This window comes from Medicago truncatula, chromosome 3, assembly GCF_003473485.1.
Source record: "Medicago truncatula cultivar Jemalong A17 chromosome 3, MtrunA17r5.0-ANR, whole genome shotgun sequence".
NCBI classification, from domain to species: Eukaryota; Viridiplantae; Streptophyta; class Magnoliopsida; order Fabales; family Fabaceae; genus Medicago; species Medicago truncatula.
In genome coordinates, this window is record NC_053044.1 from 39453548 (window position 1) to 39511715 (window position 58168).

At 33.2% G+C, this 58168-nt stretch overlaps 6 protein-coding genes and 1 pseudogene across 7 annotated transcripts; 1 reads left to right on the top strand and 6 right to left on the bottom strand.

Moving 5' to 3' along the window:
- The first annotated feature begins 470 nt into the window (after positions 1-470).
- Positions 471-5663, top strand: LOC11435958 (beta-glucosidase BoGH3B). 2 transcript variants are annotated; one of them, XM_003601302.4, is made up of 10 exons: positions 471-624; positions 859-1112; positions 1481-1685; positions 1886-1976; positions 2070-2215; positions 3140-3383; positions 3495-3599; positions 3717-3899; positions 3992-4196; positions 4776-5260. In XM_003601302.4, the coding sequence occupies exons 2-10, from the start codon at positions 893-895 to the stop codon at positions 5258-5260; spliced, it is 1884 nt and encodes a 627-aa protein (XP_003601350.1). In that variant the 5' UTR covers positions 471-624; positions 859-892. The 2 variants fall into 2 exon arrangements, with proteins under 2 accessions (XP_003601350.1, XP_024635103.1); XM_024779335.2 differs by lacking the exon at positions 471-624 and having other exon boundaries at positions 893-1112; positions 4776-5663.
- A 5343-nt stretch (positions 5664-11006) lies between these two features.
- LOC11427552 (disease resistance protein RPV1) lies at positions 11007-15869 on the bottom strand. The gene is made up of 5 exons (XM_003601304.4): positions 15234-15869; positions 13503-14607; positions 13067-13390; positions 11439-12904; positions 11007-11272 (listed from the first exon to the last, which is right to left on the bottom strand). Exons 1-4 carry the CDS (start codon positions 15740-15742, stop codon positions 11507-11509), a joined length of 3336 nt encoding a protein of 1111 aa, XP_003601352.2. The 5' UTR covers positions 15743-15869; the 3' UTR covers positions 11007-11272; positions 11439-11506.
- A 3423-nt stretch (positions 15870-19292) lies between these two features.
- LOC25489597 (uncharacterized) lies at positions 19293-19902 on the bottom strand (annotated as a pseudogene).
- Positions 19903-20190: 288 nt separating this feature from the next.
- Positions 20191-20778, bottom strand: LOC112420231 (disease resistance protein RPV1). The gene has a single exon (XM_024778969.1). It carries the CDS (start codon positions 20776-20778, stop codon positions 20191-20193), a length of 588 nt encoding a protein of 195 aa, XP_024634737.1.
- Positions 20779-32210: 11432 nt separating this feature from the next.
- Positions 32211-36692, bottom strand: LOC11429037 (disease resistance protein RPV1). The gene is made up of 5 exons (XM_024778558.2): positions 35993-36692; positions 34604-35702; positions 34170-34481; positions 32592-33965; positions 32211-32421 (listed from the first exon to the last, which is right to left on the bottom strand). The coding sequence occupies exons 1-4, from the start codon at positions 36499-36501 to the stop codon at positions 32664-32666; spliced, it is 3222 nt and encodes a 1073-aa protein (XP_024634326.1). The 5' UTR covers positions 36502-36692; the 3' UTR covers positions 32211-32421; positions 32592-32663.
- Positions 36693-49059: 12367 nt separating this feature from the next.
- LOC11442196 (uncharacterized) lies at positions 49060-50113 on the bottom strand. Its single transcript, XM_003601308.4, has 2 exons — positions 49609-50113; positions 49060-49285 (listed from the first exon to the last, which is right to left on the bottom strand). The coding sequence occupies exons 1-2, from the start codon at positions 49884-49886 to the stop codon at positions 49177-49179; spliced, it is 387 nt and encodes a 128-aa protein (XP_003601356.1). The 5' UTR covers positions 49887-50113; the 3' UTR covers positions 49060-49176.
- Positions 50114-51988: 1875 nt separating this feature from the next.
- On the bottom strand, positions 51989-56525 carry LOC112420400 (zinc finger CCHC domain-containing protein 7). The gene is made up of 7 exons (XM_024779484.2): positions 56169-56525; positions 55471-55593; positions 55207-55365; positions 54966-55133; positions 54711-54827; positions 53041-53271; positions 51989-52912 (listed from the first exon to the last, which is right to left on the bottom strand). The coding sequence occupies exons 1-7, from the start codon at positions 56436-56438 to the stop codon at positions 52130-52132; spliced, it is 1851 nt and encodes a 616-aa protein (XP_024635252.1). The 5' UTR covers positions 56439-56525; the 3' UTR covers positions 51989-52129.
- Positions 56526-58168: the final 1643 nt, after the last annotated feature.

Consider the following 58168-nt stretch of genomic DNA (forward strand, 5'->3'; position numbering starts at 1 on the left):
ATATAGCAATCAACATTAATTTATTATTTCTTAAAAAACTACATTTCTCCATTTTCTCTAATATTTTTCACCCCTCAAAGTATTCCATTCCCCTCCCTTTCAAATTCATAAACAAAGCCTAAAAATCTAAAACAAGTAAACTATATGTATTTTTGTAAGATTAAACAAGCTTGCACTAAAATTAGTTTGCAAACTGTGTGCTGAAAGCTTAACATGGTAGTAGAGACATTTTATAATATACTCGGTGATCGTAGTTCAAACTTCAGACCTTCCCTCTATTCATTTTAAAATAAGTATTTCTAAATATCAAACATAAATCGTTTCTATTTTTAAACATAATCAAATTTACAAAATTAACTCATTCAAAATCAATTTTTACTGATACTCCATTAACATATGCAAAAAAGCGACTAAACTTTGTCCTTGAAACATGAAAATAGTAAAAACATCATAGTTGTAATGGACCCACCAGACCAGATTGTGGGACCAGTGAGTGGATTCTCTCTCTCTCGTCTCTGCTCTATAATAACTCCCACAACCTCCAAATCAATTACACTCCACCAAGTTCTAGATTCTTGTATCTTGTTTTTTCTCTTCTCCTTCACTTACCTTTTTCTCTCTCAGGTACACAACTTCACTTCTTTTTTTCAGCTCACTGTTACATTTCTGTTTTTTTTTCTTTTTCTTATATAGTTGCTGTAATTTTTTTTACATTTTTATCTTTCAATGTGCATGTAATATTAATTCTGTTTTGCTGGGATTTACAGTTCTTGAGTCTTTGTTACTGTGTTTGATCCATGTGTTGAAATGGGTTTTGGTTGTTTTTGATTTATCTGATTCAGTATGCTTTATCTGCAGATTGTTTACACATTTGGGTTATTGAGCTTTTGAAATGGGGAAATCTTCAATCACTGTAGTGGGGGTTCTGCTGCTGTGTTTTCTGGTTTCATTTTCAGAAGCAGAATATAGAAAGTATAAAGATCCTAAAGTGCCATTGAATAGAAGAATCAAAGATTTAATGAGTAGAATGACTTTGGAGGAAAAGATTGGTCAAATGACTCAGCTTGAAAGGAGTGTTGCTACTCCTGAAGCTATGACCAAGTACTTCATTGGTAAAATCATTCATCACTTTGCTAATCAAATCTAGTAGTTTTTTGTACTGTTTGATGTTGTCATGTTTCTCTGATTTCTGAATCTGAGCATGTGATGATAGATTTGTGTAAAGTGTACTATGTAGCACTAACACTTCAGATCAAATGTGTGTGGTAGACTGGTAGTGTCGGTGTCCAACACTTACTCGACACTGACACATGTGGTTACATTCAGTTATTTTATTTTCTCAAATTATTATCAGTGTCGACGGGGTAGTGTGGTGTCTGGTGTTAGTGTTTCGTAGAAATGGTATTTTAATTTTTTTTTTTTTTATTGTTTGCTGTAATGAGTTGATTTTATGGATGTGTAACTTATCATTGATGAGCAGGGAGTGTGCTAAGTGGGGGAGGGAGTGTTCCAGCTGAGAAGGCATCTGCTGAGACTTGGGTGAAAATGGTGAATCAGATCCAAAATGCAGCTTTATCTACTCCTCTTGGGATTCCAATGATTTATGGGATAGATGCTGTTCATGGTCACAATAATGTCTACAATGCTACTATTTTTCCTCACAATGTTGGTCTTGGAGTTACCAGGCAAGTTTATGTATATGCAGGAATTTTAATAGCCATGAAATGATTGAAAAGAAGAAAGAATTAGCAGTGACATTAAATTCATATTTGATAATTTGTAACTGGAAGCTATACTTGAAGAAGTGAACCTTTGCGATAAAAACAAACCTTGCAATTTAGTGCATTTTCTTGCTTTTATTGTAATGGAATCTACTGTTTATTAGGGATCCAGTGCTAATAAAAAAGATTGGAGAAGCAACTGCCCTTGAAGTTAGAGCTACTGGAATTCCATATGTGTTTGCTCCATGTATCGCGGTAAAGAAACAGTGTTTCAATATTCTGTTATTTAAATCATATGTAACATTGATCAAGTTTGCTGATATGTTGATGGACCATTCATTAACACAGGTCTGCAGAGATCCAAGGTGGGGACGTTGCTATGAAAGCTACAGTGAGGATCCTAAGATTGTTAAAACTATGACTGAAATTATACCTGGTCTTCAAGGAGATATTCCTGGCAATTCCAGAAAGGGAACTCCCTTTGTTGCTGGAAAGTAAGTTTTGTTTCAAGCTTTGTTTTGAAAAGAAAATTTTATGGTCATAAGTCTTGTAGTTGTATGGTTGGTGATTTTCTATGAAGGGCTTGTTTAATTGCTGGAAAATGTTTCAGAACATGAAATACATTTATAAATTCTTTTGAACATCCATAACTAAAGTTTCCTGGTAATAGCATTATATTGATCTATATGGTTTCTTATTCACATTTGTTTTGTTTTGCCTGTTTCTGGGCATAAGTTTTATACCAGTGTGGCACTTGTTCAGCTTTCATCGGGGCAAATATGTTGTTTAATGCAGTAGACCATACTGCAGACATGAGTTCCCCCCATCAATCAGAGCATCAATTATTTACAGTAGATAAAGTTTATGTTCCCCTGGCTTTTTCATTCACAAAAAATAAAAGGGAGAAGAAAAAGAAATAGAAAAGTCGGTGGACCCATAAGCTTTTTTTTATGGTCCTATGCCATTATGATGGTCCCACACGTATGGTTTTTTCTAATCATTTGAATGGTTGGGCTCACCACTTTTTGCATTCAAATGGCTGGACCATCTATAATGTAAATACGACCGCCGTGCGCACATACACACAAATATATGAGCTGCTAAAGTTGAATTCTATTTTAGGAGCCCAATACACAAAAAGTCTTGGTCATACAGCATGCATGCAATGTCCTTATCACACATAATACATAAAATTACATAGCACATTAAGGTAACGTATGTGTGTTTGATTGGCTGTAATCAATAATTTTATCTTATAATTTTATATATGATATGTTTAGATTTAATATTTCTGTGTCTGATTTCGAATGACAAAGTTTCCAATTTTCATATTAAATTAAATAATGAATAGCAGCTCATTTATTGTATGTATATAACTGAAATAAAAACGGCCCTTAATTTTTATTACTTTGACCCAGGAACAAGGTTGCAGCTTGTGCCAAGCACTTCGTGGGAGATGGTGGCACAACCAAGGGTATCAATGAGAACAATACTGTGATAAGCTACAAAGGATTGCTCGGAATTCACATGCCGGCATACTATGACTCAGTTATCAAGGGTGTTTCAACAGTTATGATCTCCTACACTAGCTGGAATGGGAAAAAGATGCATGCTAACCGTGATCTTGTCACTGGTTACCTCAAGAACAAACTGCGGTTCAGGGTAAAACAATTTATCTAAATAGATTTCCAATTAAAAAAAAAAATTGAACTTAAGTCAAAAAAAGAAGATGTAGATAGCTACATATCATGTAACTTTTCTTCCATCTTGCAGGGTTTTGTCATATCAGATTGGCAGGGTATTGACCGAATTACCTCTCCTCCTCATGCTAACTATTCATACTCTGTTGAAGCTGGTGTCAGTGCTGGAATTGATATGGTAAATATTATTTTCACTTCATGGAGTAAATGAGAGAAACATAAACTGTTTATTTTTTTAGTCTGAAAGTTTAATATTTTGAAACTTTTTTCTGATCAACATTCACATTGTTTGCAGATTATGGTTCCCTATAACTTTACTGAGTTCATTGATGACCTAACCTTTCAAGTAAAGAACAATATCATCCCAATTAGCAGGATTGATGATGCTGTGGCAAGAATCTTAAGGGTAAAATTTACCATGGGCCTTTTTGAAAATCCACTCGCTGATCTAAGCCTCATAAACCAATTGGGTAGCAAGGTACATTTTCTTATGAATGCCATTTTAACATGTGCTGAATACTTCATGCATTTTGAGTTTGTTTTGTTGATCGCATATCATGTCTTAAACAGGAACATAGAGAGTTAGCAAGAGAAGCTGTTCGGAAATCCCTAGTGTTGCTAAAGAATGGTAAATATGCAAACAAGCCACTGCTTCCCCTTCCCAAGAAAGCCTCGAAAGTCTTGGTTGCAGGAAGTCATGCCGACAATTTGGGTAATCAATGTGGTGGATGGACAATTACTTGGCAGGGACTTAGTGGTAGTGATCTTACAACAGGTAAGTCAACAAATTTAATGTGCGCAAAAATTACTTTGAAAAACTACAATTCTAGACTCCTCACCCACAATGTCTGAGATTGTAATAGTTTTTATATATTACGTGGTTAGAAGTCTATATCAAATGGTATTCAATAACCTCTGTAGCACCGACACATTTGATCGAAGGCATGTTCGGTGTCCGACATGTGTCAGGGTCCGACACCAACACGACACCGGTACATGTGATTGATTACATTCAATTAATCCATTTCCTAACAATTATTATCGGTGTCGACTACGTGTTAGTGTCATATCCGTTGTCTGTGTCGGTGCTTCATAGTCAATAGCTGATTATTCAGTCTCTGTTAGTCCAAAGATGATTCTATGATTTCTTCCTTCCCTTCTTGAAAACCAATCATTTCATTGGTTACAATAATTAGAATGTGGTTATTTACATGTTAAAATCTCAATTTTGAACTGTCTAAAACGCAACTGGTGACATGAAAAAATTGATACAGTGAGATATGTTTTTTTATTTTCATAGCATCCTATTCTCGGAAATTGTAAACTATCTGATAGAATTTATTTGTCCTGACAGGTACAACCATCCTTGATGGTATAAAACAAACAGTTGATCCTGCAACTGAAGTTGTCTACAATGAAAATCCTGATGCTAATTTTATCAAGTCAAACAAATTTTCCTATGCCATAGTTATTGTGGGAGAAAAACCTTATGCTGAAACATTTGGTGACAGTTTGAATCTAACAATAGCCGAGCCAGGTCCAAGCACCATCACCAATGTATGTGGCTCAATTCAATGTGTAGTTGTTCTTGTCACTGGGCGCCCGGTTGTGATTCAGCCATATCTATCAAAAATTGATGCACTTGTGGCTGCATGGCTTCCTGGCACTGAAGGCCAAGGTGTTGCCGACGTTCTCTATGGTGACTTTGAATTCACTGGCAAACTGGCAAGGACATGGTTCAAGACAGTAGACCAGCTTCCAATGAATGTTGGCGATAAACATTATGATCCTCTATTTCCATTTGGATTTGGTTTGACTACAAACCTTACCAAATATTGAAACCTCATATAACATGTTCAAGAATACAACACTTTTTCACTAGGAGCCTTGAAACTGTTCATTGGTGAGTTATTAGTTCTTGTTTACCTTTATAATGCAATTGTGAGATTCAACGCTAGAATAGACATGTGTTGTAAACTGGTACCTTGACAATTTCAGTAGTATAAACATGTAATTTTCTTTGGTTTTTGGATCTTCGAATAAAAACGAGTCTTGCCCTATAAAGCACGGACACTCTTCGGATTACGTGTCCGACACGACACTTGTAATTACACTGAATTATGTGATTTTTCAAATTATTAGCTGTGTCGGCTTGTCATTGTCCATGTCGTGTCCGGTGTCCATGTCCGTATCCGTGCTTCATAGGTCTTGCCCTTTGAATGAACTTCTTTTTGAGAATTGATGTTAATTCAGTTTCAAGTCAAACTCGTTGCTCAAATGGAAAGGATGATATGGTTCATTGCAGAAATGTGCAGTATAAATTAATAGTTTTTAATTTTTTAATTTAAACTGAAAAAAAAACTAATAGTGTATTTATTTACATTCATCTTCACCTTGAAGTTATTCATGCATATCTTACACATTATGATCATATCGTTCCTTAATGGTACACGGAAATAAAATCCTACAAAATTTGTGCTCTTTTATTGGAATTCTACTCATTACCCAAATGGTTCTGCTCCTTCGCAAAGTAAAAGTTTAAAATGCCCCTTCGCATGTTAACATGCGTCACGTGAGTTAAGTTATGTAGCGCATGTTAACTCATGTTGTGTACTATTTTCGTTCAAAACCCAGCAGGCAATCATAAAGCTCCATTTTTTCTTTCCCTCCACCTCCAAAAACCCCAAAAGTGTGAATTTTTGGGTAAAATTTTTTATTCCAAATCATTGCAAATCGTCAGGAAACAAGTTTCTACGCTCATCAAGCATCAAAGAACAGGTAATGTACCGTCAAAACTTTTTCATTTTTGCCGGTAGTTTCGTTTTTCATTTCAGTAGGCGTAGGGTTCAGCGTGAGTTAACTCACGCTAGTTGTAAGGGTTGCGTGAGTTAACTAACGTAGAAGGTTAACACTAGCGTGAGTTAACTCACGCTACTGTGATGGCCATAATTTGAAATTTTTTGCAACTTTTTTTTACTTGCTTTGCTTGCCGCACAAGTCACTTATTTATTTTTTCTTTGTTTTTTTTTAGGGTAAATACCTCTTTTCGTTCCTGTAATATTAGCGAATTCCGGTTTTAGTCCCTGTAGAATTTTTTTTTTAGATTTTGTCCCTGTAATTTCAGATTCTTCCACTTTTGGTCCCTCATTCCACCACGTAAGCAGAATCTGCATACATGACACGTAAAATGAGGGACCAAAAGTGGAGGAACATGAAATTACAGGGACAAAAAGTGGGAGGAATCTAAATATACAAGGACGTAATTTATGCAGATTCTGCGGACGTGATGAAAGAAGGGACCAAAAGTGGAAGAATCTGAAATTACTGAGACAAATTCTAATTTTTTTTTACAGGGACTAAAATCGGAATTCGCTAATATTACAGGGACGAAAAGATGTATTTACCCTTTTTTTTATTGAGTGGCATGGTTGAAAATGTGGCGAAGGCTTGCGTTGAGCCGAAACCGGGCAAAAACAAAGCTTCCAGCGTAGGCGTAGGTTCCGGCGAAGGCAAACCAACCAATGATGTGAAGTTTAAAGTGAAAATTCCTTTTCAAGTTGAAGCTCACATAGTTCACAACCAAGCGAAACCGGTACCTACCGGTAACTTTGAAGAGAAGCCTAAACCGGTACCTACCGGTGTTCGTGTTATTCAAGTAAGCAGTGGGTCATTTTTTACAACAAATGAAAGATGGAAAGATCGAGAAAAATTACTTGGTTGGGTTCGTCGAAAAGCGGCTAGGGCAGGATTTACTATTTCTATAGATAAATCTAATACAATAGTGCCATACATGACGATGCAATGTGAAAGGAGTGGTGAATACAAGCCACCTAAGACGAGGAAGAAACCGAAGCTTGAAGGCACGAGCTCAAGGAAGTGTAATTGTCCGTTTAGGTTGATATGTTTCTTTGAAGAAAAAAAAAACAAAAGAATGATGGACTGCAAGGCTTTGTGGAGTTCACAACCATGACTTGGCGCCAAATTTATCCGGCTACCTTCTTGCGGGTCGACTAAAAGGGGAGGAGAAGCAAAGAGTTATCAACATGACAAAGAGCTTGGCAAAGCCTAGGAATATTCTCACGGATTTGAAGGAAAAAAAACAAAGAAAGTGTGACACTCATCAAGCAAGTGTATAATGCACGAACTAGATGGCGCAAGGGGCAAAGAAAGGACAAGACCGAGTTGCAATACTTGATTACAAAGTTGGAGAAGCATCAATATGTCTACTTCACAAGAGCTAATAGCGAGGAAACCACACTTGAAGATTTAGTCTTTGCTCACCTGAAATCAACTGATATGCTCAACACTTTTCCCACCGTTTTGGTCATGGACTCCACCTACAAAACCAATACCTACCGAATGCCTTTAGTTGAGATTGTTGGTGTCACCTCTACCAAATTGACCTATTCGGTTGCGTTTGCCTTTCTTTCCTTTGAAAGAGAGAATAACTTCATATGGACACTTGAGATGTTGATTGGTCTTTTGACCTCAAAAAACATGCCTAAGGTGATTGTCACCGATAGGGACCCCACTTTGATGAAAGCCGTTGCCGAAGTTCTCCCTAAAACGGACCATGTGCTTTGCTATTTTCATATTGGGAAGAATGTCAAATCTAGGTGCATCACGGATTGTAGAGTCAATGCCAAGCCAAAGAAAGGAAAAGGAATTTTATTTGACAAAGATGCGAAGGAAGCGGATGATGACAAGCATTGCGAGCTTGTTAAGAAAATAGCGAGGGTTTGGAGAGATGTGGTTAACTCTCATACGGAGGATTCATTTGCAATTGCATGGTTGACATTCAAAGATGAGGTATGCGGACCGTTTCCATTGTTTGTTAAATATGTTAAGGAAACCGTTTTGCGCCTTAAGAAGCATTTTGTGAGGGCATAGACGAATAAAAACTTGCATCTAGGGTGTAGAAGCACCAACATTGTTGAATCGGCTCATACACAATTGAAAAGGTACTTGAAGAGTAGCGTGGGAGACTTGACATCATGTTGGGATGAAATTGACAAAATGTTGAAAAACCAATTTGATGAGGTACAAGGGAGTTTTGGGAGGAGCATAACCGTCATAGTACACAAATACAATGTCCAGATAAATGCAATCTAAATGGACACAAGACAAAAATTAAGTGTCGGCCATCATAAAATAAGAAAATTGTATTTTTATGAATGAAAATGGAGACAAGACAAAATTAGGTATCACCCATCATAAAGTAAAAAAATTATTCAAAACTCAGAATTTGACACCAATGGGAGAGAAAAGAAACTTTGACCCGCGTGAGATTAGTATGAATCCATGACAATAATAAGACTATGAATAATTAAGTAGAAAAAAGGTACTGATATATTTCAAAGTTGTTATTACAATACTATAATTAATTAACCTGTTTAAATAATGATAAATTTAAGATGATTTCTTTTTAGATCATCTTACACATTGTGATCCCTCGCACAAGAAAATAAAATACCATAAAAGTTGAGCTATTTTATTGTGAGCACACTAATTTCATTGTTGTAACTTCTCACACTAATTTGGTTGATAGTTAATTAAAAAGCAATAAATAGAAAAATGTCACGACTTGCAACATCGTAAAGCCTAAGAATACCATGAATAAAAAAAATACCGTCATTATTGATTAATACCAACAAAAGCAGAACACATATATAAGAACCGAGTAAAATTAGGAAGATTTCTACAAAAGTCTGTAACAATATTATCCATGTGCATTCACATTGAAAGGATGAATTTATTATTATAAACATACAACTTTATGTTACTAATCCACTGCATCAAGGGTTACTGGTGAATGAGAACTACAATGTTGTCTTATCGGTTTGCTTGAGAAACAAGATAAATAGACGTTTTCGCTCTTCGAGCGTTTCAACAGAAGACCTGTCCAATGTTCTTTCTTTTTTGGCTTTCGCACCGGTTTCTGACCCACTAAAGGTGGACGATTAATCCAACTCGTGCGTAGAGGCATGTGCACTGATCAAGCGTTGTTTCCCTCGAAATCAAACCCGGTATTCTCCGGGTACGTCTTTGGAACTTGCCACTGGAGCCCAAACAACTTGGTTAACCTGTCCAATGTTCTGTTTCAACACAATGTTATTGCACTTGAATAAGTCACAAGTATGTTCCAAAGAATCAATTTATTTATTCGAAGGATAAATTTTTTTATGTTTACAAAATAAAGGTTTAATTGCGCTTTTAAACTCACTTTTTTTTTTTTAACAATTTTGGCCCCTAAAATTTTTTCTTTTTTGTAATTTGGTAGTCTCTAGTTTATGCCGTTATTTATTGACATAACACCAAACTCTCCTAGCTAGTGTAACTGTTTTAAAATGAAAAAGTCCAAAAATCAGTCTGTACATGCCAAAATGAATGAAATTCCTAGTTACTATTTCAAACTTTTTGGCATCTCTATCTCTATTATAAACAAATGTCTTCCAATATTTCAATAGTATATGTGTCACCTTCAAATTCTAAAGAGTATTGATTGTTTCTCCATGCCATAAAAATGTATACACATATGAAGCATGTGACAAGTGAATGTGCATGTAATCATGTACATGTTGCAAGACAATCCTTATTATTTTGCTACCTTAATTGTTGTTTTTAATAGAGATATTATAGGTATTTGAAAAAATCATATAGCTAACATTTGAGTCTGAAATTAAGAGGAAAACAATATCATGCGATGATCTTTCAAAAAATAAAATATATATCATGTGTCTAATTTAAAATCATATGGTTAAAAGACATCGACAGGAGAAAAATATTTGCTTCATTTTTTTTTAATTATTGTTCGATTTACTGAAAAACAAAATCATACGTGATTGCACATTTAAATTTTCAATTTAACGTAACTATTTTTTCTTTCAGATATAATTTTACATATTACATTAACCAATCCAATTTTATTAAATCGTCGCCTTTTATAAAAGAATTTGAAATTGCATGTTTTTATATATTTGGATCATATTTTAATTTATTCTGATTAGTCAATGTTTTGATTTACCTCGAGAACACGTTAGTAAAAAAATTATGTTACTGAAAAATCATGGTAAACCCCGGTAACGACGTGGTTCATGAAGTTGACCAGCTTCCAATGAATGTTGGTGATAAACATTATGATCATCTATTCCCATTTGGATTTGGGTTGACTTTAAACTTTACCAAGTATTAAAACCTCATATAACATGTTCAAGAAAGCAGCACCTTTTCTCTAGGAGCCAATTATGAGATTCAACTCTAGAATAGAAATGTGTTGTAAACTGGTATCTTGACAATTTCAGTAGTATAAACATGTATTTTTCTTTGGTTTTTATTTTTATTTTTTTATCTTTTAATAAAAATTATTCATGCCCTTGAAGAAATTCTATTTGAACATTAATGTTAGTTCAACTTTTTGCCAGACTCAATACTCAAATGCAAAGGTTGATATGGTTCATTGCAGAAATTTGGATAATCTTCATTGCTGTAATGTAGCACACTAATTTGATCGATAGTTAATTAAAAAGGTATAAATGGCCAAATTTCACTCATAATGCATAGTAAATAAAAACATAATCATCGTTGATTAATACCAACAAAAGCAAGACACAAAAGAACTGAATAAAATTAGGAAGATTTCTACAATGAGAAAGTCTCTTAACAGTTTTACCATTGCACTTTCACATTGAAATGATGAATTTACTACAAGCGTGCAACTTTATATTACTAATGATCCACTGCAACAAGGGATATTGATAAATGAATGTTACCATGCTGCCTTGACGTTCGGCTTGAGAAACAAGAGAAATAGATATTTTGATTCTTTTAGCAGTAGCAGGTGCTTCAAAAGACCTGTCCAATACATTGTTTCAACACAATGTTAATGCAATTTATCTATCTGACATCATTTTTTAGAATCTGTCATGAGTATTTTCTTAAGAATTATTTTCTTCATTGAAATGATTAAATTTTTTTTTTTTTTAAATAAATTAGGAATAGCTAGGGTGAAGATTCTTACCGATTTGAAACATTCATGCAAATATCTATTATTCAAGTCCTCTTCCTCTTTGTTAGGGGAATAAATTGTTATTGTTGGTCATCTCGCAGCCCGAACCTAAGTTCCAAGTCATATTCAAGGAAGAACCCACAATCTTTTCCGACTTCAGCTTCAGTTGCATGGTGTTGCAGCTCATCAATATCAAAGTTTGAATGTTGATCAGACTCATCAGAGATTTGAACACCGGATTCGATTTCAACAGTTTCAAATCTACTGCTGCTACTACCATCCAGCCCTAAGTCATATACAGGGAAGACCCCACAACCCTTTATCCCCTCAATAGTTGACCATTGTTCCTCGTCATCAACATATTCTTTCAATTTGAATTCAAATGTAAGGTTGTAATCATCACTTCCTCTTTCACTCCCCAACTCAACCAATTTGTTATAATGACACCAACAAATTATCAATACATGATCTGAAAATAGTGTACGTTCATTCCCCCAATTTGTATCCCATTGGTGGACTTCTTTTTTGTGTTGATAGATAGTACAACAAAGGTTGTTGTAGAAAAAAGTTAAGCCCTCAGAGAAAATGATGCAAAAAATTAAACAACACAAATCAGATTTTGGAATAGGAGGAATAACTATCGAGGCCTCTGTTGATTGAAAATAAAACTCGCACGGAATTTGGTCACCGGGAAGGAAAAAAAACTCCTGAAAACAATTTGATCTATCCCTGAAGTTGGTGAGGTGTCTCTGTATCATGTTCTCAAGCATTGATCGTTGAACAGATCCAGTGTCCACGTAAATGCAGTTAGCAGCACTCAAGTTTCGCAAGGATACAGGAAGCTTTGGTATGAATTTGAGTTTCCGGCATTCATCTAAACAAAGCCATTCCAACATTGAAATGTTTTGGATGTTGTCAGGGAGACTTTCTAAGTTGCAGCAGTTTACCATCCTTAGGTGTTTTACAGATCGTATGAAATGAAATATGAACCACAGATTCCATGTGTTGATTTGAGTGCATCCTGACAGGTCACAAAATATAAGAGACTCCAATCCTGGATCGTTTGGTAAATTCTTCTCAGCAATGTTAAGCTTCTTACATTTACTTAGATTGAGATGAGTCAGTTTTCTATTACGCCACATGGATGAGGGTAATTCTTGTATAGCGGTACAAGATAAATACAACCCAGTCATATTTTCTGATGTCACAGAAAATTCCACAAGAGATGAACAATTATTGAGACTGAGTGATTCAAGAGATTTTGAATGAATGTTGGTTTTCAGGCTTTTAATCTTTTTGCAGCCGTCTAAACGTAGATAACTAAGCTTGGGGGCAGTCAAAATGGATTCATGGAGTTTACAGAGATTCTCACAATAGGAAAGAGATACTAGTTCAAGATTTGGCGCCCTAGATAAGTCTGGTATCTCAACCAGGTCTTTGGAATAATCAAGCTCAATTTTCATCAAATTGTCTAGTTTCTGTAGCATAAAAGAAACATCACAGTGTTCAGAAAGCACTAAATTCAATCATAATAATGCATGGGTCTTTGCTCTGGCGCGATTCTATGAATGAGCTTATATAAATGCACCTCAACAAAATAAAAATAACAAGTATATATAAACACATTAATTAATTTGTACCTGAATTCCATCCCATAGCTTTTTAAGTTTGCTATTGGTCATGCTAAGTTGTACAAGATTTTCAGCACAGAAGCTTGCTGGCAAAGAATTAAGTGGGAATGATTCCCATTTAAGGTACCTCAATTTATCAGACAACCACTCAAGACCTTCATGAAGGTGCACAATGGATCCTTCATTTCTTCCATTTGTCAGAAATATATTATGTAAACTATTAAGGATATGAAGATATCTTAAGTTGGTCATGCTTTTAAATGAAGCAGAGCTCAAGTATAGATCCCCAAAGTCACAAATATCGAAAAATATAACTTCAACAACTTCAGTTCCCTGAAAAACAAAATTTAAAATAATAATTATATTAGCCAATGTTGCCATACATATTTCATAATCAAATATATGCATGCATTTTTTAATAGAAGTAATTGAGTTTTCGACTTACCTTGTTATATTTCAATAAATCATACACTTCCTTAGGATCCCACAATCGACTTCTACTTCCGGGGTCTTTAAGAGATTCTTTCCTAACAATCTCTCTTCCCATTTCTACTAACAAATCATGCATTGTAACTTGATCATAATGTTCAATAGTTAAGAGTGCTTTATATAGAAGGACTTCTATCCCACTTACGGCAAAAAAATTGCAAGCATTCAATAGAGTTGTTATTTCATCTCGTCCAAAACAGGCATGTAATTCCAAGTTGAAGAAGCATGCAATGTCTAAAAATATCTCCTGTTGAGTACGATCTAAGTCATCGAAACTCAATTTTAGCACATCATGAATTCTCCCATTAGGAATCTTTTTGAGCTTTTCCAATTCACTTTCCCATGCTTCTTTGCTTTTTGTACGGAAATTTGCACCTAAAACTTTTAAAGCCAGGGGATTGCCTCCGCAATAGCCAATTGCTCTTTTTGATAGACCCCTATACCCAATTTTTGGATATTTTTCTCTGAAAGCCTCCAAACAGAATACCTCAAGAGATTCATCTTCGTTCAATCCCTCGACCTCATATATTGCACATTCATTAAATTGGTTACATATCTGCTTATCTCTAGTTGTGACAATGATTCTACTACCCGGTCCCAAACAAATATTATCTATGTTAAGAATTTCCACTTGCTCTAAGGTTGTCACATCATCCAACACAGTCAAACTTTTTTCACATGCAAGTCTTCTTCTAAAAATTGGGGTTTCTACATAAGGTGCATCACGAGGAATCCCCAACAATGTAGAAAAGAGTTTGTTTCTTGAACCATTGAGTCCATGCCCGGTTGATTCTTCCCTTACATTTTCTAGGAAGCAATGGCGTTCAAATTGAGAACACAATTTAGCATATAAATCTTTAGCTAGAGTGGTCTTTCCTATACCGCCCATTCCCCATAATCCAAGTGATCTAACATCATTTGACAAAATTTTCAGTAATGATTCAGTCTCTTCATACTTTTTCTCAATTCCAACAAGTTGCATATTAACTTCAAATGGGTATCTCCGATTCAATTTTTTCAAAACATCTTCAACAATGTCCTTAATGAAATTTGATTCAATCCTACCATATGAATGGGAGGGGAAAGAAGGTCAACATTCTTGTTTTGCAGATAATAGTAATTATATAAAATTTATTGTCAACATGATTGAGCAAGAAGAAAGGAAAAATAGATATTAGGAAATGAAAATTCAAAGATAGAGTAGGTAATTGATGTTCTATTTTCTAGGCAATGAATTTACAAAGCAAATCACCTAATATGGTTTTATACTACCCATGTGCATAGTATTAAAAGTTGGAAAGTACAAATGTAACCCAATGAGGGATAGTAAAAATTCCTAAAAATTGTGATATAAGAGTGTGTAAGGTATAACAAAGATATGAATGTTTGAAATGGTTTTCTTCAACTTGAGTACAACATAAGTTGTGCCTCTCAAAACCTAAACATCCAATTGAGTTCACAAATATCACAACTTAATGAGTAAACAAATATCACAACTTAAGTGCCCATATTTAGAATTATGTTTGTTATTTTTGAGTTGAACAAACTTATCTAATATATAATCCATGTACAAAATTTAAAAAAATAGAAAACAGATGATACACATGATACGAAGCAGTTTATATTCGAAATTTGAAACACAACAAGTCATGACATGATAAATTAGGTGGATAGTTCATTTGTTTACCTGTAATTTTGAGAGTGCCACCCTGCTAAATTGGCTGCTTCAGTTAGAGCATCTTTCCATTTCTTTAACATTTCTTTGTTCTGCTTCAAATCTCGTGCATGTTTTGCAAAGGCTTGCCCATAACTTCCATTTTGATTCCTCACATGTGATGGATCTATTTCGTAGAAAATCGGTATCACAATCTGTCCCTGATCTTTCTTACATTCTAGAATCTTGACGAGTTCATTCAAGCACCATTTTGAGGAAGCGTAGTCTTTTGAGAAGATGACGATAGATGCAGACGAATCTTCAATAGCTTTGATCAGTGCTGACGAGATCTCGTCTCCTTTTTCAAGCTCATTGTCATCTATAAATGTTATAATTTTCTTGCTCAGAGCTTCATAAAGATGGCTTGTGAACTTTCTACCAGTATCCTCACCACAAAAGCTAATAAAAACGTCAAACTCTTTTGGAGTCACCACCACCCTCGCAAACGAAGAAGAAGAATCCATACTTAGTTGCATGGCCATTGTAAGTAATGCCTTGCAGTAATCACAACCTTACACTAAAAAAAAAAAACAAAAAACCGGGGATGAAAAGTAAGAATTAGATGACAAGAAAATGATTTGGCAAAATAACAAAAATCAGTGAAAGATTATTATAATAACAAACAAAGTTGATGAATTAGATAGCAATTCAAGTTGAAATTATGAATACATTGTGGTTTGGTCGATTGCTATATAGTATTATATATAGCATATCAAAGAGTCACATAAATTATTAAATTAAAATCTGAAATAGCAAGTGCTATTTCGTTCGCCATATATCATGATCAACACTGTTTGCAAGTCTTCTCTTTTACTTTAAAGTGTCCTTTCAGCAGCACTGCGATTCTTATACCCCTTTGTCATCTCTTTGGCAACGCGTTTCCTTTCGCACCGATTGTTAAACACATTTCATAACTTCATTGGGTTGGTGGGGGGACTGCACCGTTACTATGTAGTTTTTTTTTTTACCAACACCACTACGATATAGTTTTTTTTTTATCAAGACCACTGCAATGTACTTCCTCCGTCCCTAATTATAAGATTTTTTTGAGAATTTTTTTTTGTCTCTTTTTATAAGACTCCTTTGTTATTTCCAACTACATTAATTATTTCTTTACATACATGCCCCTATTTATTATACATATTTTTCTTCAATCAGCAATAAATAGCATATGGAAAACATAAACTAACTCTCTCTCTTAAAAGATAAAATTGTAAAAACAATAGTGATTACAAACAACTTTAATACAAATATTCACTTTCTTAATTCCCGTGATTTTAGCAAAAGGGTCTTATAATTAGGGACGGAGGGAGTAGTTTTTTTTTTTTTTTTTTTTTTGTCTTAACCACTAAGATGTAAGGACATAATCAAAGGTTGATATTAGCGCAGAATGTGAAGCTGGAGAAAACTAACTGGAGAGGATCCAGATCCATTCCTTTCCTACCTTTCCTACCTAACAAAATGTGCTATTTTTATTGAAAAGCATTGAACAGATCGTTAGTTTCTAATTTTTGGTTTTGATGAAACATATGACCCTTATTCTTTTTCATTTTGAATATTCAAGCACCTATTTTAGAACTTAAAAACAAAATTATAAGATTAGTCCTAATCTCTCCTATTTTTTCTACTTATGAAAATGTAATTTTTTTTTTGGAAAGGACTAAACAGAACTTAAATAAGACATGCATTTCCTTATGATGTTTTTTTGGAGAATAATATTAAACTAATTCCCCTACACATTCTAACGCTTATGTTCCTAATTTTTTATGACATCAAATGTGGTCTACAGAGAAGTTTTCCGTAATGTATAGCACTTTATTTTGTAGTATTGTTGTTATTGCATATCAATACTATTTTTATGTCGACAGACGTTGGATTTTCTTTTCTTCAATAAACTATGTCATTAAATTTATATGTTATGTTACTGTAATAGGGTCGATGTCAAAGAAATTGTTTAATATGGTACGGTAAAAATGTTTGTATCTTATGTTTATTTGTTTAGTAAAATTAAGGAGAAAAATTAGGAGCGATTTGTTTATTTTGATTTTCATAACAATTAACATTTTGATTAAATTAGATAGGGTTAATTAAATAGGGTAATATAGTAAAATTAAGCAAAGATGCTAGGTTAAATCTATGACAAATTTTTGCGTTCGGGTTAACTTTAAGGAATAAGAGATAAAGTGTTGAAATAAAGATTATCTGAAAGCGATTTGTTTTGTTCAAAAGAATAGGAGCGATTTAGGAGTGATATGTTGCTTTTATTTTAATTAAATTAAATAGGGTTAATTAAATATAGGGGTAATATAGTAAAATTAAGCATTAGGGTTAGGTTAAATCTAGGGCAACTAAATTAAATAGGGTTAATTAAATATAGGGGTAATATAGTAAAATTAAGCATTAGGGTTAGGTTAAATCTAGGGCAACAATTAGCATTTGGATTAACTTTAATAAATAAAAGATATTTGCATTACATTTTTTGCTTATTTTATGTATTTATATATGTGGAAACAAGTTTTTAAGTTCCAATTTGATAAAATTTTAAAACATACTTTACCTATTTTGTTTCGATGATACCAACAATATAGCAAATATAATATCTTAAAAAAAAACAAATATAATATTTTTTATGGTACCAACAAAATAACATTCTTATAATCAAATTTACTTAAGAATACAATTGAAAGGAGAAAAAGTAAGCCCAAAACAACTTATTTTCTTTATATATATTATCTTCGATGAAGTGATGGCTTATTATGGAAAGTGTACCAAAATTTGTACAAATAATAAAGTGATAAGTGAGTATGTCTCCACATAAATTGTTAATTTCTACTCCTCAATTAATTAATACTTAAGAGAAATGCTACGAATACACTTTTTATTACACATTATTTTTGCTCGGTTAAAATTCATATGGGATCCACCAAATTTATATGGGGCCCACATGATTTATGGGGGCTCATGTGAATTTTAACCACTCAAAGAAAATGTGTTGAAAAGTGAATGTTAAAATGTGTGTTGCTAACATTCATCTAGTATTTCATTATATGTAAAATTGGGGGGAGTTTGCATCGGATTTGGTTTAGGAATTAAAGTAAACAAAGACTAAATTTATAAAAAATAAATCATTTAATGACATCAACAAAATAACGCTTTGTAATCGTTCTTCTTCGCCTCCATGTACGTTGCATCTATTCGGTTTTCACCCAGCTTCTCCACCTGAAGTTAACAATCTCCAACAAGTCTTGAGATCCAAATTAAAAGAAACTTCATTTGTTAGTGCAACCTTTCGTAGTTCATTCTATCGAGCATGAAAAGACTTCCAAGAAAATTATTTGAAGTTGTTGTCATGATTGCACATCTTCTTGTCAAAGGCCGAACCGAGCTCACGATACCAATTGTTGGAACATACAATATACTTTGTAATTTGAGATAGAAAACAAGAAAGATTTTGGATATGCTCTCTACTATTGAAATAAATGAGAATGGATTACATCACATAGATGTAGAGAAGCTTATTTATATAGACGATACAAGTCCTACACGTAGGTTACAAACTCTAGCTGCACAAAACAGTTACTACACAACTTAACTACATTTAACAAACCTGAATTAACTAACTTACAACGGTATATACCAGAAGCCATCTACCTAGTTTAGTAACATTTATACACAAAATATGCATACACACATTAAAAATACTACCTTTTCTTTAACATAAGTAAAAATGACAAAATAGGCTTATAAATAAGAAAGGAGGTAGTATGTTCGATAAGCTCCATTCATAAAAAAAAAAAAAAGATATGTGATAAGCTCTCTTAATCTTCTATAACTATGGAAACTAAAAATTAGGGTTCTAGTTCTAAACTAAAATGAACAATCTAGAAAATTAAAGAAACTTTTCTTCCTAAGTTTAAATATTATAAATCCTATAACTTAAACTTCTAAATTATCTTTTTAATTCTAATTGCATGCTCTATCAACATCTAGTTGTTGGCAAACAAAGTCCACAATTTATGCGTGGTTAATCAGCTAACTATACTCAGCCAGATCTAAGGGCTTGAAATATTTGCCATCAATAATATAAGTTCCAATGCTGCGCCGCACTGCCCACACATCTTCTTGCTTTTTTGAAACAATTCTGCAAAAGTGTGATATATAATAATTAATTACATCATCATAATTTCATTCATTTGACTATGCTCAAACAAAGATTGAATTTCACATCATTTTTTTTTCTTCTAAAGATTAATTAATTGGATATACTTTTAGATTTTACCAAATCAATTAGTTGCTCCTGCTAGTGTGTTTAAAATTTGAAACAAAAAAATAATAATGAAAAATTAAGAGATGAGGCAAAATACCTTCCAACATCACCACGTTTGTATAAGCCAAAATTAGGGCAATAAACCGAATTAGATGCAGTTTTGATCATCTTTCGAGCTTCAATGATAATAATGGGAGACCCTTTATCCAGCTTCGAACGTTTTTCTTGCAACTCATTCCCATGATCTGATGAGTCTTTTGATTCACATGACCTCGGCAATGCTACTGAAATATTTGGTATCTATTGTTGAATTTTGATTTTGGTGTCGACCTTCAAATATGGCTTGGTGGTAGAACAAGAAATGGAAAAAGACATAGCTTTTTCTACACTGTTTATAGCTTTAGCTGCTAGAGTGGTCTTTCCTATGCCGTCCTTAAGTGACGATTTCTCTTCATATTTTTTCTCAATTTCAACAAGTTTCGTATAAACTTTTTTAGAAACATCTTTAATGATGAGTTGAATGAAGTTAGATTCAATCCTATCATATGAATGAGAGGGAAAGAAGGTTAACATTCTTGTTGTGCAGATAGTAATCAAATAAAATTTATGGTCAACATAGTAGAGCAAGACGAACAAAGAATATGTTTCAAAAAGAATGATAATTTATTTTACTTGCCTGCAATTTCGATAGTCCGAACCAGCTAAGTTGGCTACTTCAAAAAGAGCGTCTTTCCATTTTTGCAACTTGTCTTTACTATGCTCTAAATCTTGCTCCCGTTTTATAAAAGTTTGCCCAGTTAGAACATCTTTCCATTTGTGCAAGTTGCTTCTACTAAGTTGCAAATCTTGTTCGTGTTTTAGAAAAGCTTCCCCAAAACTCCCAAGCTGAAATCTAACATCCGATGGATTTATTCCGAAGAAAACAGGTATCACAATTTGTCCCAAATCTTTTTTGCATTCTAGAATTTTGACGAGTTCATTCAAGCACCATTTTGAAGAAGCATAATCTTTTGAAAAGATGACTATAGATGTGTATGACTCCTCAATGGCTTTGATTAGTGATGATGATATCTCATCTCCTTTTTCAAGATCACCGTCGTCCATAAATATTATAACCTTCTTGCTCAGAGCATCGTAGAGATGGCCTGTGAAGTTTCTACGAGTGCCCTCACCACGAAAACTAATAAAAACGTCAAATTTTTTCGGAGACACCACAATAGAAGAAGCTTCAAAATTTTGCAGCATAGCCATTATGTGAAACTTCAAGTGCTGCACTTAACTAATCACAATGATAAACTCAAAAATAAATTATGTTTAAACTTGTAAAGGAAAAAAAATCGGAAATGAAGTTTAAATCAGTAAAATACTTATGCATTTGCATACCTCCACTGATTTTTGTTCGATAGTTAAATGTCCTCGTTTGTTTTTGGAAGATATAAAAAAATCAATGAATCTAACTTATTAGTAAGTGATAAACATTCGTCTCGTATATAAATTTTATAATAAATTATAATTATGAATGACAAATATTTGTCTCATATCTTTAAATTAGTGATAGTTATATGTCTCCTGTTTCATTTTTATTTATCATTGCAAAATATTAATATAATTTTTCTTTTTATCAATGACAAAGATTTATCGAATTTTTTAGTTATTAATAAAAAATATGTGTCTCGTGTTTTTTTATATATATCAATGACAATTATTTTCCATAAAAAAATCAATTACTATTATTTGTCCCACAAGTCTTTATGTATCTGTGTCAAACATTTGTTCCGTGTGTTTTTTATGTATAAAAGATATAAATTTTGCTTGTGTTTATTTTATATGTGTGAGTGACAAATATTTACTCTTTTTTTTTTATTTATGAGTGACAAATTAAATATGTCCCATGTTTTTTCATATTTATCAATGATAAATACTTATCTTTAATTTTTTATTTATCAATGACAAACATTTCTTTAGTATTTTTCACATAAGAGTAAAATAAAATTGAGTCGAAGATAATAATTTTTTTCAAAAGAACATGGGAGTGTGCTCCTCCTCAAAGTCTCAAGTTCGATTCTCTCTGGTGCCAGATAAAACGAGAAAGAAAATATGTGGGTGGCGTGTGAGAGAAGAAAAAAAGGACGGAGAGGGAAAAAAAAAATAGCGACTATAATTGAAATAAGATAAGGTTTTGCTTTTTTAGATAAAAATTGGAAATTGAACACTTGTTTAGTTATTATGACGAAATTATCCTTAATTTCTCTTTCATAATTACAATCTCCATTTATTTTTATAAATTGAGAGGATCTCAACTCCTCCTCAAATGCTTCCAATGCTCACCGGTGGTCACTCACTCCCTAACACTTGAACTACATATAACGGATGGAGCTCGACATTGATGACACACTGCTCCGTAGCAGCTCTCATTCAAGCAGCCAATTGCTTGAAACCAATCCTATAAAAAAGTCTTCTTTACCGCAAATGCAAGGTACACATTATTTACAAAATTTTACCTCATTTGTTGCTCTCCTACCTCATTAGAACCCTCCTACCAGCATCTTGACGATTACTGCTCAACTAAGGTCATCAGTTTGATCACTCATGATCAATATATAATTTTGTTTTTAGTGGTTCAGTAAAAAGAAAACCTATAGTATACTACTCTCTTTCATTAGAACCTGCACTCATGGGATGTAGGGTGTAGTATTTATTTTTTTAACCATCAGTAAAAGAACAGGATGAAAAATAAAAATTGATAAGGGGTTAAATTAAAAATGGGGGAAATTGTTGTGAAAGTGCCTCAAAATTGAAGAAATTGGAAATCTGGAAGGTGAAAATCGGTGGCCAATTTTCAAGGCACGGTGGCCGATTTTGACCTGTTTTATTTGAGCTTCAGGTTCGGCAAAAATCGGTGGCCGATTTGGAGCATTAGGTGGTCGATTTTGACAACATAAAATAAAACAGAAACGTATTTTCGGGCCTAGATTTGTTCCAGTTTTATTGAGGATTCTTTTACTATAAATATAGACATTGTATTAGTGTAAACCTTGAGATAAAGGGGGCTGAAACAAGGATTTAGAAAGACAACAACGAAACTAAGGTTTGTATAGAGTTTGTCTCTTTAGAACAAACACTATGGTTTGAGGGTTGATTCACGTTGGGAAACACTATTAGGATTGAATATCTTGGTTACGGGAAGAGATTGTGACTTTGGGTAGAATTAGTTGGGAGACTTATTCTTGTAACCCATTGATATCTCTTTTGTAACGTTACTCATCATATAGTGGAACAGAGGGCTGCTCTCTTCTTCAGACTAGGTCAATTTGGACCGAACTGGATCAACAAATTCTTTTGTGTTCTCTCTTCTTTTTCTCTCGCTGTTGTTTTCTACTTTTCGCTTGTGTTTATAATTGTTCCATACACTTTGTTTTGGTTGTTTGATTATCCCTTGCTCCATACATCAAGTTTGTTATTGGTGTGATTTTTCATCGAATTCGCAACACTCATAATATCATCAATTCATCAGATGAACAAGAATACACCTAATCTAATTTTTATCCTACCTTGTTTTCAGTGTAACATCCCACAAAATGTAACACTTAAGACTATCAAATGATATCAGCAACTCTTGTTTCCATGTTAAAGATGCCAACGATAAAATAGTACCGATAAGTCCAAAATGCTGCAAGCATTACTAGATGAATTACTATTGATCATTAATCAGTAATCAACAATTTAAAAATAAATCAAACATTAAAATTAAAATTTAACTTTTTCAAAAAAGTCAGTTTCATGACTGCACCGTAGAAGCTCCCTTTATATTTATCTTGCTTAGATCCAAAAGACATTATGCTATTAATGACTAAATAATATTCAAAAGACATTGAGTCATTAATACTCAAAATACAAAACAACTAATAAGATCAGGAACCAATTTGAGAAACGTTTGAAAAAGACAGGGACCATTTTGAGTTATTAATAGAGTCAGAGATCAATTTGATAATTTGGTACAAAGACAGAGACCAATTTAGTGATTTACTCATTTAACATAATATGAAATATAAAACTAATGATATTAATTGTCAATTATTCTAGTAACATGGTAAACATTTTAATTAGATTAATTAAGAGACCATGTCTTAATATATATTTTATGAAACATTTTAATATATTTTAGTTGTGTAGTATATTAAAAATAATATTTATAAATGTGAGTGGACCATAGCCTCTATAACTACTAATATCTAGCGATCTACCTGTGGATGTTTCTGCAGAAATTAATCCGAAGGAATACTTGCGGATTTTCCTGCTGCTTTCATTTTACTGAGGACATTTCCGGCGGAACCTTTCACCGTAAGAAAATCCGCAGGTAACTCTAACTTTTGCTGAGGTTTTTATCCTGCGGAATGTTTTGGTCACTTTTCCTGCGGAATTTCCTACTGAATTATTTTTTTTTTTTTAATTTCTTCATGAAATTTTAAAAAATGAAAGATTTTGGGTATCTTATTTTTTTTCTCTTTACATAGTGAACATGGAACCTATAATTTTAAATTTAAGTTGGAATGAAATATCAAACTATTTTTGTCGATTGTAATTATTTTTTTATACATATTAATGTTAAAATAATTTAAAATTAATAAATATTTTAACTCAAATTTGAGAAATAATACTAGAACACAAATTTCAATCAAAAAATTATTTTAAGATCTTAGAATGTGTTTATCTCAAGGTTTGGATCTTATTTTTTGTTGGTATGAATCTTACCTTTTTGTTGATTTTCCTTTTCCTTGTGATATTGACTTGCATTGGTGATCCTATATTTCATTGTTTTTTATTACTTCTCTTAAAGAACACCTCAGACATATTTTGAATAAAAGGAAAGCTTCAACTTTATGGAATTATAAACATTGAAGAGGTACTTGAGTTGTGTTTAAGAGGACTTCTTGTTTTGAAGGAAAGTGTCATGGTAGTTCACTCTTCTTTTCCTTAGTTATACATAACTGATTTTTTTAAATAATTAAATTACTTCGTTCATTGATTTTTAAGGTCATGTGAACATCTTATGTTAGAGAATCAATTCATGTTAAAAAAGAGATAAATTTGCAATGTTTTCCTCTTCTCAGATGCTCTCGGTTTCTTTATTTGTCCTGTTCAGGATCTCTGTATTCTGTATTCATGCTTGTATCAAGGTTTTGCCTCAGAACCTTGAGATTGGTATTTTTGATGGTATTAGAACAATTGGATTGTTCACATGGTTAGATTACCTTATTTTAGGATAATACTTAAACAGTACTGGTACTACCATTGTAACTTTAAGCTTAACTTGAAACGTATTCAAGGCATTTCTGTTTGAATACTTCAACAAGTATAGTTGTTTTTTGGTAAATAGGAAACCAACTTATGCTTGGTTATGTACTGTATGGTAACTTGAACGAGGGTTGGTAATTTGGTAAGAATAATTATAAAGGTCACTGGTGTTGGTGTATATTATAAATTGTTTCATTTGGTAATTTGCTGAAACTACAAAAACATTTGCAATTCTAAGACAGCTTTTATGTTCTTCAGTTTGGATTCTCTATATTAGTATGCAGTTGTTGCTGTCAATAAATCAGTACCGTTAGATCAAGATCAGACCATCGATGTTATAACTTCAGTAAATATGATTTAAAATGCAATTTTGAATATGAGGTGTCTGAGATTAATCCAACAGTGTTGATTTCGTGACTGCAGCAACTGTGTTCTTTTTCAACTGCAGGGAATCTAGATTTATAAGTGCCATTGTTAGATATAGAATAAACTGATTTCATTAGTAAACTGTACATTGCTCACCTCATTAGTTATTGATGAGATACTTATCTCGGATGATTCATTTTAATTGATGTGTAAACATTGGTGCATTTGTAGAATATTGCTAAGTTATTTCATGCAAATTAGTGTGTTTACTGGAAGTTCTTTTTTCATTTTTAAGGTAGAATTTTTGGAACAATGAAAAAAAGAATGATGTGTGTGAATAGGTGAAAAGATTGAAGATGCCTTATGGTCGTGCTTCCAATTTTTGTTCTGTTTTGTTAATGCGTATAATACATAATATAGCTTCGTTAGGTCATGTATCATAAGCTTTCGCCAGAATCATTAGCATATGAGTATATATCATGGTATGGCTGATGTGCTTTGATGCAGGGGTGTTATGTCCACAATTTTTCAAATTGGCAGAGGACTAAATGCGGTTGACTGTAGAAGGTTATCAACGTTTTGGCTCGAAGCAAGTTGTTAATGGTGCAATTAGAAGAGATCCTACTCCAGCATTGACAGACTGAATCACAACTTGGTAATTTATTTATTGGTTTTGTACATGTCTGGTTTTGATTGGTGATAAATAGGTTCAGAACTTATGCAGTCTATTGCCTCAATTGTTTGAGGAATAATCCAAGGAACAAAACATGAAATACAAGGTAATATCATGCCCTTTCACCAATATATAGTTGACTAACTAATTTAAACTTTCTTAGTATGTCACCATTAAAGTTTTCAGGGATCAAACATTTAGTGTTAGTGCTGAAGAACATTGATCATAGTGTTAGTGCTGAAGAACTGCGGCATCAGTTTAGCCCAAGTGGCACAATAGTGTTTCTCTACCCTAGACGAGACCGAAGTCTATGAACAGTTCTAATGATTAGTTGAGTTGCATTGATTCTCTAAGCCACTAAGGTGGTGTTAGTGTAAACATTCATTTGAAATTTCAATATTTTTAAAGGCTAGGCATATGATCTCAGGTACGATTCTCTTCGGTGTCAATTTAGGTGGGCTAATTTTGCTTCTTCAAAAAAAAAAAAAAAAAAAGGTTGTATAGTACAAGTAGTTTGTTATGCGTCTGCTCATACACACTCAAATTTGTCCTAGTAGATGAAATGTTTAAAATTTGTATCTACGGTAAAATAAATTAATTGGTTTAAAATACATAACTTATATTATATTTTCATTGTTCTGGAAAAACATTCAAGTGTAATATTTTTTTAAAATAATTAAATCCATTTCTTGCGGATTTACCAGCGGAAAATTATTTCCTCGGATTTTCCTGTGTTCTATGTTGCATAAGTACCTGCGGATATGTTCTAGGAAACGTATACATGGGCAGGAAAACTCCATTAACACTGACCAGACGTTTCCTGCGGATATTTCATGCAGTATATCCGTAGGAATATTTCATGCGGATCCTTAAATCCTTAAATCCTTAGGAAACAATTTCCCACGAAGTATTAACTGGGACCTTACTCCCTGGCAAACTCCGCAGGAAAATGGTTTCCTGCGAAATTTTAACTAGACTCCGCTGATAAATCCGCTGGACAATCGAGAGTTTCTAACTACACATCATTGTTGTAATGTCTCAGACTAATTTGGTTGATAGTTTATTAAAAAAAAAAATATGGCCAAATATTCACAATTTGAAACATCACAATAATGTATAACAATATCATGAATTAAAACAATAATATTATTGATTAATACCAACAAAAGCAAGCCACGACAACCGAATAAAATTAATTAGGATGGGAAAAAGGCTCTAACAACTTTATGGGTGCACTTTCACATTGAAAAGATAAATTTATCAAGGGATCCTGCTGAATAAAAGTTTAGATGTTGTCTTATTGTTTTGCTTGAGAAATAAGAGAAATAGACTTTTTAACTCTTCCGACAGGTGCTTCAACAAAAGACATGTCCAATGTGTTGTTTCAACACAATGCTATTGCAATTTATCTAGAATATATCATGAGTATTTTTCATAGAATCAATTACTTTATTTGAAGAATTAAATTCTTCAAGCTTAGAACCTTTGTTGTCTTTTCTCTCATTTTCAAAGACAACGAATGTTCTAAACGGCTGTTTTGTATTTTTTTTCTTCATCAATAAATGGATTTCAACTTTGCAACACTTCAGATTTTGTTACAATTAGTTCCAAAATCGTCACTAAATGATCAAGGAAGATAATTGTTCAAGCCATAAAAGTTGTAGCTGTTACAGCCAGCCGTAACAAGAGGCCACAGGCGTAAAAACTGGAAGACTTTATTGTTGTTTTTCATTTGCCTGTTTGTGTGGCCCCTTATGTTTTGATTTTTTGGCAGTTCTGGACCCCCAAGGCAAAAAAAAAAAAAAAAAATTGACACGTGGCACTTCACTTAGGGTGACACGTCAGCGTTGACCGAGTCAACAATGGACTGGGGGTCCAAAACTGCCAAAGAATCAAAACATAGGGGGCTGTTTTGTATTTAAATTAGTTAGGGGTGCATAACCGCAACTTTTGGAAAGATAGGGGTCTAAAAGTGAAATTAAGCCTTTTATTTTTTATGTTTTTCACAGAATCTCTTCCTATATTTTATTTACCTTGAATTTTGATAGTGCCACCCAGATAAAGTGGCTGCTTCAGTGAGAGCATCTTTCTATTTCTGCAACTTGTCTTTGTTGTGCTTCAAATTTTGCTTATTCTTTGCAAAGGCTTGCTTGTAACTCCCAATTTGATTCCTCACATGTGATGGATCTATTTCGTAGAAAATCGGTATCACAATTTGTCCCTGATCTTTCTTGCATTCTAGAATCTTGACGAGTTCATTCAAGCATCATTTAGAAGAAGCATAGTCTTTCGAGAATATGACTATAGATGCATCTGACTCCTCAATGGCTTTGATCAGTGCTGATGAGATCTCGTCTCCTTTTTCAAGCTCGCTGTCATCTACAAATGTCCTAACGCCACTCCTTTTCAGAGCTTCATTAAGATGGCTTGTGAATTTGCTACGAGTATCCTCACCACAAAAGTCAATAAAAACATCAAATTTTTTCGAAGCCACCTCCAAAGAAGATGAAGAAGAAGCACCTAGAATTAGTTGCATAGCCATTACAACTGATGCACTGCATTAATGACAACTTTACATTCAGAAAAACAAAAACAAGAAAGGAATAAAAAATAGATAAGTTAAGAAGAGAGTGTGAAATAAAAACGTTGGGAAAATGGAAAGAAAGAAAGAAAAAAAAAAGGCAAAGGTAACTAACTATTACGTTTACGATGCAGTAGCAGAAAGATGACACTGATATATGATATGTCAACGTTTACTTGATTTTAGAGTGTGCCCTCTTAAAATTTCAGATTCGATTTTCCTCAACGTTAGTTTTGATAGGTTATCATCATTTATATATAAAAATCACTACATCAAGTCTAATATAAGCACTAAAAATTCTAATTTCATCAAAACAGAGTTAGGGACGGAGAGGACTAAAAGTGTATTTAAACCAATTTTTTTAGTAAAATGAATGCTTATACATCGAGAATTAGGGACAGAGAAAAAGAATATACACAGATACAGACAATAACTATAATAAAATGAACGAATAATAATAGAAAGAAGAACAAAAGAAAAGGCAAAGCTAATTACCTCTGCTCTGGTAATCAAGTAGTAGGAGGCTGAATGATGGATGTGGGTAGTTCAACTGTTGTATTTTGACTCAAAAATGAGAGTTGTGAAAACTTGGAATCGTGACACGATTACGCAAGCGTGTCACGATTTTCTAGGCAGTGAGCATATTTTTTCTGGGTGCTCAATCGTGACACGATTTTGGGAAAACGTGACACAATTTTCGGCTTGCTGGGCACGTTTTTAGGATAAGGTTGGTCGTACGCACCAACCATGTCACGATTTGGGAAAACGTGACACGATTTTGCCCGGATCTGAACACTACATATGCATTCTTTGACCCATTTGTTGGATAAGCTTGGTGAATCTCATGGAAACCAAAGGAGAGAACTTTCAGGGTATGTAGATACTAAAGGTTGAGGGTCTTTGGATGAGGTTCAAAGCTTCAAGATGTGAATCTTGGAGAACCAAAAGAGGGAGCTTTTGGGAAAAGGGTTGGTGCCTTTTGGGGAAGATCCATGGGGATGGGAAACACATGAATGGAGAGTCATTTGTGAGCAACTTGGGTGAGTCTTGTGAAACCAAAAGAGAAGATCCTTAGTGAAATCAAAGGCTATGGATTGGTTCTCTTTTGGGGTTTAGATTCTAGAGTTGGGAAACAATTGTAAACACCTTGGGAGAGTGAAAATTAACGAGTGACTTGTTCATTGGTGAAATTGGGAAAATGGGTTGAAATTAGGGTTGTTCTTTGTGAGCTTGTTGAAGTTAATTTCTTGTAACTCATTTTGTATCTCTTTGTAAGAACTCATTATAGTGGATTGGAGAGGTCAATCTCTCCCCCAGTATGTTTGTTGGACCGAACTGGATGAACATTTTTTGGTGTTGTTATCTTTTTTCTACTCTCTTTATCTTGTTTATCCTTTGGTTAGATTGTGGTTTTGTTAAACACTTGTTTTCTAGATTAGATCTAGATTGTTATTGTTGCTTGTGGTAATTTACATTTGATTATTGGTTGTGATTGATACTTGCTCCACGAATCTAAATTTCATTGATATGAAGTTTGGGATTTGAGTCCGGAATTCACAACATCAACTTCAAAGCTAGGAGTTTATGGATGTGGGCATTTCACAATGCTTTGGTCGAGTGCTCTGAGGTAGTAGTGTATATATATAAAAAATTTATTACATTATTATTATTCACAATCAAAATATGAAGTGTTCCGTGGAATGTTACAGGAAGTTTCGTTTGCCCTAAAAGTGGTTAATAATTAAGGGAACTTCTATGGTACACTCACAATTTTGAGTGTACCGGTACTCTTGTTTCATAAAATATATAAATTAAAGACCACTTTAATGAAATAAAAAGGTATTTGTCAATATTTATATTTTAGAAAACATCATTTCATAAGAAAAACTATCATTTCATTGTTTATAAGGATCATATTACAAAATTTACATTTTGTCATAAAAAATAATCAATATCCATTGTTATGAGTAATAAAAATTTTTAAAAATTAAATTTTATTTCGTCGAAACTTTTGATAGATAAAATTTAATTATCTTAGTTGTCAATGATAGAAAATAATTATTTTTCTTCAAAAAAACAACTCATTTATTATTAATTTTACGATTTGGTGTACCATAGAATTTGCCAATAATTAATTACTAATAAATTACTTTTCGACGCACAATAAGCTTCTTTTTTTAGACTGTCCGCTGAGCAAAGCATTTACTTGACCTATTCAACAAAGTAGTCTTTGAATTCCTCATGGTTTGAAACACACATTCTCCTCCCTTTATAATTACAAAAATACTACTTTCTCACCATTTTATAACTTTTGGTTAACTCTTTAGAATAATTCTGTCAAAAAAATTCTTTTACTAAAATAACCTTTAATCGTTTCTCACATTTACTATCTCCTTCACTGTTATCAAATGTCGTCGGCAATTTTTCCATGTTATGAGGGTTTTGGAAACCACCGATCCAACAATTTGTCGTCTTGACCTTTACACACATATCACTAATTTTCTCTCTTAAATATCTAACCCCTTTCTCCCACTTCCCCTGTTATTAACTTTCTTCCCTACTAGCATCAAATCTCACATGCGAGTTAGAAATTGGGGTATGGACCTCACAGGGTGTGAACAATGGAAACATGAGTCCAAGACAGTGGTGTTTCTTGTGCGGTGGTGATATTTTGGCTGATCTCATGAATTACTTGCAGAAAAATAAATAAAAAAGATATATTATTTGCAGTTGGTTCATTTTCTTAAAAAATAGTTGCAAAGAAATGTTTGTAGCTGCAGTCAATTGATCAAGCAAGAATAGACAAAGGAATTATATGATTAAAAAAAATTGAAAAGGTACTTTTTTCGGTACAATTGAAAAAGTTACTTTTTAACAATGAAGTTTATTTAACGGCAGTTAGAAAATTTTATGGAAAATTTTAAATTGGATTAAATTGAACTAGTTTTTATTGAATAAGGGAGGGGACATAGTATTTTGAAACATGAGAGGATGGTAGTGTAATATTAGTACCTTTCAGGAGAGGTGAGTGTATTTTACTCTTTTAAATAATGTATATTGGTAATCATTTATTATAATAAATTTTGCTTGGCTTCACAAAAAATGCTTATTAGATTTAGAATTGTTAGCGGCCAACATTCGAGAGGATTTAGTCTCACATCGGATAATAGATATGATTTTTGAGAAGAGTTTATAAAGAGGAGGCACTCATTACCGTACAAGCCGATTTTGTATGGATGAGTTAGGCCTCAATATTTGTGTCAAGAATAGTCTCACCAAGGGAGAGTTGAGTTGGTACAATTTCTTGTGTTTGGTTGAAGTATTTAGCATCAACAAGTTTAAAAAATAAAGCATTGTAGTACTAGTACTTCTTAGTTTATACCAATCTAAATGGAAACAAGACAAAAATTAATTAGGTGTCGGCTATCATAAAGTAAGAAAATTGTATATATATGAATGAAAATGGAGACAAGACAAAATTAGGTATCACAAGTCATAAAGTAAGAAGTTTTATATATATGAATGAAAAGTTTCATTCAAGTAAGAAAACTCAGAATTTGACACCAATGGGAGAGAATAGAAACTTTGACCCGCGTGAGATTACTATGAATCCATGACAATAATAAGACTTTATAAATAAGTAGAAAAAATAGTAAAATATCACGACTTGCCACATCATAAAGCCTAAGAATACCATGAATAAAAATACAGTCATTATAATATTGATTAATACCAAAAAAAAAAAGCAGAACACAAAAGAAGAGAGTAAAATTAGGAAGATTTCTATAATGGTAAAGTCTGTAACAATATTATCGATGTACTTTCACATTGAAAGGATGAATTTATTATAAACATACAACTTTATGTTACTAATCAACTGCATCGATGAGAACTACGATGCTGTCTTATAGTTTTGCTTGAGAAACAAGATAAATAGAATTTTTGACTCTTCTAGCAGTAGCATGCTTCAACAAAGTACCTGTCCAATATGTTGTTTCAACACAATGTTATTACAATTTATTTGACATGGTTTTTGAGAATATATCACGAGTATTTTTTGTAAGAATTAATTTCTTCATTCGATGGATTAAATACTTTTAAAAAAATAAATAAATAACAAACTTAAAATTAGAGGGTGAAGATCCATACCGATTTTGAACGTTCATGCAAAGATTTATTATTCAAGTCCTCCTCTTCTTCAGCCCAAACCTAACTTCCAAATCATACAAGGAAGAATCCACAATCATTTCCGACTTCAGCTCCGATTTCTCGGTGTTGTAGCCCATCAGAGACTTGAACAATGGGTTGTAATTCAACACTTTCAGATTCCAAGCTATATACAGGGAGGACCCCACAACCCTTTATCCCATCGGTTGACCATTCTTCTGCCTCGTTAGCACGACACATGAATTCACATGAAATACTGCAATGATCACCTTCACTTTCATTCATAGTCCAGTCCAGCCTTTCAAAACACCATATTTCTGTGAAGGAGCTTAATAATACATGGTCTTCAGTTAACATCTCAGCACTAACCACTTGATCCCAATTGAAGATTATTTTTCCGTTTTGAAAACAATCACAGCAAACAGATTCGTAATAATCACCATATCTCCCAGAAAGAATGATGCAAAAAATCAAAGCGGACAACTTACATTTGGGATCAAGAGGAATAACTATTGAAGACTCTCTTGTAAGAAAACCAAACTTGTCCGGAACATGGTCTCCTGGAAGGAAAGTGAAACCAAAATTAGTATCCAAAATTCTATCCCCTTCATTGTCGATGGTGTGGAGTTTGTGTAATATGTTCTCAAGCATTGGTCGTTGAATGGAATCAATGTCCAGATCAGTGCAGTTAATGGCTCTCAACTCTGTCAAGGATGCAGGAAGCTTTGGTAGGGACTTAAGTTTCCTGCATTCATCTAAATTAAGGACTGCCAACTTTGAATTGTTTTGAATGTTTTCAGGGAGAGCTTCTAAGTTAGAACACGAACTCAAATTTAGTTCTCTTAAACACCGCAGTTCATCAAGGATTAACGACAAATTTGATGTATTGATTTGTGGGCATCCTACAAGTTCCAGGTCCATAAGATCATTTGATAACTTGCTCCCAATAATGTTAAGCTTCTTACATCTACTTAGACTGAGACAACTTGGACGAATTTGACCGCTGCTCTTACAAAACATAAATGACCAACATTCAAGTTTAAAGGTTTGTATTAAGGACAACTCCTCCATTTTCTCTGACATCATTGAAAATTCCACAAGAGATGAGCAATCAGTAAGATCGAGTCGTCGGAGAGATTTGGAAGAAATGTTGGTTTTCAGGCTTTCAATATTTTTGCATCCTCTTAAAAGTAGAGCTTCAAGCTTGGGGGCAGTGAGAATGGATGGATGGAGCTTACTCAAGCTCTCACAAAAATCAAGACTTACAAGACTAAGTTTTGGGGCCCTAGATAAATCTGGCATCTCGATAAGGTCTTTAGAGTAACAAAGGTCAATGCTCTTCAAATTGCCAAGCTTCTGTAGCATGAAACAAACATCACATTGTTTAGAGACCATTAAAATTAATTCATAGTCAAGCATGAGTCTTAACTAAAAGAGAATCTAAACATAATTAACCATATAAAGAAGATAGGGATATCAGCCTAGCTGCAGCGTGACTGTGTCAATGGGCTTATAGGAATGCACCTTTCAAAATTATCAAACACATTAATTAATTTGTACCTGAATTCCATCCCAAAGCTTTTTTAGCTTGCTACCGCGCATTTCAAGTCTTACAAGCCATTCAGCAGAAAAGGTCGATGGCAAGGACTCAAGTGGAAATCCAACCCAATAAAGGTGTCTCAGTTTATCAGATAACCACTCAAGACCTTGGAGGAAGTGCACATTGTAGTGTTTTCCTTCATCTGGCAGCTGCATTTTGTTGAATATATGAAGACATCTTAAGTTGGTCATGCTTTTAAAGGAATCAGAGGTCAAGTATAGATCTCTAATTTCTGAAATGTCGAATATGATGACTTCAACAACTTCGGTTCCCTAAAAAACAAATTTAGAATAATAATTAGCAAAGTTTGTCATACATATTTATCTTGCTTATATTTCATAATCAAATATACACATGCACTTTTATATAGAAGAAATTGAAACCATCCCCTTACCTTTTTATATTTCAATGTATCACAAACTTCCATGGGATCCCACAATCGACTTCTACTTCCAGGGTTTTTAGGAGATTGTTGCTTAACAATCTCTCGTCCCATTTCTACTAACAAATCATGCATATCTATAAGATTACAAATTCTAAATACTATGAGAGCCTTATTTGAAAGGACTTCAATCCCACTTTCAGCAAAGAAATTGCTAGCATCCGATAGAGTTGTTAAGAAATCTCGGTCTATGTATTTTCCCAAAAAGAAGAAGCATACTATGTCTAAAAATATATCCTGCTGAGTACAATCTAAACCATCAAAACTTAATTTTAACACATCATGAATCCTTCGATTGGGTATCTTTTTGAGCTTTTCCAGTTCACTTTCCCACACTTCTTTGCTTTTGGTACGAAAATTTGTACCTAAAACTTTTAAACCTAGGGGATTGCCTCCGCAATAGCCAATTGCTCTTTTTGATAGATCTCCATACCCAATTTTAGGATATTTTTCTCTGAAAGCCTCCAAACAGAATACCTCGAGAGATTCATCTTTGTTCAATCTCTTGACCTCATATATTGCACATTTATTAAATTGGCTACATACCTGCTTATCTCTAGTTGTGACAATGACTCTACTACCTGGTCCTAAGCAATTATTAACTATGTTAAGATTTTCTGCTTGCTCTAAGGTTGCCACATCATCCAATACAATTAAACTTTTTTTACATACAAGTCTTCTCATGGAAATTGTGGTTTCTAGATTAGGTGCATCGGGACGAAGCTCCAACAATTTAGAAAAAAGTTGATTACGTACACCTTTGAGTCCACATCTGGTTGATTCTTCGCTTACATTTTCGAGTAAACAATGATGATCAAATTGGGAACACAGTTTGGAATATAAATGTTTCGCAAGAGTGGTCTTTCCTATGCCGCCCATGCCCCATAATCCTAGGCCTCTAACATCATTTGACCCAATTTTCAGTAACGATTTAACCTCTTCATACTTTTCCTCAATTCCAAAAAGGTGCCCATTAACTTCAAATGGGTGTCTCAGATTCAATTTTTTCAAAACGTCTTCGATGATGTATTTAATGAAGATGGAGTCATTCCTACCATATAAAGAAGAGAAATGAAGGTCAACATTCTTGTTGTGCATATATTAATTACATAAAATTTATGACCAAGATTGTAGAACAAGAAAGGAACATAAATTATTTCAAAAAGTGATAAATCAAAGACAGAGAGAAGATAATGAATGTTTTAAACTTCTATTTTATTCATATATAGAATTAAAAAATAGAAAACAAAAGATGAACATGATTTGAAGTAGTTATATATATTAAAACTTTGGAAACAGAGTCATGACATGAATAAAAGATGTATAATTTATTTTATTTACTTGTAATTTTGAGAGTACCACCCAGCTAAATTGGCAGCTTCGGTGAGAGCATCTTTCCATTTTTGCAATTTGTCTTTGCTCTGCTTCAAATCTTGTTCATGTTTTTCAAAAGCTAACATATAACTTCCTTTCTGATTCCTCACATGTGATGGATCTATTTCATAGAAAACAGGTATCACAATCTGTCCATTATCTTTCTTGCATTCTAGAATCTTGACGAGTTCATTCAAGCACCATTTTGAGGAAGCATAGTCTTTTGAGAAGATGACGATAGATGCAGACGACTTCTCAATAGCTTTGATCAGTGCTGACGAGATCTCGTCTCCTTTTTCAAGCTCATTGTCATCTATAAATGTTATAACTTTCTTGCTCAGAGCTTCATAAAGATGGCTTGTGAAGTTTCTACGAGTATCCTCACCACGAAAGCTGATAAAAACATCAAACTCTTTTGGAGTCACCACCCTCGCAAACGAAGAAGAAGAAGAACCAATACTTAGTTGCATGGCCATTGTAAGTAATGCCTTGCAGTAACCACAACCTTACACTTAAAAAAACAAAAACTGGGGATGAAAAGTAAGAATCAGATGACAAGAAAATTATTTGGCAAACTATCAAAAATCAGTGAAAGATGAAAAGTGATGTTATTTTTATTTTTTTTTATCGTTTAGATAGCAATTCAAGTTTTTTTTTTTTTTTTTTTGAAAGAAGATATATAGCAATTCAAGTTGAAATTATGGATGTGCTTATTTCATACATAGTGCTTTGATTGTGTGCTGTATAGTATTTTATATAGCATATCAAAGTCACATAAATTAAAATCTAAAATAGTAAGTGATATTTCATTCGCCATATATCATGATCAACATTTTTTATGCACTGTTTGCAAGTCTTCTCTTTTAGTTTAAAGTGGCCTTTCAGCAGCACTGCGGTTCTTATATCCCTTTGTCGCACACACTTCATTGGGTTGGTGTAGGGACTGCACCGTTACGATGTAGTTTTTCTTTACCAATACCACTACGATGTAGTTAATCAACAATCTGATATAAGAAAATTAATATGATAAAATTTTGAAAACTATTTTTAAAATATTAACATAAAATATAGTGTTTGTATTAAATATTGTTATTTTGTTTGTATTAAATATTGTTATTTTATATGTAAAATACCGTTAAATATTTGAATTACATTGTTTGCAGATTTCATGTATTAATGTCCGTGGAAACAATTTTTTAAGTTTCAATTTGATAAAATTTTGAAACATACTTTACTTATTTTGTTTCGATGATACCAACAATATAATATCTTAAAAAAACAAATGTAATAATTTTTTTAATGGCACCAACAAAATAACATTCTTATAATCAAATTTGCTTAAAAAAGAAAGGAAAAAAAGTCAGTCCAAAACAACATATTTTCTTTATATATAGAATAAATATTATCTTCGATGAAGTAATGGCTTATTATGGAAAGTGTACCAAAATTTGTATAAATAATAAAGTGATAAGTGAGCTGTCTCCACAAGAATTGTTAATTTATACTCCTCAATTAATTAATACTTAAAGAGAAATGTTAAGAATAGATATTTTAACACATTCTCTTTAATCGGTTAAAATCTGCATGGGAACCACCAATGTATATGATGCCCACATGATTTGTGGGGATCTATATGAATTTTAACCGATCAAAGAGTGTATTGAAAAGTGAGTGTTAAAATGTGTGTTGTTAACATTCCTCTAGTATTTAATTATGAGTAAATAGGCAATTACCCCCCTGAAATTGTAAGTTTCGTCAATTACCCCCCTGAAATTAACAAAACTTCAATTATCCCCCTGAAATTTCACAACGTTAATCAATTTACCCCCTCCGTCAAATTTTTCTCTTAATCAACATGACGTTTTGCAAATACCCCCCCTGAAGTTTTGCACTTATGTGCAAAATGCCCCCCAAACTTAAAAATTTATATTATATTTTTCTTAAAAACAAACAATTAATAGTTAAATATTAAAACTAACTATTAATTTTGGAATTTGGGAAAACTACATGCATATATACATCAAAATAGGCTTCAAAATGGGGAAAAATATGTATTTTTTAAAGTGACAATAATGGGATGATTTGTGGATTAATTTCAAAGGTAAAGAAATATATGTCTAAGTGTTTGACATTTCTCAATAAGTGTTCCTCTATACATACCGATCACATATTTCATTTGCTGATGATTTGTGTCTTTTTTACATGAATATTACTTAATATGCTACATATGATATGTCGGTCTGATAGTATTGTGGTGTGAGCTAGATTGTATACGATGAATGATTGTCTCTGCCTGAAACACAAACAAGAAGTTAGAATGAAGTTTTCTATAAAGTGTGTAAACAAGAACAAATCATATGAAAATATTAGGGGTTGTGTAGTTTAAATGGTTTGAGCAAATTGTCGAAGGAGTTGGAGGAGTTAAAAGACTAAATGGTGAAGGAGAAAATATAAATTTAAAACTGATTATTAATTTGTCTATAAACCTCTAAAAATAATAACTTGTCTATTATAAATAATCATTATTGTCACTTTAAAAATACACATTTTTCCCTATTTTGATGTATATATGCATGTAGTTTTTCCAAACTCCAAAATTAATAGTTAGCTTTAATATTTAATCGTTAATTGTTTGTCTTTAAGAAAAAAATAATATAAATTTTTAAGTTTGGGGGCATTTTGCACATAAGTGCAAAACTTCAGGGGGTATTTGCAAAACGTCATGTTCACTAACAGAAAAATTTGACGGATGGGGTAAATTGATTAACGTTGTGAAATTTCATGGGGGTAATTGAAGTTTTGTTAATTTCAGAGAGGTAATTGATGAAACTTACAACTTCAATGGATAATTGCCTATTTACTCATTTAATTATATGTAAAATTGGGGGGAGTTTGCATAGGATTTGGTTTCGGAATTAAAGTAAACAAAGACTAAATTTATAAAATAATAATAATAATAATAATAATAATAATAATTTAATGTCACTGACAAAATAACGCTTTGTAATCCTTCTTCTTCGCCTCTTTGTACGTTGCATCTATTCCGTTTTCACCCGGCTCCTCCACCTGAAGTTCACAACCTCCAACATGTCTTGAGATTGAAATTAAAAGAACCTTCATTTGTTAGTGCAACCTTTCGTAGTTCATTCATTCTATCGAGCATGAAAAGATCACTTCCAAGAAAATCATTTGAAGTTGCTGTCATGATTGCAAATCTTGTCACGGCCGAAGCAAGCTTACGATACCAATTATTGGAACTGCAATATACTTTGTAATTTGAGATAGAAAACAAGAAAGATTTTGGATATGCTTTCTACTATTGAAATAAATGAGAATGGATTAATAGATGTAGAGAAGCTTATTTATATATAGACCATACAAGTCCTACGTAGGTTACAAACTCTAGCTGCACAAAACAGTTACTACACAACTTAACTACATTTAACAAACCTGAATTAACTAACTTACAACGGTATATACCAGAAGCCATCTACCTAGTTTAGTAACATTTATACACAAAATATGCATACACACATTAAAAATATTACCTTTTTGTTAGCTTTTGTAATGGCAGCAGAAGCAATAAGCTCAAAAATAGAAAACAGAAATTAGAGAAGAAAAGAAATGGAAGAGAAAGGGACAATAACAATGTTTACTATTGTTGTGAATTCCGGTAAAAAAATCACACCAATGAATAACAAAGATGTGTGGAGCAAATGAAGTGGTAATCAATGTGTAAAGTGTCTCCAAGCAACAACAACAAAAACAGACCTAGATCTAAGTATAGAGCAACACCACAAGCATAAAGATAAGCAATGAAAGAAAGGAACAAACACACCGAGATTGTTGACCCAGTTCTGTCCAATATGACCTAATCTGGGGGAGAAAGCAGCTCTCCAATCCACTATGATGAAAGTGTTACAAAAGAGTTACAAGAAATTAGCTTACAAACTTACACAAGAACAAGACCTAATTTCTACCCATTTTGTGTCACTCACTCTCAAAATATGAATCCTAAGAGAAAACACAAAAGGAAGCTTTTGATCCTTCCAATGGTGAAATCTCACTACCCAAGGTGTTTACAATGTTTCCCAACCCAAGAGATCCTCACTACAAAGACACTCAACCCTAAATTTACCTCCTTTGTAATCCAAGTTTCTCTTACTTCAAGCTCTCCTTCAAAATCTGCACAAGAACACTTATATAGCAGTCTTCAGCTGTCAAAATTGTGTCACGTTTTTCTAAACCGTGACACGATTGGTGCGTACGACCCAAGGTACGACCAACCTTATCCTGAAAACGTACCCAGCAAGTTTGAAAATCGTGTCACGTTTTTCCAAAATCGTGACACGATTAAGCACCCTGCAAACCATGTTCGCTGCCTGAAAATCGTGACACGTTGATAAAATCGTGTCACGATTTCTCTGTTCTTCCAAACCACAAATTTGAAGCCAATATACAACATTCTCCACCTTAACTTCTAATTTGGTGGTGATGTCAATAACAATTCAGTCTCTTCATACTTTTTTTCAATTCCAACTAGTTCCTTATTGACTTCAAATGGCTGTCTGCGATCCAGTTTTTTCAGAACATCTTTGACGATGTCCTTAATGAAGTCTGGTTCGTTCCTACCATATAAATGGAAAAGGAAAAAAAAAGGTCAACATTCTTGTTGTGCTAATAATAATTATTTTTTAGGGAAATTATATTATAAAATTTGTTGCCAACGTGATTGCGGAAGAAAGAAGGAAAAAATAGATTTCATGGTATGAAAATTCAAAGATAGAGAAGGTAATTAATGTTCTATTTCTTTTTCTAGGCAATGAATTTCAAAAGCAAATTACCGATCGAAGAAGGATTTATGTTCATAGTAGTATTAAAAGTTTTTTTTTAATAATTATTACAAAAAAATTGAATAAGTATTTTGTCAAAAAAAATAAAAATTGAATAAGTATTAAAAGTTTGAAAGTACAAATATAACCCGATGATGGATAGTACAAATTCTTCTTTTTTTTACCAAGGATAGTACAAATTCTAAAAATTGTGAAGATATGAGTATTTGGGATACAACAAAACCCAACAGCACCTCTCATCCTTAGCCGCCTCCCTAATACGTAATAATACTATTAAAGAAAGGAAGGAGGGGTGGGTGGGTGGGGGGTTAGGTCAATACCCTCAAAAAAGAAAACAGAAACTAAAAAGGTTAGAAATGGCTACGAGAATCTATAATTAGGAAGCCCATTTCTGCCTTTAGTAAAATCAACTGTCAATGAAACTAGCATAGGTCGGAGCCAAGTAGTATCAGGCATGTCATGCCCCAATGTAACCAAAGCGTCTGCACCACAGTTGTCTTCCCTTCATTGAGATGATGGGAGGGGATAATTCTGAGAGATATCAATATTGCGATTTACCATAACATTCAGAGAAGGTGATATGGTTATTGTATCTTCCTGCTGCTCCGTGTATGCTTCCACGTTGATTGTGGCATTAATATCGATGTCATGGTGCTCATTTATATCATCAACAACCGGAATGGCAACATTGTCAATAGATTGATGTACTTCTGCCACCTCCAACAACACAACTTCATGAGGAATAGGCGCAGCAGTGGCTTCTTGTTGTGGTGTCTATTGTTGCGTGGTTTCCGAGGGAGGTGGGTTGTTTGTATGCTCCAAGTGATGTGTTGTATCTCCTTCAATGGTGTCGGACCCCAAATTTTGATGTTCAGATGGTACCTTCACAGTGGCCGAGGGTGATTGCTCCTCCACTGCAATAATTCCGTGATTCACTGCCTCCTGTGGAATATCTTGCTGCTGTATCGTAATGGTATGTGCCTCTGCTTCAGTAATTACCGGTTCTTACTAGTCTGAGGTGTTGCAAAAGCAATAGAGGAACCATTTCCCGACAAGTTTTCTTTGATAGGTGCCCAAGTTTGCTTTGGTACTGGTGCTGATTTTTTTCCTTGGACAATATTTTCTTTGTGCTCAATATTATCCTTCTTTGGATATAGCCACCGACATGAGGATATGTCATGGCCTATGGTATTACAATGTGTACAGTAATCCGGAAAGCCACTCATACGCCACCTCCACCTGAAACGCATACCCTTCTCTCTCAACCGTTATTTCATGAAATATTTGTCTTGAAAAGTCCATGTCGACAAGTATGCGTGCATAGTGCCCGTAGATGCGCTTGGAAGTCGCACTGTCAATAAGGAGTGGTGTGCCCAAATCACTAGCAATTTCCCGAAGCGTCCTATCCATCCAATATTCTTGAGGTAATTCCAAAATTCGGATCCACACTTGTGCATGAGTGTTACATTGCTTGTGCATATTAAAATCTTTTTCCCATTCAAACAAACGGAGAACACCTAATTTCAAATTAATAGTCCCCATTGCCCATGTCATGCACATATCCTTTTGAGATGAAAAAAAGAACTCATAGTAACCCCTGCCTAATGTCGTCATGGACCATGCCCCTTTTGTTTTCCACTAGTTATGAAGTTTAGAGTAGATGTCTTTTGTAGTGTAGGGTTTTTCGCCCTTATTCAGAACCAAACGTCCACAAAGGTTGCGTTTACAAAATCCATACCTTTCTCATATATGTCCTGTGTAATATGTATGCTAACGCTATCACCGCGGATCAAAGGTTGCGGTAGATTATCATTGCTTGCGGTAGGTATTGTCGAGGTAGACAGTGGTTGAGCAAAAGAAATTTTCTGCACTGGTTTGTGGGGGGGGAAGAACTGTCGCAGCTGATGAGGCATGATTCACAACGGTCCTTCCCAATGGTGCGGCCAGCTCAGCCTGCCAATCAAAGGCCATGGCTAGGCTGAACTCGGGAACAGGCAGAAACGCAATGAGATATCAGAAAAGCAGGTCTGAGCGGAATTGCAATCCCTAACAGAGCTCACAAATCGCAGATTATTCACGATTATTTAGTATATCAGAAATCACGTGAATCAATTGGTGGATGCCAATTGGAAGAAACATGAATCAATTGTGCACCAATTAAGAAACGTGAATCAGTTATGCACTATGTATTAAAGCTAGTTTGTGATCACAAGATTGGCAATGGATTTGGAATAAAATGAAAAGGGGGGACGGCGCTCATGCTAGATAAAAACCCTAGCAGAGCGTTCTTCGAAATCAATATTTGTTCAATGTTTCACTCTTTTCCATTTGTTTCATCCATTGATTAACTCATTGAATGCATTTATCAAACTAAAGAAATCCTAATTAATGGGATTCAATCCATCCATTTAAAAATATGGAGGAACACCTTATTTTAAAGATTCAATAGATCATCTCAAATGATAATACACATTCATTTGATAAATAAAATAATGTATTTATAAAATTAATCTAATAGCTAAATAACATGGGAAAAAAAAAACTAGAAACAAAAATATTAATTGTTTTGTTTCAAAAAAAATATTAATTTTTTGTGAGATGTCTTAAAATTAATTTAATAATTGAAAAAATTAAAAAATTGAAAATTAAAATTAATTTAGTTCAATAAATAAAAATTTGAAAAAAAAATAGAAAAAAGTAAATTTGAAAATTAACTTAAATTTTAATATAAATTATAATAAGACAGATCAACGTCGAAACACCACAAATCAAAGATGGAGCGTTGTCGTGAACCGCTGCAGATGGCTGAATCTCAGTTGTGGTCAATGTTGGTGGCTACAAGTTAACGTTGGAGCACCACCACCTTTTTAATAATTATTTAATCATGTATTAATATCAAACATTTTAAATAAATTATAATTGAAAATTGATTTGTGCAATTTTTCCTAATAGAAAACTATTTCAATTTTTCTTATTCTTATTAAAAACTGATTTTGGCCTAATAAAAAATTGTTTTGGGCCATGACAAATTAAAAAACTATTTTGACCAGAAGTTTTGATGCATTGATAACAAAATAATAATATACTTTTCAAAAAAAATAATAATGTAAAGAAAAACTATTTTAAACATACTTTTAAATTTTTTTAGAAAAAATTGTTTATTAAAGTCAAAAAAATAAAAATACACTTCGGATCAATTGCATATTCATCTTTTGAAATTTTAATAATAGATGGATAGAATAAATTATATAAATTAATGGATTAGATTGAATTTTTTAAAAGATTATTTATTAAGTTGTTAATGAATTAATGAATTGCTTTCATTCATCCAAATTCAAATCCTTCCAATTTATCCATTTTGTCCCCTAGCCTCAACTCCAAACGTAAACTTTCAATTGAGCACAGAAATTTCAGGGCTTATATGTTCCCGTTTATATTGCATATATTTTTGGCTAAACTGCTTTTTTCGCTCCTAAGTTTTAAAATGTTACGATTTTGATTCCTTATTAAAAAAATGAAAATTTTGCCCCCTATTTTTAGAGAAATATGTTCTTTTGACCCTCTAACTTTATGGAAATATGCTCTTCTAACCCTCTATCTTTAAGGAAATAAGCTCTTTTGACCATCTATATTTACAAAAAGTTGCAATTTTGGCCCCTGAGTTGGGACACGTGGCGTCTTCTCATTAGTTTTACAACGTTTTGTAAAGTTAATGGGCAAAAATTTCATTTTTTGTAATAGGGAGCCAAAATTAGAACATTTTGAGACTTGGAGGGCAAAAAGGTGCAATTTAGCCTATATTTTTTTAGGGGTTCAATATGCATAGTTGTTATACTATTATAGACAAGTCATGACAAATTAGATGGATAGTTCATTTTATTTTTTATGTTTTTCACAGAATCTCTTCCTATATTTTATTTACCTTGAATTTTGATAGTGCCACCCAGATAAAGTGGCTGCTTCAGTGAGAGCATCTTTCTATTTCTGCAACTTGTCTTTGTTGTGCTTCAAATTTTGCTTATGCTTTGCAAAGGCTTGCTTGTAACTCCCAATTTGATTCCTCACATGTGATGGATCTATTTCGTAGAAAATCGGTATCACAATCTGCCCATGATCTTTCTTGCATTCTAGAATCTTGACGAGTTCATTCAAATACCATTTTGAAGAAGCATAGTCTTTTGAGAATATGAATATATAGAGATGCATCTGACTCCTCAATGGCTTTGATCAGTGCTGATGAGATCTCGTCTCCTTTTTCAAGCTCGCTGTCGTCTATAAATGTCCAAAGGCCGCTCTTTTGCAGAGCTTTATTAAGATGGCTTGTGAATTTGCTACGAGTATCCTCACCATGAAAGTTAATAAAAACATCAAAAAAATTCGAAGAAGCACCTATATTTTAGTTGCATAGTCATTACAACTGAAGAATTTAGGGAGAATTTATTCTTGAGCAAATAATTCTTTTTTGACTTAAAAAGAATATATTAAACCTAACAACATTTTTAAAATGTTTAGAAATAAATTCTCCTCTTTATATTTTTAGAAATTTTAGAAAAGTTATTCTCAAAAATTAATTTAGTAAAACTTTAAACATACGCACTTATATCATGCTTCCACTTTTGTATTTTTTATAGTCTTCTTTTTATTTTGTTTTAAGGGTGTTTTGTCCTTTAAAAACAATAATTACTCTCTCTTCTCATCTTTTCCTTCTATTAAATATTACATCAAATCTACCATATCATACTCTCTCTTAACTACTTTTATCTTCACAGCTTCTCTTTGAAGGTGATGCCTACATTACCCCTTGATAAATTGAGAGTAATTCATGAATGTGCGTTAAACTTTGTTTTGGAGAGACCATGATTTTTTTTTTTTGGTACAATGAACATATTATCACTACAACATAATTGACATCTAATGACACTTCAAAATTGGTACTAAATCAAGAAAAATAATACTAATTAAATTTAGTAACAATTGTACAATTATTACTCTCTCTTCTCATCTTTTCCTTCTATTAAATATTACATCAAATCTACCATATCATACTCTCTCTTAACTACTTTTATCTTCACAGCTTCTCTTTGAAGGTGATGCCTACATTATCCCTTGATAAATTGAGAGTAATTCATGAATGTGCGTTAAACTTTGTTTTGGAGAGACCATGATTTTTTTTTGGTACAATGAGTGACACTTCAAAATTGGTACTAAATCAAGAAAAATAATACTAATTAAATTTAGTAACAATTGTACAATTGTTAGGTAAAGCTCGTGTTACTAAAGAGCTTTAGTTACATTTTATAGTATTATATGTAACATTTTTTTTTTGGTACAATGAACATACTATCACTACAACATAATTGACATCTAGTAACACTTCAAAATTGTTACTATATCAAGAAAAATAATACTGATCAAATTTAGTATCAAATGTTAGGTAAAGCCCATGTTATTTAAGAGTTTTAGCTACATTTTATAGTATTATATGTAACATTTAAAAATTGTCATAAAATGTTACATTATTGTAACATCTTTTGGATCACCGGTAACACTAAAAAAATGTTACATTTTGTAATTTTTTTAGAAGTTATAAAAAGTGTCACAAAATTTTGTACCAGAAAAAAAAAGTGTCGCAAAATTGTCCAACCTAAAACATTGTGAATCTACCAAAATATGTTACTAATTGAAGTAGATAAGAAAAAAATGGATTATCTATAGGAGTTTTTGTGCTCATTCCAAGCAAATCAAAATACTACATTTTGATCAACAATTTTGGCGGACGAATTTGACTAATCCTTGCAAATTTAAAGACGAATTTGATGATTTATTCCAAAAATTAATGTGCAAAGACAAAAGTTGTTTACAATAAAAAAATAATGTTACCAATTATCATTGTGAGGAATGACACTAGAGTTCACAACATCCACCACAATTTTGGAATCCAATTCAAAGATAACGGATTGCATGAATCGTGCAATAGCCAGTTTGATTGCTTCAAGAAGTCTGGTAGCTTCCGCCCCAGATCTATTATCAAAAATATTTAATTAATGGAGAATGTTAACCGGTGTCTCAGGGACAGAGTGCCCTATGACATTGGTTAAGCAACAAAAAAAAAAAGGTTTTATAAAAAGGTGGTGTAACTATTACTTAATCAAAAACAACAGTATTTATTTTCAATATGAAATTTATCCTTGTGAATTCCTTAATCAATGCCCTTGGAATTTTTAGTTTTGTACTTTGGATCGTTGACACAATAATAAAATGGAACATATTTAATCAATATTTTCATTAAATATTTTTTAATTGCAAATGTAGTAGTTAATTATTATATTAATATTTAATTTTTAGGGTTTGAACTCAAAATTTCCAACTGTTTAACCGTTAACTTAAATCATATATTAGTCAACTCGCCGTCAAATGGTGACATGTTTCCTTAAAAGGTGAAGTTTCGTTTTCCCTCAACGTCATGGATGGTTAATTACTTGCTTTTTGCCAATGCGTTTCCTTCCACAGCAATGGCTAAACATGTTACAAAACAACTGCATTGGGTTGACATGGAGGGAGTGCACGTTACTTAGTAACTTTACATAAGTCCCCTAGTAGGAGGTGATAGATATTTGGCAAGTGTGTCAAAAAGTTATCGAAGTAGTAATAAAGTTTATATCTATAGGGACTGTTTCAATTTCTATTCAACAAAAGCGTTAAAATAAATTATGTATTAAATTCAATGGTTGCCCTAGGCAGTTGGATTTAGTGCTAAAAATAATAAATTGCAAGTAAATAAAACTGGTTGGAAATTATATGGAAAACAGGTGATTAAGCTTTTGAATCCTCTATTGGTCTCTGTGGTAGCTAGATTCTCTATGTTCTCAATGTAATCTCAGCATTTCCGACGGATTAACTTATTAGCTTTGATCAATCTCTTGACTCAAAACCCTTTCCTAGGTTATAACCTTTTAATCTCTTAAACCGATGAATAACTTTGGAAGCGATATTTTAGTTCGTTAACCCTAAGTCTTAAGTCTCAACTTCCTATCTCCTATCTCTAGTTTCATATGTTGAGTTAATCACAATTACTATGTCCGGTTCATTAGCTAGGATTAGTAATCAATTGTAACCTAAATTCAATTCAAGCAATCGATAGAAGCTAGTGTTAATAATCATACACACGATATTATGAAAAGCATTAAGCAAGAATAATTATGAATAAATACTGAATTATATTGATAACAATAGAGTCAAAAGCTACATAGATTCACAGAGACGATAGATTCATCTTGGCTTAATCAAAGGAAATTAGCTACACATGATTCAATGAATAAACAACATAATAAAGAAAATAAATCGATAGAGTTTCGACGTTGTCGGCGTTGCTCATCAATTTCTTTTCAACATGTGCTGCTATTGTTTCCAATCTCCATGTGCAACTCTCCTTTCTGTCTCATGTTGCGTGCGGCTTCCAATTCCCAAAACCGTGATTCGCCGAAACCTGAATGTCCTTCAATGTGTGTGTGCAGCTCCTTTTATATTGTGCTATCCTTCACCAATTGTTTCTTGGTCAGCCTACGTACACACACAAAGCCCAATTGCTTTCCTAATCTTTCTATTATTCACACCACCCAAAAGCAAAACAACACGTGGCTCATCCAATTAATTCATACGTGGCAGTAAATTTATTCAATCATCGTGGCACGTTACATATCCATCGTGCCACGATTTTTTCAATATCTTCAGGTAAATTTCACGCTTCAAACGTGCCACGATTCAGGTCCATCGTGGCACGATTTATCCAGTAGCTAAATTCTTGCATTCTTCTCCAATTTGTACAAAATTTCTTTTTTATGAATCTTGAGCTATTGAACCATGTATACAAGCATTTGACTCTCAAAACATTTCAAAAGGGACACAAATATGACTAAAAAACTAGTAATGACGTACTGTGTCATCAGGAGGTTTATTATGCAATATTTGCAATAATATAATGACTCATAACATAAATATCACAATTTTGAGAAGAAAAATTATCAGGTTTATTGATGTATTTTGTATACCGGGTAGCCCATGATAGCACAACCCTAGCCTCTTTTTTTTTTTAAGCACAACCTTAGCCTTTGTTTGCCAATATAATATCAGTAACATATACAAACGAATCAAAAAGACAAAATGATTGTAGAAAAAAGAAGATAAAAAACGAAATCGTGATTTAAAATTAAGTTAAGGGAGAAGTGAAATTTTGTCAATATAATATTTTGCTTGACATATTTTAAAACAAAGTCCACAATTTGTGAATGGGTTATTCAGCTAGCTATTCTGAGCCAGATCTAAGGGCTTGAAATATTTGCCATCAATAAGATAAGTTCCAATGCTGAGCCGTACTGCCCACACATCTTTTGGTTTTCTTGAAACAATTCTGCACCAAGTGATATATAAATTATAATAAATTACACCATTGCCATTTTATACATGATATTAATTACAAAATTTCTATGCGTAAATTCAATCAAATCATGTCAAATAGATATTTATAGAGATATTTTGGAAATTAATCTTAAAAATTGGCATTATGAAATGATTTGATTGGATACATTAGTACATAAATTAAAATTTTCTAAAGATTCATTAATTGGATATTTTAGATTTTACCAAATCAAATAGTGCTAGTGTGTGAAAAAAAAATTTGAAGATTAAGAAAAAAAATGATGAAATGAAAACTTAAAAGATGAGGTGAAATACCTTCCAACATCACCAGGTTTGACTAAGCCAGAATTAACTCTGAGGCAAGGGACAGAAGCTGCAGTTTTGATCATCTTTGGAGCTTCAATGATAATAATGGGAGACCCTTTATCCAACTTTGAACGTTTTTCAAGCAACTCATTCTCCTCTGATGAGTCTTTTGATTCACACCTCACCAATGCTACTGAAATATTTGGCCTGTGTTGTTGTTGATACTTCAAGCTGCTGTTGAACTTTAAAAATGGCTTTGTGATACCACAAGAAAGGGACAAAGACATGCTTAAAGATTGAACGTTGCAATGTTTCTGATTTGTGGTTTCAATGTTTTGGAATTTGTTGGTTATGGCTCAAAGTGTTTGTTAAAGCTCCAACCATTTGCAGTGTTTGTGTGAAGAAGGAAATTAGGATAGACAGATATTGTAAAAGATAGAATTTGTTTAGATAATGTTATTTTTGTTTCTTTTTTTTATTGGTTTAGTTGTCACTGTGAAACAGAATGAAGGAAACGCCTACTACAAAACAACACATGATATTAAGAACCGGTTTAACTCATAGTTTCTATAGAAACAAAAGCTTATCTTTTTAAAAGTAATTGTTTTTAACAATTTTCAATGTATTTTTTTAAAAAAATTGAACAGAAACATGCATCTGAAATATGATTATAATTTTTTGGGGAAGGATGAAATATAATTATAATGAAAAACTATTTGAATAAATTTTAAGAAATAATCTTGTTATAATGAGTGTGGTAAATGAGAAAAATTATTCAAAATTATTTTTTATGGTCAAACATACTAGTACATTTAATTCTATTTTACATAATTAATATATCAAATAAACAAACTCCAAACTATATTTGGATAGGTAGAAAAGGATATGATGAAATAAAATCAGTTTTTATTGTTGAAGTTGTTTGAATAACAACATATTTGGTATACCAATATATTTTGTTAGGCTTCCCTTGTGAATCAAAACCAGACCATTATGTGTTGACTGAATAACTCGTTAGGAACAAAAACTTCGGTTGCATCATCGATATTTTAGTGTATGTAGCTAGGTTATGTTAATGATGTACAAGTCTAACTTTGAGAATGTTGATCAATTGCAAGTAAAAAATTCTGGGTGGGATCAAGAAAAACCTTTTGGTAGTTGATTCTGAGTAAATCAAATAGAAGGAATTTCTTGAGGAAGTTTCCAAGTCCACCATAGTAAAAGTGTGAAACAGTAAAAAGAAGAGCAAACAAAGAAGAAATTAAGAGTGATTTGTTACACAGAGCTCTTGGAAGAGCTTCTGATACTATAACGATAGAAAACTGATTGATTGAAAAAAGAAAGACAGAAAAAAATAGCTTAACTTCATATGTGTACAAAGGAGGCGCTCACACAATAGAATGAAACAGGATAAATTAACAAACTCACCAACTAACAAGAGGATGATGAATGGAAGAAATAAACATAGTATAAGTATTGTAAATGGTTAATGACTTAGGGTGTGTTTGGTTAGGAAGAGAAGTTGTGAAGAGAGAAATAGGTGAGAGAGAGTGTAGGAAGAGAGAAAAAGGTGAGAAATAGAGTAGATTTGATGTATTGTTTGGAAGAAGAGAAAGATTTGAGAAATAGAAGAGAGAAATGCATTTATTTTTGAAAGGACAAAAATACCCTTTAACTCAATAAACAAATACATAATTTAATGTTGTTTGAAACACATTTTCTATCAATATTAATTTAATTAAACAATCAATTATTAATTATTAATTTATATTTGGTTAATTTATGTTATTTGTTCTTATTAATTTTAATTATTTGAACAAATAGTAATTTATATTTGCTTAATGTAATGATAAGAATAAAATTGTGCGGTACAAAAAAAACTGATTGTGTCAAAAAAAATAAAATAGCCCATTTCATAAATTAAAAAATCTATTCTGATTGCTTCATTTATTCCCACAGCCACAGGTACACGGCTAGGCTATGCACAACAAGTAGACTTCCGTATATATTTTTTTTTTTTGTCTTTTATGATGCAATGAAAGGGTATAATTAGAATATTATTAAAAAATGGAACTCTCCCCTATTTCTTCCCTATTGAGAGAAGACTAAAAAAGCAGTGGGCCCTACATGTTTTATCTCTCTCTACCTTATTTCTCACCACAACCAAACTAAAGAAATGCTCATTTTCTCTTCTATCTCTCTCCATTCAACTTCTCTCTTTCCTTTTTCTCTTCTACCAAACACAGTGTTAATGTACAAAACATACCCTGCTACATATCTTAGAAGGTATCAAAAGCAGTGATAAAAAGTTACGAACAATAAGTTCAACCGGAGACAGTTTTTTTATTTAAAAAATGAAGATTGTGTACTCCCATTACTTCCTGAAGGGTGGACCAAACTGAAAGACTTGTGACAATTGTATTGAATAAATAACTTGAGAAAATTGAACGTTATTAATTAAAAAAAACTTGCAAGTAGGTGTCATTTTACAAGTTTACAGATGGAATTATAAAGAACACGAGGGCAAAAGCTACCACCAATTACTTCTCCTATATCCTTCACCACTAGAGTTGCCAAACCTTGATGCTGAATTACCTCTCCTGTATCCATCATCATTGGAGTTGCCAAACCTTGATGACGAATATCTATGATGGAAAGCATCGGCTGACCCTTGGGAATATGAGGCTTCAGGTTGTTGACCCATCCACCCCTTAGAAGTTTTAGAACTCCAACCTGGAGTTCGACTTCCACTACCACTCGCATACATATTAGTGTTTCTAGCAGATGGTGTCCCCGCGGGACTCCAACTGGTCCTATTGGACTTGGAAGAAGAGAATTCTCCAGGGTGATCAGCCATCCAGCCACCTCTGCTCTTGAATTTCATGGGAGATTTAAAGTCTCTATCTTCTGCAGGATGCTCCGTTGTCCAGCCACCTTTGCTCTTTGATTTCTTGGGGGTTGTAAAGCCTCTTTCTTCAGCAGAATGCTCCCCTGTCCAGCCACCTCTACTCTTTGATTTCTTTGGGGCTGTAAAGCCTCTTTCTTCTGTAGGGAGCTCCATTGTCCAGCCACCTCTACTTTTTGATTTCTTAGGTGTTGTATAGCTTCTTTCTTCTGTAGGAAACTCCGTCATCCAGCCACCTCTCCTCTTTGATTTCTTAGGTGTTGTAAAGCCTCTTTCGTCTGTATGAGGCCGTTTCTTTTTGTGCGTCTTACCCATATCGAGAGGTGCAGACCAATGTCCCGTGTACTCATTTTCTTTCAAGGATTTTCTATTTTTTGTGTTCGAGAATTCACTATTCTTCTTCCCAGCCTGTGGAGGAAAACACGGCAGTCAAGAAACTACTTACTCTATGACACAAGTGAACATGAATAATAAATAACAAAGAAAAGGCAAAGCTGTATTAATTTTAGTAACGTGACTAAATTTTTAGACTGTACCTTGATAGAATATGTGCATTCTCGGGCAAAATGTCCCCCTTCACCACACCTATAGCACAAAGTAGGTGTGGCCGCACCAGTAGTCTCACTTTGAAACTTCGAACATGCCTGCATCAATTGTACACGGATAGAACTTGTGCATTCTCGAGCAAAATGCCCCCCTTCACCACACCTATAGCACAAGGTAGGTGTGGCAGTACCAGTAGTCTCACCTTGCAACCTTGAACATGCCTGCATCAATTGATACTCAGATTTATATTTGCCAATAGTTTTATTTGAAAGTAAGCATTTCATGTTAACATATTATAGCTGAGAAAATGGCCTTGGGTCAAAGCTTTCAAAAGTTATTCATATAAATATATATAGATGAGAAAAGGACATTCAAGTTCAACCACTCAAAGTTTTAGCTCCCATTGAATTCACTATTTTAATTAAGTTTTTTTTATATAAATATTTTAATAAACTTAACATAATATATTCAGGTATTATTAATACAGCATTTTCTCTCAACAAAAAAAAAAAAATACAGCATTATATATTAAGATACAAAAATATGGCAAGCTTTAACCTTACAAGAGGATGGTTGATGGACACTGATAGCCATTGGGACATTAAAAGGTGGAGGGGTGCTTACATGTGTGTATTTGGACCTTAGCTACTACACTTAAGGCATAAACATTACTATTAAATAACTTTATGTAATGAAATATTTTGGTGATGATTGCAAGATATACATGCATTTGCTCCTTGTTAGTTACTATGCAGCATCCATTCATTTTTAGGGAATATCCAATTCTTAATTATCCTATCATGAATCAGGCTTAAAGATGACTATTTAACTCCAAGTTCACAGTGGTTTGACCTACAGTTTTCAAATGTTTTCCCTCTACGTGTAACTAGTGGACTATCCTCCATCTAGCCTACTATTCTTACTAATGCTTCTACAAGACTTCTACATATATACCTGAACCAACAAAGATAAGGCCCTACCACATTTTCTACACCATAGATGCCAATCTAACTTTCATTGTAGCATCTCTGTAAATGTAATACCTACATCAAGCATCGGCTTGAGTCCGCTACGGTTACCAATACCAGGAAATAAAATTACTATTAATGTAATGTGAGTATAAATTTCAGAGGGAATCAAGTAAGTTTAAAAGGTAGTGTTTAGAATATAATTGTTTCCTTTACAAAGTCCCTTTTTCTGCTATTCATTACCATACATGTCACAGTATTGTCAAATAGCGGCTATAGAGGAGCAGTAGTGTTGTGGCATAGCAGAATTTGAACAACCCGCTATTTTTTGCAATCCGCAATTGACAGCACTGACATGTCAGCACAAAATTTAAGGGTAATGATTGGAAGAGATTATCAGGATTTTTAGTTTTTTTTTTTTTTTTGGCTTTCGCACCGGTTTCCGACCCACCAAAGGTGGGCGACTAATCCGGCTCGTGCGTAGTTTTTATTATATTATGTACACATTAAATGAGATGTTGAACTTGTAAACATTTTAAAGTCTCTAGAGTGGAAAATGACACTGATAAAAAAAAACAAATAAAATTTCCCTCGTAAGAGAAAGTGAGTCATACAGGAAAGTAGACGACATTATACAAAAAAGAGATGCTTATCTCCGGAGAGGTGCATAATTATTAAATAATAAAACTTACCGAACCAGTATGACCCATCTGACCACATTTGTAACAAGAAATTTCTCCCGGTATTACATCAGCAGCATTGACACAACATAAGTGGCCAAATAGCTTACAGATATAACATTGAATCTCCTAAATAAACAAAAGTAAGAAATAAAGAATCAATAAATGAGCAATTCATATACAATCAATGTAAGCCACTATTCCAATGCAAACTCAACCAAGAACCTTTAGCAAATTTGTAATATATGAGAAAAAGATCAGAACAACCTTGAGATCATCCGGTGAATAATCATTCCTGCATGAAAACATATCATGCCCAGAATTTCCACACTTCAAGCATACCGTCAGACTTTTAGAAGCCCGTGCAGTCATGTGCTTCTCTGGACAGTCTTTTGCACGGTGACCACCTTTCTTGCATATGTAGCAACTCTGGCCCTACATGACCATCAAGCAGATCTCAGTATACACACCTTTGAACCTTCATAAGCCAATAGGCAAGCAGGCATACCTTAGAACATTGTTTTGCAGCATGTCCCAACTCGCCACATACATAGCATGGTTTCTTCCGCTTCGCTGCTGTACAGTTTACAGCAGCATGACCTTCCTCACCACAATTATAGCATGATCCCCAACTACTATCTGGAGGGTCAAAATATCTTGGACCACGCTGATAGAAAAGAAACATCGAGTGATATACCCAACTAAGCATTCCTCGTGGTACAGTATTTCAAAAATCAATCACATTTCAGATCAAATATATCAATCAACTCACAAGCAGCTTTCGCAGAACCATGTTGTCACCTATCTGATCCACACTCGCTTCCAGTTCCACAGATTCATGCTTCTCTGTAGTTTTGATTATCTCTTCCACCTCTTGTTGTGCAGCAATTAAAACCTACATAAAAAGCAAAAACATTAAAAAAAATCGAAAATATCTTACCGAAAATGTGATTCTCCAAGTGGGTGCTGTGTTATTAAGATTTGATTCGTTTTTATTCATTACATAGATTCTAAGCTAAAACTTCCTCGAAATTTTAAAGGATTTGATTTGTATACACTGACAGTATTAACTTTTTACACTTACATCCAATTAAATCACTCTGTGATGCCGCGTTTTTAGGTTAGTTCCTAAAATGTCTCTACAAATCAATTCCTACTTGGCATGATTAGATTAGATTAAATGCATTTGTAAAACAAAATTACACTGTCAGCGCATATAAATTATATCTAAATTTTAGTTATAAGCAAATCAAATACATGTTACAATGCAATTTTTTTGAACAAATACTTCAATGTTCCAACTCCAAATTAAATCATAATCTGATTGATATCAAAATGGGTAGTTTGCGTGTGTATTTTAATCTATCAAACCAGAATTAAACACTGAGAAATCCAACTTTACATAAATCATAAAAAAAGAAAAAAAAATCATTTTTTTCAAAAAATAAACATGAATAAGCCAACACATACACTTTGATTTGGCTCAATAGAAGCATCATCCATTTGCGGCATCAGAAGGTCAGATTGCTGCGGAGGCAAAACGGCGTCGTTTGAGGTGAGTTTCGATTCTCGCGTTCGTAGAGCTTTTTCAACGATCTTCAGGCTCAGATCTTGATTGGCTTCTTCATCGTCGTCGTCGCTGCCGCTGAATACGAGTGATGGAGTGGAATCGCGGTCGAGATTGTCGATTGATTCATCGTCTCTTGCCTTGGCTTTCGACTTCTCCTTCCTTCCTCCCATGCCGCTTAGAATTCGGTCGGAGTTCCAAATTGAAACCCTAATCTTTACAGCACACCTCAGATGAAAGTGTTTTTTTAATTTTATTTTTGGTTACATAAGAGAGATGGTTACATAAGTTTTGTTATTACAATTTTATCCTCAATCCACTTCTATATATGACCCCTCACCCTTGTATGGTAAGTGTTTTTTTTGTTTTGTCAAATCCCCTGAATAAATAGTCTGTACTGCATCACTCCTTGTAAAAAAAATTAAATTTTAATTTTTTTTTAGAGAATTATTAAATTTAATTGAAGAGGAGTGTTATGCAGTAGGGGTTATTTAAATTTGGGATTTGACGAAACTAAAAAAAAACACTTATCATATAAGGGTAAGGTGGTCATATATAGAAGTGGATTGAGGATAAAATTGTAATAACAAATCTACATCAAGTGCATCCGTTGTTTTTCGTTCAAATTTGGTTTGGTACTATTAAGCATTTTCCTTTTTTTACAATCATCCAATAATGTATTGTCACAAAATTTTGTCAAAAAAGAAAAAAAATATATATATAGATAGATAGTCGGCTCTAGTTTTTTTAGTGAATGAAACTTCATGTAAAATTCTATTTCTCGTTCGTTTATCGAAGTGGTGTGATTTTATGTCATTTTTTACTTGATAAATGCTAGCAACACACATTTTAACACATACTTTTTAACACGTACTTTCTCATATTTTACTTGTAGATGATTATTGCTTGTTTTTTTAGAGCTTCTCGTAAAGAGTAGTGGACTTTGAAAATATCTTATCAATTTACGAGATTGCCTTCGAACAAGTTAATTTTCAAAAGTTTAAAGAGTTTTATAATATCAATGTGGGCACAACTACTTGTGAGATTAAGCTCATATTATATACTTTAATGTTTGTTTCGGGTACTAAAAACATAATATATTGGTCATTATTTTATGATTGGGAGATGAAAGAAAAACTTGCCTAAATTCATCAAAGATGTGGAAAAGAGTAGTTGTCGGGGAAGGAGAACTATGTCTAAACCAAGTAATGATAGGACTCGGGAAAAAAGGATTGCCTGCTTGGAACTCGATAAATCTAAAACTGGATCAGTGGTGTCGGTCGATTTGTAACAGGCCACAAGGTCTTGAATAACAAAAACTAGTCATGAGTGGGTTAGTATGGCCATCCAAGTTTTGGAAAATTCAAATCACTGGTTCTCGGACCAGCCCAAACTATGTTATGCGATATATAGTGAGACTCACAATGAGCCAACTTTCTACATCCTTTGTCCGACCACAGTGTTCGAAGACAACTTTATGTCACACTTTTCTATATATTTTGCCACTTCATTCCACATCATTTTCCTTCTCTCAGTGTCGCATCCCAATCAAAGTCGCACAAAGCCTAATCTAACGAAAATCACTTTTTCCTATCCGACTCATGTTTCCTCTCTCCCCATGAAAAAACAGTTTTTGCCTCTCCATAATTTCAAAGTTGAAGATGAGCAGCACAAAACCTCGAAGGTTTTGCACGAGTGTTTTGCCCTTAATAGGTTATTGATTACCGCCGTTGCTCGTTGCGTTCTTTTGCTGACCAACCCGCTTAAACCCACCCATACTACATGTTCTTCACATAAAATCACTACCCAGCTCGAACTGGAGTCTTAAAAAGAAAAAAAAAAGGGTTCATGTTTATCATCTTCAGTTTCATTGAGATTGGCTACTTTTCACCCGAAAACGACA

What these genes read in the sequence shown, in the direction of transcription:
- LOC11435958 (XM_003601302.4), top strand. Translation starts at nt 893, where the DNA reads ATGGGGAAATCTTCAATCACTGTAGTGGGGGTTCTGCTGCTGTGTTTT. An exon ending in TAAACCAATTGGGTAGCAAG is followed by an intron (nt 3,900 to 3,991) that starts GTACATTTTCTT and finishes TGTCTTAAACAG; the next exon opens with GAACATAGAGAGTTAGCAAG. An exon ending in TGGTAGTGATCTTACAACAG is followed by an intron (nt 4,197 to 4,775) that starts GTAAGTCAACAA and finishes TTGTCCTGACAG; the next exon opens with GTACAACCATCCTTGATGGT.
- LOC11427552 (XM_003601304.4), bottom strand. Translation starts at nt 15,742, where the DNA reads ATGGCCATGCAACTAAGTATGGATTCTTCTTCTTCGTTTGCGAGGGTG. An exon ending in ATTTATTGAAATATAACAAG is followed by an intron (nt 13,391 to 13,502) that starts GTAAGTCGAAAA and finishes TTTGTTTTTCAG; the next exon opens with GGAACTGAAGTTGTTGAAGT. An exon ending in AGCTATGGGATGGAATTCAG is followed by an intron (nt 12,905 to 13,066) that starts GTACAAATTAAT and finishes TTTATGCTACAG; the next exon opens with AAACTAGACAATTTGATGAA.
- LOC112420231 (XM_024778969.1), bottom strand. Translation starts at nt 20,778, where the DNA reads ATGGCTATGCTGCAAAATTTTGAAGCTTCTTCTATTGTGGTGTCTCCG.
- LOC11429037 (XM_024778558.2), bottom strand. Translation starts at nt 36,501, where the DNA reads ATGGCCATGCAACTAAGTATTGGTTCTTCTTCTTCTTCGTTTGCGAGG. An exon ending in TGGTACTCTCAAAATTACAA is followed by an intron (nt 35,703 to 35,992) that starts GTAAATAAAATA and finishes TTTATATGGTAG; the next exon opens with GAATGACTCCATCTTCATTA. An exon ending in ATACATTGAAATATAAAAAG is followed by an intron (nt 34,482 to 34,603) that starts GTAAGGGGATGG and finishes TTTGTTTTTTAG; the next exon opens with GGAACCGAAGTTGTTGAAGT.
- LOC11442196 (XM_003601308.4), bottom strand. Translation starts at nt 49,886, where the DNA reads ATGTCTTTGTCCCTTTCTTGTGGTATCACAAAGCCATTTTTAAAGTTC. An exon ending in AAACCTGGTGATGTTGGAAG is followed by an intron (nt 49,286 to 49,608) that starts GTATTTCACCTC and finishes CACTTGGTGCAG; the next exon opens with AATTGTTTCAAGAAAACCAA.
- LOC112420400 (XM_024779484.2), bottom strand. Translation starts at nt 56,438, where the DNA reads ATGGGAGGAAGGAAGGAGAAGTCGAAAGCCAAGGCAAGAGACGATGAA. An exon ending in TGGTTCTGCGAAAGCTGCTT is followed by an intron (nt 55,366 to 55,470) that starts GTGAGTTGATTG and finishes CTTTTCTATCAG; the next exon opens with CGTGGTCCAAGATATTTTGA. An exon ending in AGATGGGTCATACTGGTTCG is followed by an intron (nt 53,272 to 54,710) that starts GTAAGTTTTATT and finishes CAATTGATGCAG; the next exon opens with GCATGTTCAAGGTTGCAAGG.